This window comes from Molothrus ater, chromosome 2, assembly GCF_012460135.2.
Source record: "Molothrus ater isolate BHLD 08-10-18 breed brown headed cowbird chromosome 2, BPBGC_Mater_1.1, whole genome shotgun sequence".
Lineage (NCBI taxonomy): Eukaryota > Metazoa > Chordata > Aves > Passeriformes > Icteridae > Molothrus > Molothrus ater.
In genome coordinates this window covers 32131700-32203788 of record NC_050479.2, presented here as the reverse complement: position 1 = coordinate 32203788, position 72089 = coordinate 32131700, and the positions used below count along the sequence as shown (strand labels likewise).

General features: G+C 39.2%; 1 protein-coding gene across 1 annotated transcript; it reads left to right on the top strand.

The window, feature by feature from the left end:
- Positions 1-18365: 18365 nt before the first annotated feature.
- Positions 18366-71695, top strand: UBE3A (ubiquitin protein ligase E3A). Its single transcript, XM_036406501.2, is given in 16 exon segments — positions 18366-18751; positions 22461-22550; positions 27994-28061; positions 35487-35633; positions 36239-36357; positions 39715-39759; positions 49448-49758; positions 52855-53105; positions 53108-54109; positions 62257-62401; positions 65973-66178; positions 68299-68463; positions 68848-69003; positions 69097-69170; positions 69627-69770; positions 69983-71695. Coding segments are annotated over 12 exon segments (2640 nt in total). The 5' UTR covers positions 18366-18751; positions 22461-22550; positions 27994-28061; positions 35487-35633; positions 36239-36337; the 3' UTR covers positions 70104-71695.
- The last annotated feature ends 394 nt before the right edge of the window (positions 71696-72089 follow it).

The following is a 72089-nucleotide window of genomic DNA, read 5'->3' as shown; positions in this document are numbered from 1 at the left end:
GGTAGCATTTTCCAAAAGTCCAGATGAAAAGATTCCCTTGACACCTCTATTCATGCATTATATGTGTTTCTTTTTGCTTAGTGACTTGAAATTCCATGACATACAAAATCAGTTATTTGCAAATAGTATTCCTTTCCCTTAAAGACGGGAATAGAACATTACTTACTAGAAATTATTTCTTCTATAAAGGACATGCTGCTTTTTTTGAGGGCCATGCACTCACTCTGAGATTTTCCCCACTTCTGCATGAGAGTTCATCCTCCACTCTCAGCCAGAGGGGAGAGCCAGGCAGAGCTGCAGGGAAAACCAGCCAAGAACAGCCTGGGAAAACTCAGACACCTCTTTCCTTCAGTCCCTAGACACACACTGACAGAAAGAAATATGACTGAGAACACCATCCATCTGATCTGCTCTTTGATTTTTAATTTTTGTATAGAGGGACTGTTCCAGTACACAGATAATGATCAGAAAAATGATGAGGTTTTGCCATAATCAATATAAGCTTTGAACCAGTACTTAGAATGGTTAGCATTTTAATACAGATAGAAATATTTTGCTCTCCAGCATCAGGCCAGAATATTAACCAGTAGAAATACTTATTCACAGACCTTTCACAATCAGGTTCTCAGTCTGCATAAGACTTCTCAAGTCAGAGATAGGTACAAGGATTTCAGTGAGGGGAGAAAAAAAGTAAAGCCAAAAGACTTTAAGCAGCTTAGAATGTATAAAACTTTTGGAACAGATGATGAACATCAATGAGACAGAAAAGACAACCTTGTCTACACAATCATCTACAGCTCAAACTCCTCTGAAGACAACAGCAGGCTAAAATATAAATAGAAAACAAAAAAACTTAGTAAGTCTGATATCTTCAGCTTCTTCATTGGCATCAGGTGCTCTTATATCACCTGGTTCTGCAACCCTCTCCCTGTAAACTGATAATGTGCTTTCCTAGGTATACTGAAGTCCAGTTGAGATGGGCAGCTTGAGCTAAAAACTTAACGCAGTGAAGACCAAAGTGATTGTGGCAGAGATTGAGCATGTGTATGAAACCTGAACAAAAAGCAGAGGAAAGATCTCTTCTGCTGCTGCTCATCCTGAGGCTTGCCCTGCAGGCACTGCACCCAAAGACTTGGACCTGGCCTTGGATGTACAGGTCACATAGGGCAGGGAGGGAAAAGGAACAACTTTCCTTCCTCCTCAAGCCTTTACAAGTAGCAATAACTACAGCTGGACAACTTTGCATCTCTGTCAATAAATCCAGCTTGGCAGTTAGGGAACTGTGCATCTTGTCAACCAACACTTGAGTGAAACACCTCTCATCTGAAGAAAAGTAATTTACTTTGCCAAGCCAACTCAATTTGACTTTTCTAAAATAGAAAGAAAAGGCCAGCTAAGCCAGAATGTAAATTTACAGAGTGATTTGGAGAAATTAAAAACTACTCATGACAATCAGAAGGAAAAGAAGAAGAGGGAAAATTATAATGTACCAAGTAAAGCAGAATGTGAGCCATCCATGCTGATGCAGATTTTTTTCTCATTTGTTTTCCAGAAGTGTCTTCAAAGATATTGAAATTTAGCCTCTACACCCCAGACTGGCAGCAAGAATGACAACAATAATAATAAATCACCATATTTTAAAATCAAGAGAAAAACTAGGTCTTTTAGCTTTTATTCATTGTCTTAATAACTTGTACTTATTAAAACTCATAGTAATTTCAGAGAGATCACAGTGAGATTCATTGAACTTTTTAAAATCAGCAAGCAGTCAAGTCCTGTGACAATGCTTTAGGCTTATGAAAAAGTCTGACAGAAATTAAAAAAAATGTTCATGCATTTTTTCAGTGTTCGTTCTATCAATTCCACTTCTGAATCCAAACAAGAATGTGTGCACACATTCATGCATGGATATACAACTTACTACTTTTTCATAATGGTTTCCTTCCTCCCACATAAAAAAAATTAAAAAGAGGTTGTGTTGTTTTACCAATGCAAAATATTAGTAAACTCTGAATTGGTTCATTCCTGGTAAAGTGAAAATCATGAAAATCCTGTGGGCCCTCACTTGCTCCTTCACCTTGCTGCACTTTTCAGACCCACTGTAGCAAGCCAGCCCCCAGCAAAAGTTCAGAGTCTTGTGACATCCCTGAACCAGGCAAAATCATCAGCCCTGTGGCTTTGGATGAGTGGGGCAGCCAGGGGAGATGGAGGGAACAGAGGAAAAACTGCTGTATCACTGTGGAACGCTTGGCACCCCATTGCAGGAAATGAGACAGCAAAGTCAGCTGCAGTCAAGCCTAATCCTCACTGGCATGGGGGAGAGAAGCAAAGGGACAGATGAGGAGGAAACAGCAGGGATTTCCCCTCAGCAACAATGATATTTGAAAGTATACAGACATAAAGTATTTTTGGGCTGCCTGGACACTTAGCAGTAGCTGGGGATTATGTGTGTGCAGGAGTTCAGAAGAGGCTGCAAGAGCTTTGGGAGGATCCTAAACTGAGTGCAAAAATGCCTAAATCTCTGGTCTGCTGTGAGAGGGAAGCTACAGTGGTTTATTTTAGCTGAAACAGCTAAACAGCTTCCTGGGACCTCTGCTTACCACAGTGACCCCCATTGTGGCAATGTTCAAGGCACAATGCTGTCCTCACCTCCTGCTTCTCTCCACAAAGGGTGTAACGCAGGCACTTTTACTGTCAATGCTCGTGATTATTCTGCCTGTGAAACTCAATGCAAGGGTACCTAAATCCTCTTTTGTGAGCCTCTCAGCTCAAAAGAAATACAAATGATAGCAAAATACCCCAATTTAAGCTATCAGAAAGGCCTCTATCATTTCTACCTGTACTTTCCAGGGGTCCAAGGCACATTGGACCAAATGTCTGTGATTGATAAGACAGCCCAGCTCCAAAGTCTGTCAGCAAGCAGAACTGACAGGCTCTAAAAGAGGAACCCAGAGCAGGGACCCTAAAACATCCATATATTGCCTATTACACTGCAAAGATGTCTGCCACCAGCAGGAACTCTGCCCAGATTTGTTAAATAACTCCCTACTGATAAAGATTGCATCAGCTCTCCAGATACAGCTTTATCATGCCAGTGATTTTTTGCTGTCCTTGAAATTCTAAAATACACAGTGAAAGTGTTTTCCTTTTTTTTTTTAAGCATTGTTAAAAATCAGATTGCCCCATATGTTTTATATTTTCTGTTCATTTGCTGGGACAGAGAATACCTTTGGGCAAAGTCTTTGTTTCCCTAAACTTAACTTAGCTGTGCTGCCCATACAGATGAACAGTTTTCAGAAGTAAGGTACAGATAAGTCCAGCAGTAAGTACAGACCACTGTGGATTCTGTGGAATCTGTGGATTCTTTGCCATGTTGATGATGTCTTACCTTGTGTTATTTTTCAATTTCAGTATTCTTTGTCCTCAGTTTATGCACTATTTCCCCATTTCTTCAGCCCTCCTTGAACCATCTCAAATTTGGGGTTAGGCAGCAGCTAAACTGCAAAACTGCTCTGACCATCCCTGCACACCTTGCTGCAAATAATCTCCAAAGTTGAAAAATCTCTCCCCATTGTGGGGGCAGCTTCCCTCTAGCAGCAGTTCATGCAACGGGATTTTGTGAATGGTCAGAGTATCTTCTCTTCTTCCTCACAAAATCCTAGCTGGATCATGCCACCATGGCTCTCAAAAAAAGAGCAGAGTCAAAAGAGCACCCACCTCATGCTGTCCTCCTGGCTGAGAGAGGAGGCAGCCCTGTGTGTGGAGGGTGCTGGTCAGACAGAGTCAGGGAGGCAGGAATGGATCCGGCAGGCCTGTCAAGGGCTTCAGCCATGTCCAGCTGCCTCCCTTTATGTTAACTCTTGCTGCCTCAGAGAGCATGGGAAAAGCAAGCCCTGAGAGGAGCTGGCAATAACAAGGCTGTCCAAAAGGCCACCTTGGAGGAATGGAGGAGGCTCCACCTCAGGCCTGCCTGCCACCTATGCCCCCTCCCCACTACCCTCTGCCCCCCACAGCCTCCCCAGACCTGCCAAAGGATCCTGTTTTACACACCTTGCTTGTCCACCAGCAGCCTTTCTGATGTCCACAGCCCCTCTGGCCTCAGAAAAGGCTCCTCAATGTGACTGATAGTGTTGTTACATGCTCCATCTGCTCCCCTGAGCCTGGAGCTGCACTTCCATGACTCCAGGACACTACAGAGTGAGCAGTGGCTGAAACTGAATGGCAATATTCCATCCAAGCACCATGTAAAAGACACCTGAATTCAGACCTGGAGTGGATGAGGATCATCAGTCTGCAGAGTTTTGGGGGAGGCAGGGGGCAGATGAGGACCAGCAACTGGGCAGGAAAAAGCAAAAATTATCAGGAGGACAAAATAGGGAACACAGGTTTGGATGCTGTCAAGACAATGAGGAAAATAAATTCAGAGGAGTGGAACTGGAAAACTGGGACTGGCTGGGTAGTGAAAGCATGAAAGGGCAAAGCATGGGCTGATGTTAGTAGGAAGAGTGATGCATAAATAAAACATGGTACAAGAAGAACAGAAGGCTGGGGAGAACCAGAGATGCAGAGAAAGGCGAGCATGTGGCATCAGAAGAGAGCAAGAGGTGCAAAGCAGCATGCAAAGAAAAAGTAGAAAGATTAAAGGAAAAGCTTTGGGAGCTGAGAGGCATTGAGGGTCTCCTTTTTTTTAATTTTCTGTCCAGAAATGCCAATGAAAGTTTCTGACAAAGCATCCCAGATCTCCCAAAAGCCCTCAGGCGACCCACAAAGGGCAGCTGGCAGCTGCTCTCTACCACCGACTTCATTGCATACCTACCACAGGGAAATTGTTCCACAGGGAAATTGACATTTTTGTCCTGGCTGTTAGCATGTCCACACAAATCAATAGTTTGATCAATCTACATGTTTTCTTTGCTTTTTAGATACCCAGGCTTACAATCGTGTTTCCATCTACTGCATCACATAGCATCATGTAACCACTGTACAGACTCTGCATTAGGAGGCATAATCTGCCAAGGACTCCGCTCCACTGTCTGTGTTCACTTTGTTTTAGGAGAAGAGATTTCAAATTAAATACTTGGAGCCAGTGCAACACAAATGTGCTCCTGTGAAATTCAAGCACATGGAAGGAAAATATTTTAATTTTATTCTTCTGGAGGAAAAAAATAATCATCACACTTCCCAGAGTAGTTTCTGGCTAAAACCAAACTTATCAATGGACAATTTAATTTTCTTGAAATGGCACTTTTCCTCTATAAATGAGTAAACTTACTTCATTTTTTTACCTCAAACTTTCTGTTGTTAATCTGTAAAGTACAGTAATGCTGCCCCATCAACATTTTGAGGTGTTATGAAAATAAAGCCATGGGAAGCACTCAGTTGCTATAGTAATTAGCATCATAGAAAAAGGCCAATAAGGAAACAAAGGACTTTGTCTCCAGAACAGGGTTTAAATCACACATGAACTGTGTGTTAACCACAAAATCCACAGAAAACAATGAGGAGAAAATAAAAAAAAAAACTGAGGCAAAAAGCCTGCAAGAATAAATATAAAATGCATTGGCACAATTAAAGGCTCTATGGCTCACACATATACTTCCTTTCTGACATTTCCTGAGAGATTTTTAAGTGACTTGGCAACCAGAAGAATGTTTTTATTAGTTAATGGTTTGTGTGTCAAACTCTATTTAATTTGCTTTAAATGAGTAATTTAGTTTCTTGCCTGGATACTTGAGGAAATTATGAAATTTTAAGTAAGTTCTTTTTCCATTACAGTAGGTACCTCATAAATATATCTAAACCACACTGTACATATATATTTTAAAAACACTTAGGATAAAGCCTTTCAATTTTTGTTCCAACCTTTGTTCACAGTCTATTTATTTTGCTCTGAAAGGCTTTCTTTTTGCCACCTTTTTTGTTCCACTCTATCTTCAATAAAGAAGAAATGCTTCCTAATCACAAGACATGATGGATCTTGCTGCATTTCCAAACTGTCTTATGCTTGGGTGCTTAAGAGCATTTGGCTTTGTGCTTTGCATCTAACCAACAACGTAGCCAGGTGAGCTTCTATTGGGCAGGGACTTAATCCCTGTCATGTTTAATCACTACATTAAAAGATTTAAAGACTAATGTTAAAGGCCATTCAGTTTGGGCACCACAGACCTACAGGATGCAGTTGGGAAAAGCCACTTGGTTTATCCTGACAAAACCTGTAATAAATCTTTGAGAACAAAAGCCAGAAGAGCTGAGAAGGAAACTCCTTTTCTGTGACACCCCCTCAGTGTGTCTCAGACATCCACCAAGACACCCTGGGACTTCCTGCAAGTTTCACACATGAGGTGTTACTTGCACCATTTACTTAAAAACCTGCACTAAAAGGTTAGCTTTAGCCCACTTCTGTTCTGCATAACACCAATGAGAAAGTTATTAGGTCAGTACTGAAAAATTCCCTCCTTAGTCAGTGCAAAACCCTGCAGAGAGGATGACTCATCTGTTACCCAGTACAGAAAATGTGAGGGGGCCATTTTGCACTCCCTCAGGAATCTGAACCCCAAATGTAAAATCTCCTGCTTGGATCCCATACTGTTGCAATACAATTGCTAGCAGCAGTAGTTAGGGATGTTTCTTCCTGTCCAGTTGGCTGAGGTATTAGAAGCCCCTCTTGGAGGTGTGGACTTTGCTACAGTTCCCCAAGTGCTGTTACTGTGTGCTTAACTCAGATCTCAGGAAGCTGCACATCCAGGTTTGTCCCCTGGGGCCACACGACTCCAATGCTGCATTAACTCCACTGGCTTCCAAATCCAGTTCCCTGGTCCAAATCCAGTACAAGGCATTTTCAGCCTAGTAATTCATCAGCTTGAGGACCCTGATGCTTACAGATCAACAGAGGCTATCCAAAGCACTCACATTATTTTCCCAAGTGAGTAAAAAACAGTATTGTGATAGCAGTACATACAGTACCTTTATAATTGCTTTATCTGCAGATAAAATTTAGTTCTTCATAGACAACCCTACAGCAATCACCACTATTTTCAGCTACCAGAACCTGGCACAAATGTCCAGGGAACAACTCTCTTTCAATAATCAACTTCTGTCAGTACCTGCAGAGCACAGACATCCCTCCCTGATGCTTTCCCTGCTGCCCTTTTATCTGTGCTGCATTGACTGAAAACATTTTCACAGCCACAAAGCTAACAATATCACACATCTTTTCAAATACCAAGTCAACCCCAAATGGTGAAAAAAAAACAATTGAAAAACAGCAGACTAGATAGTGATAACCACTGATGTAGAATCTACATGATTTAAGAGTCTTATCAGTCAGGTCATTTCTTATGAATACTCATTTAGATTGACAATGTCTCCATATAAACATTTAGCAATTTATTCCAGTTTTTCTCATTTCACTTCAACAGTATATTCATTCAGACCCTTTGTTAAAAAAAATAAATTAAAAATAAGCATCAGGATAAAAATAAAAATTTTCTTTCCCATAGATGCATGATATCCCAATACAGCTATGTTTTAATATTCCAAAGCAACCTTTTTGAATGTTAGCCTTTATCATACATTTTCCTTCTTTTTTCCTGCATCAGTGCCCCCCTCCTCAGATACATAAAAACAGAAAAGCTAGGGAAAACAAAATACTTTATAGACCAACCACTGCCAGCAAAAGACATTTGAAAATGAGACAAGTCATGATCTCTGTACACAAGAGAATTATTTGCTCAAGTAGGGCAGGAAAGATTTTTTTGATGTAAATGTAATATAAAAGACCTTGCAGTTCAAATATTTCATCATTCACAAGACTTACATGTAGTCTGTAATATAAACACCAAGAAAAGACGTCTTCTCTTGTGCTAGATTTATATTTATTTATTTATAATTTAAGGGAGTGGAAACTGAAATATGAGCACAGAGGAATTGTTAATGGGTGTCAGTCTGAGAGGTGGCCTCTCCAGTTCTCACTCACCATAAACGTGTGTCTGTGCAAGGAAGATAAGGCACACATGCCCTCTGTGTCTCTGATGACATCTCACGATGTCCTCTGGGGGACAGCATGACAGGTCTTTTCTTCTTCTAAGGTGTCATGGTTTAACCCCAGCCAGCAGCCAAACCCTACACAGCTATTTGCTCACTCCCCCACCAGCAGGACCGGGGAGAGAATCAGAAGTGTAAAAGCCAGAAACCTCACAGGCTGAGATAAAGACAGTTTAATAGGGAAAGCAAAAGCCATGCATGAAAGCAAAACAAAAGGAGAAATTAGTTCACTGCTTCCCACAGGCAGGCAGGTGTTCAGCCATCTCCAGGACAGCAGGGGTCCATCATGCACAATGGTGACTTGGGAAGGCATATGCCATCAATCCAAATATCTTTCTGTTCCTTCTTTTTCCCCCCACTTTACATACAAGGAAGGATGTTGTATTGTGTGGAATATGCCTTTGGTCAGTTTGGGTCATCTGTCACAGCTATGTCTTTCCTAAATTTTCCATGGACTTGCAGCCTTCAAACCAGCCTGGCAGTAGGAAAAGCAGAAAAGACTTTGGCTCTGTGTAAGCTCTGCTCACCAAAACCAAAAACATCTCTATATTAACAACTCTGTATTTAGCACAAATTGAAAACATGGCCCCGTATCAGCCACTGTGAAGAAAATTAACTCTACCCCAGATAAACCAGTACATAAGGAAAGTTCAATATAACAAAGAAAGCCATTGTTCCTTATGTATCCTATATTTGATGTATCCCATGTATTATATTATGGAATAGTAATCCCAATATTTCCGGGTGGGACGTGCCTGGGCTCATCTGACCCTTGCTGCTGGGCCAAAGGTGGCAGCTGTGGTGTTTCACCCCAGAGATACCTTTGGCTGGCTGGATGCTGCAGCTGGGCACTCAGAACAAATCCAGGCATAGTAGAAACTCAGTTTACCTCTGTTGGAAAAGGTTCAGGCGATGGTGAAGAGAAACAGGAGAGGATTCTATCGTGGAGTTTTAATCCAGAGTTTATTCCAGGATGACAGACCTCTGAATGTCGTAACAGCTCCCAACAGAATCCCGACTGCATGGTCTCGTGTCCTTTTAAGCCCAGGGACAGGGGGAGGGGAAGGGACAGGTGAGCCCCCAACCAGGTGTGAGGAGGGGACGGCTCAAGGGATAAAGACACTTGGACAGGCCAATGAGCCTGGACCTGAGGGGCATCTTTTGAACTTCTGCCAACCACACCACGACCCTGCTGGAATGTTAAGATTGATGGACAGGTCTTAGCAGGAGGGCAGGTCTTAGCATGAAGGCAAAGGGGGAGAGGAAAGGAGAGGTTGGCACACCTGGGGGGTTGGGATAGGTGAAACAGGAAATGGTGTCACACTGCAACATTATATTGGATTATAATGTATCCCATTTGATCACAATAAAACTGTGGATCAGAACTTCACTTAGTATTAAACTTCAGAGGTCATGTCTAACCAACCCTGAGTGTTTTTACACTAATTTTGATATTATTTTTATCTATTTTCAGTTCACAGATTTGGCATAATTTTTCTGAAAGACAATAAAAATAAAAAAGGGAAAAAAAAGAAAGATTACTTAGACATGATAGTTAGTTATAACTTAATTATAACTTAATTATAACTTCATATGTTATGAAGCATATGACATGCTGTATGAAAATACTATTTCCAGCATTACAAGAATTATAGTATTAGAAATAACTCTACAACTTTGATTCCAGTTCATAAATTATTAATAAATATAACTCTTAGCTGAGGACCCTACAAACAAGCTTTTGAAAAATCTGCAGCTTTGACAGGGAAATCAAGCTGCAGTATCCACTCTCAGGGAAAGACTTTCTCATGCAAATCTTGCTTTTGAGTTCAGTAGGAGTATCTTTATGGATAAGGAAAAAAAAAGTAGTGGGGTGCTACTTACTACATTTAGGGGCTCATTAATTTAGTTTAAGAGTGAAGAGCTTAACAGCATTTGTAAGCATGGAATTAACCAAAATTGGAATCTAAAGGATATTTGTTCTGGAATGTAACATGCAAATCTTAGTAACACCAGTTCAGTGTGGATATTTTAATAAAAGAAAACCTTCCCATCCTACACAATGCATCTTGTCACATGTCCATTTATTCCAAGGGACAGATTCTTCAGCAATTTTCAGCTGTTCACTCCAAGCTGGAGAGGGTAATCTGTGCTTTGAAGGAAAATTTTCCATTTCAACACAGGAGTTTGTGACTGAGTTTCAAAGATGCAATTCTAAGTACTCTGGGTCCAACAGAAAACCAGTTGAAAATTAACTTTTCATTTTCATCTCCTTTATGCTCAGTACAGGTAAGAAGCCCTAAATAACAGACAAACTTCCATTCTTGTTCATACAACAAATGAAAGGAGCTGCAACCCAGCAGACCAAGCTGTGATGTCCACTGTTACAGGACCTACATTGTTTAAGTGTTTTACCCTACCTTGCCTTGTGAGGGCTCATCCAGCTTTACTATGCCTTTAAGTCTGAAATGACATCAATTTTGATCAATTTAAAAACATGAGATTATATTAATTTTCAATATCCTCTCTGGAATGGTGAGGGATACTTCTTAAATCAGATGTTACTTGTGAAGAATCATAGAAGCACTTCCCCATTGCTCCCTTCTGCAAAGTGGTGTCAGTTCAGCCTTTCAGGGCACAGAATCACATCTGCTCTGTGGCTTTTAAAAATATTTCTTTTCACAATTGCAAGGCTGTCAAGAAATTTTAAGGTTTACAAAGGAAAACATGACAAGAAGTCACAATTAACATTCATTGTATCTGTTTGAATCTGATTCCCTTGTGCATAAAAAGCTCTGTATTTCTTCTTCAATGTCTCCAAACAAAGTGAAGTAGCTAGTTTTATTTTTAAGTACCTGCAATAAATGACTACGGAAGGTTAGGAAAGAACTAGTACTAAAAAGCCTATCAGATCTTTAGCACACAATAATTTACTCACAACCTTGGTCTTTTCCATGTAAATAAAATAAAATCAGCATTTCACAGTTTACACAGATTTAAAACCAGCCTAAAAAATCAGCATAACATACTTTTCTGAGAGACCAGAGAATGAGGATCCTGTTTTAAAAGATATTTATTTTTAGTTCAAATGAGTCCTGCATCCAGACAGCTCCAGTCATCATAATTGAAAGAGAAAAGCAGTGGGAGCAGGGATCTCTGAAGCACCTTGGTAAAACTCCAAGGTTTGTGTCCATCCCAAGGGCAAAACATTTCAGTGCTTATTCGAGGAAAAACTCATGCATATTTCAAGCCAATTTTCCTCTGTCATATAGGATTTTACCTTCTCAGTGAAAATAGCTATATTTCTTTAGTATGCCAGACAGAAAGATTTATTTTCTAATCTTACAAAATTCAAAATTAAGAAAGCAAAACTGAAAGCAAAAGAACAAATGCAAACAAGACCCCTTACCATAGACCTATGTTTGGGCAGTAGTTGGATCAATATGAATCGGATAGAAGTTCAATGCTCTGCCAGATCAAACACATATTGAATGCTTTTGTTGGGTACAAAATAGCCTGGGTGATCTCTTCTGCAATATGGGTATTACCAGTCTAGAATAAGTTCCAGTTCCGGGGTTAAGAGGTGTGACAGGGTCACATGCCAAGTTCACATGGGTCAGATTCAGCCTCCAACACACTCTAGTAGGATCCCAAGCATAAAACTTTATCTGTATCAATCCTACGCTTCTATGGAGAGCTCAGCACTGGGGATAGTGGTTGCCTCAGGACACAAACAAATTATACTGCTTTTAACCTCTGGGTTCAAACACAGTTCATACCCTCTTTGATAATAAATTAACATTTTCACCCTCTTCTCTCCAGCTACACTCTTCAATGATCAATGCCTCCTAGACCCTTGTCCTTCTTCCTCCTCCTCTGATGTTCCTTGGAAGTAAGACAGGCAGCAAGACAGGAATTAAACTTCCACCTGATACTAAACCCAGGCAATTCACTGAGAAAAGGCACATGAAACAGCTTCAGCTCTCCATCTTCTTCCCCATCACTCTTTTCTGAAAGGGGCAGCCAGCGAAGCATCTGATGTTTATACATGGTTGAAGAAATGCTGTGAGTTGTACATTCTACCTTTAGAGTAAGGTCATACTGCAGGGTAGGTCCTTGTAGCTACAGGAGGTTGAACCTGGTGTGTGGCTGTAGCTGGTGTGATCTGCAGTGGCAACATCTACAGTAAAATGAGTAGTGCTGCTGAAGAAAGGAGGGGAGATAGGCTTGTCTTCTAACATCCTCTTGCACCTAAGACAAGAGATGCTTGAGCTGTAGCTGATGCTATTTCTTCTCAAGCTAAATAAGGTTGCATCTTCATGCAGACACCCCCTGTGAATGCCCTTTTCAAATTAAAACCTCCCCAGACAACAGTAATAGTAAAGAAGCTTATAAAATACTGGGTGGAGAAAGCTGAATATTGATGCTAGTTACCTGAGCCTTCAGCTTTTCAATTATGTCATTATGACCTTTTAAAAATCATTAATAGACTGGAAAAAATATGGAGAGCTTGATTTCACCAAGGTGCCACTGCAGTACTAATAACCAAACCATACTCAGTATTCAAGGAATGAGCTGTTTAAATAGGAAAGTAATGATGACATTAAAATTCCAAAGAAGAAAAAAAAAGTCATAAATTGAATTTGTCACTGTGTAGAATAATCCAAGGATAAAATGAGTTTCTGGCATGACACAAGTTCTCTTGGAAAAAGAGAGTGTTTTGTCTCAAAAGCAACATTACAACTAGGCACCACGTGGTCCCTTTTTTAGAAAAACATGTATTTGCACTGGGATTACTTGTGAAATTTTTATATTTTTTTTTTAGCCATGGCAGGTTTATAAATGGAGTTGCCTGCATCCTTCCAAGCATTATTAAGCACGTCACATTAATTGCACAAAGCCATTTTGCTCTGCTCAGCAAATCAGACTTCTATATATAACTTGGAAAAAAAAAGTAGGCATGTGGTCAGAAAACCAGCTGTCAGTCAAGCTCCTCTTCTACAACCAAAACAATGGCTAGCCCAAACCTGCACAGCTATGTAATGCAAGGCAGCTTCAGCTGTGTTGAGTGCTGCAAAGCATACCAAGGTGTCCCCACAAAATCTCTCAGGAAACAAAAGCATTGCTCCTAAGCATCTTTCACAGCTACAACTGCTCAAGACTTCTTTCGGAAAACAGATATGTCAGGAGCCAGGGCCAGACTGTGAATGCAGAAAAATATGTAATACAGCACAGCAGCGAGTTAAAAGGTAAAAAAACCCCACCAAAAACTGCAGAATGGTCAAAAAAGGAGCATTTCCAGTTCATGTGCGCGGGTGACCAACAGAAATTTAATGAAAACCTGCAGCAAACCACAAACCTCTCACCCCGAGAAAGAACTGAAATTGCTTGTATTCTGCTCCATCTACAAGAAGACTGGAGAACCTAAGTGCAAGGCCTGCAGAAAGATGATACATTGGACTTGGAGAAAAAGAGGTGCATGTGAGCTGCTTCTCCTTTCACCGTATTTCCTTCCAGAGGCCACTGGGCTGGGCAAAGCATTCAGGGAAACAAGACTCTCCCTGACAAGCTTATTTCGGCAAATGAATTGTGCAACCTCCCTCAGCTTACAGGGCGGAACTGAAACAACTTCACTCGACTGAGATAAGTCTTCAGAAATGGGAGCCACTTCAAGATGACATGATCCTTCACACCACAGCCTAACCAAATCATCTATTTGTGTGGAGAAAAGGGAGAACAAGTATGCTTTTCAGGAAACAGAAGTATGCATAGCCCTTCAGAAATGTCTGCATAAAGGGGATATCTTGAATCTTCTAGTTGCCCAGACTAAGCCCTAACTCAAAACTTCAGTATTTCATTCCATCACTGATGACCTTTTCCCATCCCTTATCTTTTTATCCGCAAAGGGATGCTGAAGCATTTGGCTTGACTCACAGAGTCTCTGTATGCTTCAGCACACACCTATCTCCTGAGGGGTTACACTTACAGAGCTTCACTATCTAATTTTCACTCACATAACTATTTGAAATTAATGCCAAAAAGAAAGTATTATCAAACCATTTATATTGGGGTTTTCAAATTAAATGAGAACAGAACACACACAGCACTCTGTGTGTGTTTACAAAGACAGGAAATTATTTGCTACAAAGTTCTGAAGTGAGATATCAACATTACTAAAATTAATATGCAGTAAACTTGGTTCACAATGGCATTTCTCCAGCATCATAAGTAAATTGTGGATGAGGCTTGGGATTCTATTTTTAAAGCCTTTTTCCTCCTGCTGGGAACCACTGCCTATTCCATACAACCTATGAGACAAGTTGTATTTGTTTCCTTCAGCAGTTAAAAAAAACCTGTTTGTTTCCAAATATTCAGATGTTAAAACTAGATTTTCTGCAGGACTTCCACTACATGACCAAGTAATTAGCCTAATAGTTGATTTTTACTTTTTTACCAAGCATTACTTCAATAATGTAATTGAAGCATCTCACCAGAGCCTGCTCTGTGAAAAGATCACTGCAAAAGGCAGTCAAACCATTTGTTCTCTTCAGCTGCAGTCCATACCCAGGCCCTAGAGTTGCAGGGATTAGCAAGGAAGCAGGGAGGGAGTGATGGCCTTTCTACTGGGAGTCCCAGTCACATTTCTACAAATTCGGTGCCTGCTCAACTGGGCAGATCCAGTTGCTTTCCAGCAGCTGGCTATACCAATGTAAAGTAGATGAAAGCACTCATGGCAGCAAAAGCATTTCTGGACCCTAGTATCTCATCACTTCAGAATATGTAACACACTTAAATGAGGCAGGAAAGTACAATCATCCCTATTGTAACGCAAGCAACTTAGGTACATCAATGGCCACAATTAGTCTACTGCTAATCACACTACCTCAAAGTAAAAAAGAAGCCCCAAACACATGCTACAAAACCTAAACATTATCTAGTATTTCCCCAAAATGGCAACTTGTCCCCAGCAGAATCAAAATGAAATCCATCATTCAGCTTAGTCATCCGTGCAACACTGCTATACTGCAATTAGTTTGGGATATATTCCTTAATGTATCATTTTTCACCTGTCCACTGCCAGTGTGATTTGTCCCACATCTCAAAACAGAAGGTGAGTCTTTCCACACCTGCATCCTATTCAGAAAAGTCTCCTCCCCCTATCTCTGCATCTAGCCAGTGCAATAAATAACCACCAGTATCCACAGCAGCTCGTTCCATCCTGCACATTTCCTCCATCTGTTATCATCTGCCCCTTCCTCATAGTTGCATTGTTCTCTTCGGAAGAAAACATGTGACACATCTACACTATATTACCTCAGAGCAGAGATGGGTTATGAACAGCTCTTTACTAACATGGGACAAGATCTCAGTATCCAGCAATCCAAGGAAAAAAATGCAATTGATGGTCTCCAACAGCCAAAGAACCCAAACAAGTGTCAGCTACTATTTGGAAACACTGAGGGTTTAAGAACACCATCATCGTATAAATTGTGTCCTATCTTGGACACTGGTCTTTTCTGCTATAAGGAAAGAAGAAGATGACCCAATGTCCTGATAAAAGTTATGGAGACAGCTCCCATGCAATGATCAACTGCCATAAATTCCAGGAAGGTCATTAGGACTATCACCTCAGGATGCAGGGATAAAATTGTGAAGGCCGGAGTTAAACTGGAGTTGAAATAGGTGAGGGATGTGAAGGACATGTAAGAGCATCAGTAGGTACCTCAGCAGCAAAAAGAGGACTAAGGAAATTGTGGCACTGCTCCTAAATGGGACAAAGACCAGCAGCAAGGTATACAGAAAAGAGTACATCAGTGCCATCACTGCTGGCAAGGTGTGGAGCTCCCAGATCCTTATGGAGAGCAGCAAAGCTTGAGGGAGAAAAATGCTGTTCTTGGATGAGGAGCATGAAGTTAGACACTGCTTAGGTAAACTGGATATATGTAAGCTCATGGGATCAGACGGCAAGTGATGACACAAACAGAGCTGGCCAATGTCACTGTGAGGCCACCTTCTGCCATCTCAATAATCACAGTGTCTGTGAGAGGTCCCCAAGGGCTGCAGCCAAGGAGATCTGAGGTATGGAGAACAAGGAGGACACAGCTGAGCAGCTTCACCTGAAAGTCTGGGAGATTATTTCCAAACACAGTAAGATCAAGAACTTCCCACCTGGGAACAGCCAACAGGCATATACCAAAAGCAAATAATGCCTGTCCAACCTGAGTTGAGAAGAGAAGGTTCTGTAGATAAAAAGTGAGCAGAAGTTTACTTGCACTCAGCTTGTGACATGCTGCCCCATAGCATCCTTACAGTTAAGCAGGAGGTAAGGACTGGACATGTGGGCTCTGCAACAGAGCAAGGGAAAAGGAGCAAGACAGTGCATTTTCCAGATGCAGATTTTTCAATGTTACTGCTTCTGAGATAACAGGAAAAATCATGGCACAATAAACTTTGGCCTGAATCTGAAATTTTAATACATGAAAGTTGGCAGGTTTTGCTGCTATGTGGGAGAGAGCCTCCAGATGCAGAAGGCTGTGTTCACACCAGTGATTATTTTTAGATGGTTACCAATGCCCATCTGAACACAGCAATCTACCCTGCTTTCAGACCATTCTGAAGTATAAGAATACTTCATTCAGTCTTAATATTTCAATTATACACCTGCCCATCATGTCCTCTGCAAGCACCAGGACTCTCTGCACTGGTTTGTAATAATGTCATTTGAGTCCACTGGTCTTACCAGCTATTACCCTGCAACAAACACAATAAGGAGGTCTTGCAAAATTGTGCCCAAGAAGACATGTCCTCTTAAACACCTATTTCCTAGCCCAGAACTTGGCTTTAGTATCATATTTTTGAGAATTTTTGTTTATGGTTTTAACAGCTTATTCTAACATTTGAGAACCACTCAAATTTCTCGTTTATGCTTTTCAAAACAAAACAAAACAAAAAAAGCATAGAGGATAGAAGCACCTCTATTTAATTGCCTTTATTAAGGGATAATGTAGAAAAGAGTCTGATGTATTTTCCTTTTCTTTTCTACTTACTCCTTCCCCCCTTCTATCCTTGTAGCTCCATATATTTAATGCTTTTAAAAGTCAATGTCCAAAAAAAGTAAAATTTTGCATGCATTGCCCAGTTTTAAAATTATTTAATCAAACTGCTTTTAACATTCACCTGCCAAAACACAACTTTTACTCGTGCTTTTAACATCACGCAAAAAGTGTACTTGCAACGCATAGGCCTGGGTGTAGGTAGGGGAAGGAACAGAACGACCGAAGAGGACAGGGAAAAATTATGCACGGGGCAGAGGGGAGAGCCAGGTGTCAGGCAGGGCTGCGCAGGACCAGAGGGTGTCTTGCCCATCCTTCGGGCTCCATCCCCGGGTCACAGTCCTGCCCCACCAGTCAGCTCTGCCCTCTGTGCCCCCCAGGCTGCTAGGTTTGAATAACACCAGGCATTTGATGACCTAAATTTACACCGCGCTGGCTCTCTGCCCAGCGCGGCAGGCTGGGACCTATGGGTCACCCAGTTCTCGGTCTCCCCGTCCTCTCCTCCCCTGCCCGGGAGGGGCCACACACGGCAGGGTCGGCCAGGCCTGGCACCGCCTGTCCTCTCGAGCCTGGGCTGACTCATGGCTCCAGCATGGGCTCCCCTCCAGAGGTCACCCATCGGCCGCTCCCCTTCCACTGCTCCCTTCTGCCAGCCGGCCCCGGCTCCCTGCCCAGATTAAACCCGATAAACCCTGGGCGGGCTGCCGTGGGGCCTGCCGGACAGGCTGGACTCCGGTGGGGCTCGGTGAGGACCTGCCCAGGGACTCAGAGCTGGTGGCGGCCACTCTCCTTGCCCACGGCAGCAATGGCAGTCCCTGGACTGCCCCCGGCCTCCCTGGGCACCTCTGTGTGTTTGTGTGTGGGTCAGTGCGTGTATATTTGTAGATGCTTGTGTACACGCATATGTACGCGCGTGTGTGTGTATATGTGTGTGTACGTGTACGTATAAGCGTGTGCCCAGCCGTACCCGACGCGCACTCCCCTGCTCCCTCACACCGGCCCACCCGCGCCGCACGCCCCGCACCCTGCGCATGCGCAGCCCCGAGCCCCGCCCTGCCCCGCGCGCCCGCCTTGCCGGCGCCCCCACCCCGCGGCCCCGCGCTGCCCTCTTCCAACATGGCGGCCCCCGCCTCGCGCACGCGGGCGCGCAGGCGCCGCCACCGCTCCGTTCTTCCGCCGGGCGCCGCCGCGAGTGCACACGGCCGGAAGGCGCGGTCCGGCAGCTCTCTATGGTTGCCCGCGGCGGGTAGCGCGCCGCCGCCGCCGCCTCGCCTCGCCCCCGCCCGCACTGCACGCCGGGACACGGCCGGTCCTCCCTCCTTCTCTCCCTCCCTCCTTCCCGCGCGCCCCCCCGCGCGCCCCGAGCCTGCGCCGCGCCGACATCCGCGTTGTCCCAAGATGGAGGAGCGGGGCTCGCGCTGAGCGCGGCCCGGCCGACACAGGAGCAGGAGGAGGAGACGCGCCCTCCCGGCCCGGCCCGTCCGCCCGCCTCGCCTTCCCCGCCCCGCCAGGCCGCGGCTCCGGCCGCACCGGCAGCAGCAGCGGCGGCGCCTTCTTCTCGCCCGCGGCCCAGCCCCGAGTGCGGCGCGGCCCCCGCATGAGCCCGGGCGGCAGCGGCGGCGGGAGCGCCCGGGAGCAGCAGCCGAGGCGCCCAGGTCGGTGTGAGCGCTGCGCAGGGCTGGGAGCGGGGATGGCGCCCGGCTCACGCCGGCCCTGGAGGGGAGGGAGGCGGCCCTGCCAGCTCCCCCGCGCCGGGGAGGGGAAGGCGGCAGCCCCTGGGGTCCTCGCCTTCCGCGCCGTGAGACGCATGGGTGCGGGGCCGCCCGGGAAGGCCGGCCGGGCGGGCGGCTCCGAGCCTCTCCTGCCCCCCCGGGAGACCCGGCTCGCTGGGCGACCTTGGGTGAACCCAGCCTCCCCCTGCCTCAGTTTCCCGGTTCGGTGCCTACTCTTCGGGGCTGCCGTGGGCATGGGACGGCTCGGTGCTGTCGCAGTGGGAATGGGAAGTGCTGCGAGGGTCTCTTAACTAGTGGCCAAGGCCTGCTTGACAAAGTGTGTCTGATCACTTTGCTCGTGTTACCCTGTCCAGTCTGAAGAGTGGGATCTGAACCTGTGAGCAGGCTGCCTTGTTGATGCATGTGATCTGTCGCTCCTGACTGCGGGACTTTTTGGGCTTCAGTTTTTAAACATACCTACAGTATTTCTGTTAAGGGATGTTACACTTTACCGCTGATTTGTAAATCAGATGTCTAAGCTGATGTGGTGTGGTCATTCAGCAGTTACTACTGCTTAAGAAACAAAACATGTTTCACAATTCTCCTTTAAGTGACAAGAACCTGTCATTTATAGGCTTATAGTTATTCCTTTTCTTTTTTCTGCAATTAATGGAAATACTTGTTTATGTTTTCTTCTGTGTAATGTGTTGGTCTAATTCTGGGACTAAGCATGTGTTTTACACATCACTTCAGGTCCTTCTGCTGTCAGTGTGGAACATACCTGCTTCAGTAAGAATCTGCAAACCTGAAGCCCTCTGAGAAATCGGCTTCTCAGAGCGGTTTTACCATGCTTCTTGCATGTCTAGCAGAAAGTTTCTCAGTGGAAAATTGTACCCGATTTTAGCTTTGATTTCTTAACAAAGTAGAACCTGCGTGATTGTATTGTCAATTTATCTTCTTTCTCTTTTTCTTCTTTTTTTTTTTTTTTTGACTAGCTGACTGGTTTGAAAGGGAGAGGTCTAAAAGATAAGATTAAGTTCCTAATTCATGCAAATAGCATCCAGTTGGAGAGATTATCTGCTAAGGAGAAGCCACACTCTTGAGTTGTACTGTGTTGTTAGGCACTTATGGTGGGGGGAGAGGGAAATGTTGGCGATAGAGAGGTGTACTACTTGATAAGAATGAAAATTGTTGGAAAATGGGCTTACAGTTCTCACAAACTGCTTGGTTTAGATGTTGGCTCTGAATAGCTGTCCCCTTTCATTGTGAAAACAGTTGAAGGTACTTTTTAGAAATTTGAAAATACGGCAAAACTCAGTTTAATTGAGTGTGTTGAATTGAAAGTATGAAATGTGTATCACTAAGTTGATATGGATGTGTGGGGAAAACTATCACACGTGTTTGTCTTTTAAAACAGATGCAGTTTGTAGTGCAGTATCCTTCTGTCAACTCAGTACAGAAAAGTAGTGAAAGAAAGCCTAGTCCACTAGTTACATTTACAGAGCTGATACTTTTAATTGAAATTATTTCTGTACAATGTTACAGATGCTTCATCTCTCTTTTACAAATACCTTCCATTCCATATTAAGTGTTTGCTATTTAATGTAGCATCTTTCCTGCTGGAATTAAGAAGTTAATTTTTTTTATCAGAGGTGTTTACTATTTCTCCTCGTTGGAGTGTCCTGAGCATCTCCCAAGAATATAGAAACAAAAGCCCCAAGCTAGGTACCAAAATGAGTATTTAATTTGTTTGGGTTATTTCATCATATGTTTCTGTGACTTGGTAAAAAAGTCAGGCTTGAACAGCAGTGTTTTAAAGCCTAAATTTTTCAGTCCAAGTCCTCTTCAGAGCTCTAAAGTTGTGTGGGTTTTTCTTTTTTTTAAATAACAAACAAGACTTCTGGTCTTTTCCTTTTTTGTAATTGCTGCTGTTGTTTAAAAACATGGGAAGGATGATTCTTTTATGAATGGAATTGAAAACTGTGCGTATATGTTGAACACATCTAGAGTTGTTCTCAGCCTGTTGGAGTCCCTGTTAGAGCACCTGGAAATTGTCCCCAGTTGTTTTAATCCACTTGAGAAAATAAACCTGGTTCTTTTGCATATAATTTAACTTCTCCTTTGAAAGCATAGAATGTCATGTGTACCACCAGGACCCAGCACACACAATATAAAATCATGGTTTTTTCACTATGATTATGTCCTTTGTTGACAGATTCTTCACTAGTTCTCAGAATTCACAGGTTCTGCTTAACCAGAGTTGAGTTTTAAGTTATAAACGTGTTTAATTGTAAATATGTTTAAACATAGAACATTTTCTATAACCAGTAATTAGCATAGTGCATAATATGACACTTACCATGGAATTTAATCAGTTTTTATGTTTTTGTAAATATGCATCATCCTAATTTTTGCTGCGCAGGAATGATTTTTTTCCCCCCCTCTGTTACTTTTAGTTTTAGTTTACTTAGTGAATGTCCAGAGATAATTCATCTTCTTTTAAATGCAAGAAATTTCTTTCTTCCTCCCCGCACCAGTGTACTCATGCACCTGAAGCTGAAAGCCACTAATTCTTAAAAGTAGAACATGCAATTGAGGGAAAAAGGAATATAATTCATAAAGTATCTAGGCATAGATCTCATTTCCAGCATCAATCTTCCTTTCTGGTAGTGTGGGCCAAGTCTTCACTTTAATTAATGAATATCTATTGATTTTTAAACAAAGGAGGTGTGTTTTACAAGTTTTCTGAAATATCCAGTGTATTTAAGGTAGCTGCGAATTTTTTAGAGAAGCAGTGTCAAAAGGTTTTCTGTCACTAATCAAATTCTGATTTGTACCTGGAAGGAGGGGAGTAATACATTTGCTATCAGGTTCTGTAATGAAAAAAATCTAGACTATGTTGTTTACTTTAAAAAATAAAAAAGTACCCCCTCCCAGAAGTTCTGTAAGCTGTGCTAAATAGTTGGTTCCTAGAGACAACAACAGTGAGCAAATCTCGTGTTTGAAGTGAATTTTGTCACCTTAAATATTTTGACCTTAACATTTACTGCTGTAACTTCTTGTATTAGCAGGCAGTGCCTGATGGCCTCATAAAGCTGTGTTGCCCATGAATTAAAGTTTGAAAAAAAGCTGGTTCACAAGAATAGTAATGTGTGCAACATACCTGGTCGGTTAGCAGAAAGTCAGCAAATACAGTCTAAAGGTAACATTTTGCAATGAAGCAACACTTCAGTAACTACAGCAGCTGGTGACACATTTCTTCAGGAAAATAACCTCATAGGAAGAATGTGAAAATCAAATAATGTTGAGATTCAGGTTTGGCAATGTAACATCTGACTAAATAGCATTTTAAATTGCTATTTTTGAATAGCTGCACCTTCCTGTGGTTAGGAGGGATAGAGCTTATTGACAAAATAACGTGCTGGGTGCAAAATTACATTATGAATCAAATATTATTATAGTTCTGTCTAACAAATACTCTTATGAATGAATCTCTTAAAGGAAGCATTAACTACTTCTTACTTACTTTAATAGGTTGAGCCTGCTTCCCTGTATTATGCAAACTGCTGAATGGAGGAAGGGGGTGGAAGTCAGTCTTTACCGATACTCTTTCCGTTACCATCCTGCATGGTTCTTTACCCATGTTTTACAGAGTGGTGAAGAATTAGGAGAAGCTGCAGTTGTTCTGCTGAGTGGAGCTAAATGGGTGGCTTCCTTCTGGACCCTCACTTCACTGTCTTAGGTAAGAGGGGTGATCTGCTTCTTTTGAAGCTACTTGAATTCCTTAGGACAGAAGTATATATGGGTTTTTTAGAGAAACTTCTAGTTAGTGAAGCAGAACTTTTTTTTTTTTTTTCTGATCTGGTGGCTTGAAAAGGGCATTCACAGTATGTAGCTGTCCCAGTACTTTTCATTGAAAAACATTGCTGTTTGCATCCATTCAAATAACTTTAAAAACATGCTCTGTGTACTAACATAACTTGCTTCTGAGAATCACATTTATCTTATGTAGCATGACGGAAGTGGCACTGTCACTCAGAGGTGGATTACAGTGGTGGTGGATATAGGACAACTTTTAACTCATGTACCATTGACTGCTTGATACGGAGTGGATGACTTTTTTTTTCCCACAGACTTGGAATAGTTTGGGTTGGAAGGGACCTTTAAATGTCATCTAGTCCAAATTCCTCTGCAATAAGCAGGGACATTTTCAAATAGATCAGGTTGCTCAGAACCCCGTCCAGCTTAACTGTGTATATTTCCAGGGATGGGGCATCTCCTATCCCTGGGAAATCTGTTCCAGTGCTTTACCACCCTCACTGTAAAAAATTACTTTCTGATATCATCTTAATCTACTCTCTTTTAGTTAAAAGCCATTACCTCTTATCCTGTCATAGCAGGCCCTTGTAAAAAGTTTGTCCTTCTCTGTCGTGTAAGTTCCTCTTCAGTACCAAACAAAAGCAAATGGGTCTCTCCAGATCCTTCTCTTCTCCAGGGTGAACAATGCTAACTCTTTCAGCCTTTTTTCATAGGAGAGCTGCTCCAGCCCTCTGATAATTTTTGTGGCCCTCCTCTGGACTTTCTCCAACAGGTCCATGCCTGTTGTGTGCTGAGGACTCCAGAGCTGGATGCACCACTGCAGGTGGGGTCTCAGAGGAGTAGAAGGGCAGACTAGTCTCCCTTGGCCTGCTGGCCATGCTGCTCTTGATGCAGCCAAGGATATACATTCTGGACTGCAAGGATACATTCTGGACACATTGCTGGGACAAGGCTGGCCTTCCAACAGCCAGGATCTCCAAGTTCTTCTGTAATTAATTCTGCTGCCAATTCCCTTATCCCCTGGCCTGTATTGATATCAGGTGTTGCCAGCCCAGGTTCAGGACTTTGCACCTGGACTTATTGGGTGAGGTTCTCATGAGCCTGCTTTTCAGGTCCAGGTCCCTCTGGATGGCATTCCATTCCTCAGGCATATCAGCCACACCACACAACTTAGTATTGTTTGCAGATTTCCTGAGGGTACATTAGGTCCCACTGTCTGTCATTGATGAACTGGGTGGACCCCTGAGGGACACGTCATTGATGTCCATCTGAACATTAAGCCATTGACCACTACCCTCTGTATGCAGCCATCCAACCAATTCCTCATCCACCAAAGAGTCCATCTATTATCTCTCCAACTTAGGATGAAGGGTGCTTTGCTGTAGGTGCTGTGCAAAAGCCTCAGAAGTTCAAATAGATGACATCAGTAGCTGTTTCCTTGTTGATTGATGCAGTCACTCTTTCATAGTAACCCATTAGGTTAGTCCAGCTCGACTTGCCCTTAGTGAAGCCATGCTGGCTGTCTCAAATCTTCCTGTCCTCCATGTGCCTTTGTGTTCCTTCCTTATGTGACAGAATGTCAAAGCTGTGACCTAAACAACTAAATACAAAATTTAAGTATCAAAAACTAAAGAGTGGTTAGAAACGCAAAGGAAATTTGATCTTGGTGGCCTATGGATCAGTAGGATCACAAGCAAAAAAGTTACAGAACATCTGTTTGGGTTTGGTGGCTGTTGCATAATGGTCTAGCAATGATTAGTCCACATAGTTTGTGTTTCTTTCTAGTGTTGTTTGAGGACTGTGATAGGACTTCTGACCAAGCTAAAGTTCTAGGTGTGAAGCTAGTTCATCTCTCCATAGAGAAGACCATGCTCATAGCTTCCTTTGGCAGACTCTTTTAGGACTTCTTAATACTTCCTTGATAATCATTGCACCTAAGAAATCGATAAAATGAGGAGATCTGGATGACAGACAACCTCACCCTTCGGAGCTTTGTGCAGGGGAGGCACAAGAGTGATCTCTCTTGTGTTGCCAAGCTTGCAGGGCACTGAGATGCCAGGCTTGTCCAGGCAGCCAGGCTCTGGCACTGCTTGTGTACTCCTGCTCTGGTATGCTCCCTGGGACCCAGGCTGCAGCAGCTGCAGTTCAGCTGGCTTGGGCTGCTACAGGGTGGTGGAGTGGCTCTCAAAGGAGCACAACTTCTCAAATGGGACGTAGGTCAAAATACTTCAAGAATGGCTATCATAGTTGTAGAAGAGTTTTGCTTTTGCTTTATGGTTAGTTGTATGTTTGAGCTAACTAATACTTTAAATATTTTCATTTTACAATGTGGTACTTGCCTTTTTCTTAAAAGGAATCAAAAACTTCTGCAAAGCTAGATAATACTGAAGAGGTCTGTCACTACCTCAGAATTTCTGTTTCCAATACAATCTTTCATTTTTCTTATTTGTGTAGCTATACTCAGATAGTGATTGCTTATTATTTCATAGTGAAATCTCATGTCCAAAGTCTTGGTGATGAATATTGTGTTTTACTATGTGTACACCCAGGTTTATTTTTAGAAAGTCCAAGGTATACTAATGTACACTGACTGAGTAGCAACACCTTGTGTTTCAGCTGGTGTAGCAAAAATTGCTTATTGTAGCCAATAGAAATACATACTTAAAGAGTCCACACAACCTGCTGAATCCCATCAGATTTCAAGGACAAGGGAGCTCCTGAGAGAGTGTAACACTTCTGTGAAACACTGGTATTTCTTGCTTGTAAAGATTGAGTCCTTTCCATGAGAAAAATACTCCATTTGCATGATTCCTATAACCTGAATATCTGATTGAAAGAAGGATGTAAACATAAAACATAATCTAAGCACCTGATAGAGATGATTTCATGATATTTTTTACTGGGCCAGACATGAGAGTTGCAAAATATTTTTTGTATTTTATAATTAATTTCTTGAATATTTTGTAATTCCGTATGTGACATTGTGGTTAATTCAGTGCTTTACTGTCTGTGTTAATATAATTCAGTGTGCCTTGAAGTCTCCTTATTGAAAATGCATGGCATAGTTGTAAACAAGCAGCTTTTTTGGCTGGTCACATGATGGATTGAGATTTTTTTAATGTGGAGTGGAAGCAATATGGTTGGCCAAGCTTTAAGTCATATTGTCATTTGCATTTTTTTAGGCAGATGTGGCTTACTGCTAATTAATTATACCGAAGGTGAATGTTGAAGTACATCTGACTTCATGAAATAATTTTCATTCCTTTTAGACAAGCATTACAGAGCCTTATTAGCCTTATTTCCTTTCGTGTTGTCATGTTGCCTTTGAATGTAGACTTTAGACTTAGTAGACTGCTGAACTCTGTTCTGCCTTAGTGGTAGCTGTTGGGGAGAAACTGAAGGAGAAGAACTGGAAGTTCAGGAACTTCAGTTTTGTGTTGTTGGATTTGCTCTTCTGTTCTGTGTATTATTATGCAAATAACCTGTCTACATCTCCTCCTTTGTGGTCTTGTTTCCTCTATCAGTTGTACAGTCCTACCTTATTCCATAGCTTCAGTTCTTTTGGGAACCTTTTTTTTTGTCTCTGTTGCTGGGCAATAATCATAAGAACCCTGGTAGATGTATTTGCAATACTTTTTCAAGCTGTACTTGGTGCTCTCCTCCTACTCTGTGCATACTGAAAATTTGTGCTTCTGTATCTTAGAGGAGAATGAGAGAAATTTATACAGATGACACTGCTCTATGTCTGTAGAGGAACAAATGCATACATCGAATCTGGAAGTCCTGCAACACAAGGTGTGAAAATATTGGTTGCATTTGTCAGAATACTTCTAACTGAGTTTGTCTAATGGCACCACAGTGAATGAAGAATTATTCTTTGGTAGAATATAAGGTATTTGGGATTTCTGCTGTGGATATGGAGTGGAAGTGCTGCTTACAAATAGGAAAATCATCAGTTACTGTCTCATGTTGTTTAGATGAATTTTTCTTCTGTTTTTTTCTGAATGGTAGCAAAGTTTTATTGACACAGTTGCATATCGTTAACACAGTAATCCTAACTGTACAGAAAGCTACATAATTAGTAGAATTGCTTGTTTAAATAGCAGTTCTTTTTCACAAAACTTGTAGGCTGCCCTGTATAACTGATTTTTTTAAGATACAAAAGAGTTTGCTCATATTGTTAGTGCTTGGAGCTTTAGTGGCAAAACTGGTCCAGGATCACCCCATTACAGTTCCCTGATAAAGAATTTGGCCCCTGACACCAAATGATTTCTTGCTGGTTTGGCATCTTCTAAAATAAAGTGTAATTAAGGTAACCAGATTGAGATTTCCTGTGTGGGAACCCTGATCTATATTGGAGATCAGCCTAAATCAGCTGCATTGAAATTGTTTGTTCTTAATAGAGTTTTAAGCCAAGAAATTATGTATTAAATCTTCAGAGTGCTGAAAGTGTGATATTCTGTGCCAAATTACTAACTTTTTTGGAAAGTAGTTAGTAGATTTCATGGAATCAGGGAATGGTTTGGGTTGGTAGGGAACCTTAAAGAAAAAATCTAACTACAAGCCTCATCCATGGGCAGGGGCCCCTTTCACTAGAGCAGGTTACTGAGAGCCCCATCCAGCTTGGTTTTGAATAACTTCAGCGATGGGGAATCCATGACCCCTATCCTTCTTTAGTTATATGCATATGTGTCTGTTTCTGTCACCTTTTCCCTTGAGGCTGGTTGTGCTTTTAGGTGTTTGTTGAAAATATTTCAAATATGTTTTAGTCCTTTGTTAAATATGACTTCTCTGAAAATGAATTTATAGAAAAGCATACTGAACTCCAGCAGTTTTATGCACCCAGAACAAAGATTTGGTTCTATCTGTGACTTCTCCTGAGTGTTTGTTTATTTTTTTTTTCTTATTATAAATGCCAGTTCTTAAAGAAAAGAAAAAAAAAAGACAAAATAAGGGGCGGGAAGGAGAAAGGAAATTGGTATTTATAATGAACTGGATGAATGGAATTGTAAAACTCTATTGCATCACTACAGGGGAAAAATAGGGAACACTGTGTGTATGAACTTCACACTTTTGTAGCTTATCTAACATAATAATTATTTTCTGTTGTGCTTTTCTATGAGAGGTGTGATTTATTTTTATATGGTTTTGGTTCAGGTAGTCCTGTGAGAAGTGGAGAGTTTGATATGATGATCCTTGTAGGTCCCTCCTGACTAGACATATTCTATGATTCTGTGTTTCCTTTAGTTGCAGATTTGTGACTAATCAAATAGGCACTTTTGAATGTATTGTCTTGAAGTTGTATGGAGCTTCAGATTAGTGTGAAGCATAGTGCAAGAACTGAATTGTAATGTTTTGCATTATAGGTACAAGAACTGTAGAAGTCCATTTTAGAATTTGAAAGAACAAGATTCTGCAGCTCTGGAAAGATATGGTATGTTTATGTTTCCACTTACATTGTTTTTATGCTAATAATTGTTATAACAAATAATTACACTTTTCTTCACTGAGATTTAAAAAAAAGGTTGAAAATTAATTCAGGAAGAAGCACACATTAAATTTTCCCTTTTTAACTATTATATTTATTACTTAATCATAATTCTTTAGAGAACTGACTTCTTTGATTTTTCTTGGGGAAAATAAATACTGATGATATAACACTGGTGAATTCCCTTTTGATTTAACAAGCTTATCATGCTGCTACCATCCATTTATTTCTCCATGGATTGGATAAGAACTGATCTGTTTCTGAAAGCTGTATGTTTTTTTTAATTTGCTACTGAACATATTTATAGTGAGGCTATGACTTGAAAAATAAGTTTAGAACTTGCAGAAAATTTATGCAATCATCAGTGTAAGTCAAGTTTACAAATAGGAATGCTGGGAAATACAGAAATACAATCTTTTTTAGCAGTGTTAACATAAACCCATGGCGCATGGTATCTCTTTTTTGTCTAGGCTCTTAAATGTCCAGCCAGCTTAAAAGTATGTACATGTAATGTGGCAGGACTGGGACTTGAGCTTGTAGTTATTTTAATTGCCATTTCCTAACTGAAGTTTGGTGTAGTTCTCTAGTAATACCTGGTATTACTGCGCTACTTTGTAGTGTCTTTTTAGGTTCTGTAGTTCTGCAACTTGGTACATTGAGAATTTTTGAAACTTTTAGCACCACTACATTGAGAAAAACAACAATTAAGTTAAATTTTTTGCCATATTAAATAGGTCTGTTAATGCATATACATATTGTATGTAGTTATTTCAATAGCAGTTCCTAAGCCATGTCTGTATTTTCTCTTTTAACCACTTAAATTGTGGGGAAGCTGATCCGAGTTTTCTGTGCCATGGGTTTATGTCTGGGTTTTTCTTTTCAAGATAATTAACTTAGAAATATATTTAAAGTTTAGAAATCTCAAATTTGCAGAACAGTTGTTTGATGTCTTTTTAAGTTCTGTTTCGTAGGAAGCTATAGACAGGCTCTAATAAAACTGTTAAATCTAAGCTGAAACTTTAGCTGTAGTATGTACTAATTAAAAATTGTAAGTCTCTCAAAAAGCTACAATGTTACATTGTCACAATCCAGATGTTCCTGAGAGAATTGTATAGATTGGTCCTTTACTCTAGCAGGCATCTGGCAGGTAGTGTATATTCATTTTTGCACCCACAGCACCACTGGGACCACCCACCTGCTTCTTGCTCTCCAGTGTCAATACCAGTTCTGTGTATGATGGCTCTTCTTCAAACCTAAGCCATTATTTCTTTATTGCCATTATGCCTGCTGGCTGCTTTTCTTCTGGATGTTTAGCTGCTTGCCACTGTATGTACGCATAGAGTCTTTGTAGTGGTATGTGCTTCATAAATTGATGAAGAATTGCCCTCTAATCCCCACAAATTGTGAGTGATAAATACTAATGGAACATCAGAAAAGCTGAATGTCGTACTACAGAACTGCATGGTTCCTCGGTTTTAATATCAATTATATTTAAACAAACGTGCTGAACAACTTGGTGAACAGAAAGATGCTTTACCTGGAAGGCAGCATGAAAGATGGGTGGCAAAGGAAATCAAAATAGGGGATAAGCAAAAGGACAGATGGAATAAAAGTTTAAGTAGTAAAGCTGAAGTGAAGCTGTAAAATTTACCTGCAAAATAACTTAACATGATGAGTAGTCAATAAAAGAATTAGTAAAAGACATTTAAATAGGTGATTGGATTTCACCTGCTGGTGTAAAAAGGGCTTTTTGTTCATGGCTGTGTATCATTTTGGAGGGAGTCTGAAGTAACAGGTATAATGTAACTGAAATAGAAACAAATGGTTCTGCTGGAAAAAAAAAAATCAAAGGGGTGTGTGTGTAATGGAAAGAAAAAAATCAGCTGTGGTCTAAGTGTAAAGCACAGAAGCTAAAGATAATTTTGGATCTTTCCTGCTTTTAGAAAGGTGAATAAAATACGTATATGATCTCACTGAAATATTAAACCAAAACCAGATATTGAAGGCAAAATCTAGAGTGCAAAGTTGCAGGAGCAGCTTTAGAAAATGGGAATAACATGCAGGCCTCTAGCTTTTGGCCTCAGGGGAGGGAATGGGAGCAAACATTAGGTATTTTTCTGTTACTCTGTGATTTATGGATATCATAGTTTAACCCCAGCTGGCAACTAAACACCAAACAGCTACTCTCTCACCTACCCACACAGTGGGATGTGGAAGAGAATTGGAGGAGTAAAAGTGAGAAAACTCGTGGGTTGAGATAAAGATAATTTAATAGGTAAAGCAAAAGCTGTGCACGAAGCAAAGCGAAACAAGGAATTCATTCACCACTTCTCATGGACAGGCACATGTTCTGTCCTCTCCAGAAAAGCAGGGCTCCAGCATAGGTAGCAGTGACTTGGGAAGACAAATGCCATAACTCTGAACATTCCCCCTTTTTCCTTCTTCCCCTTTTCCCTTCTTCAGCTTTATACACTGAGCATGATGCTTTATAATATGAAATGTCTCTATGGTCAGCTGGGGTCAGCTGTCCCAGCTGTGAACCCTCCTCACTCCCTGTGCACCCTGAGCCTCCTCCATGGTGAGGTGAGGAGCAGAAAAGGCCCTGACTCTATGAAAGCTGTAACACAAACAGAAATAACAAAGACAACCCCGTGTTTACACAAATCCAAAACACAGCCCCACACTAGCTACTATAAAGAAAATTAACTCTATTCCAAAACCAGTACATGGGGAGTATTGAAATCAAGGCAAAGTAAGTATACAGATATTATAAGATGGAGCTTTTATAAATCTATGTTTGATCTCTTTGTATTGAGATAGACAAAATTCTGCCTTTATGAAACTCGGTAACTTGTGATTTTATTGAACTCTAAATTCCAGAGTAGCACTAACTTTATTTGAAGATAGTAACAAATTCAGATTCCCATCCCAAATAATTTATTCAAGTGTTAATTGTTCTCATACTTGTGTTCCTGCTCTAATTGAATTTGTGGGTCTTCCGTTTCTATTAATGAGGATTTTATATGCATTCTTTCAGTTCAAAGATCTTTACGTATTCTTTTTGCGCTATGAGAAGACTTAGTTTCTTCCAGTATCTGTATTGATAGGCTTAATTAACTTTGAACTCTTTTCATTGTCTAATCACAAGGCATTTTCTTCTATCTACATGATGTTTTTGTGGCTCTTTTCTACTACTTCTGGAACACTTTTGAAGAGTACTGAATAATTGGAGAACTGGGTTTAAGTTTGGAAGATGTGTGAAGTGCTTTGTGCCAGGGACCCTTCATGAGCCATATCTGTCATTCTTTTTGTAATACATGGGAGCATGTGTACATTTGTACATCAGTTGTGACTGCTTTAGTCACTTTAGGTTGGCATTTTCCAGGATAAAACCCAATTCTTTTGGTTTTCTAACTCATGCGATTTTGCATTTGTTGTTACTAGTTGAATTGCTTGGCTTACCAGGCAGTGGGAAAAAGAAATCATATAGAGGCCTTATTAGTGTTTGGTTGGGATTTTTTTTTGGCCCCATTAGGATTTATATGATCAGGGTGTATTAGTGGCTGTTTTATTTTACTATAGAATCAGTAATAATTTTGCCTACTAATTAGATGAAGAAAACTTATCTTTTTATGTTTTGTGCATTGGAAGCAGCATACAGGCAAGAAAAGTAATTTGTACTTCCAACTTTATGAAGAAATATAGGCTCAAACATGCCTATTGCATTACTTTTTTTCTTTTTCTTTTCTGCATATTATAAAAGGCCCACTCTCCTATTAGGTGTCAATTTCTTACTGTATAGATGATTGTTTCGTTGTGGTACTCAAAGTCATTCTGGAAATATATAAAATTAATTCTTGGAGCATTCATAAGGACTCTTCAGAAGACTTTGAAAAGCTGTCTTTAGTGGTATATTCTTGAGAGAGATGGTTATATTAAGCAACTAAAATTCTGATACTGGTAGATCGTGGTACTTCATTGTACAGTGGATTACCCCTATTTTCATCATAGATTAAAAGAGAATATTGAATTTGGATCAAAGATTACTTGGGTAGATAGTTAAAATTCCTTTGTAATGGAAACTTAAATTCTTACAAGTGCCACTCTTTCAATAAGGCAATCAGAAGTTACAGTTTAAAAATGGAAAGTGTTCATCCTCTAGGGGATCTTCCTAGGCCTCAGATACTGTGTGTCAACTGCCAGCCAGATTGCATTGCTCTCTCAGAAGGTGACCATCAAATAACCCAAGGATAGTAGCAGGTTTAGGGAAACCATGTAGGTAACAATGTTCAAAAAAATTACTCCAACCTGGAAGTTGTTTGCCTTTTTTTTTGGTTGCTGAAAAATAAGTACTTACAATCTTCAGGGTGTGGCTTTAGGTTCTGTACGTTGAAGTTGGGAACCTGCTCTTGCCTCATGCTTGTAGACTTTCAAGGTTTATGGAAATGTGCCGATATCTTTCATCAAACTATGCAAGAAAGTTGCTTTTAGCCCCTTTTGATGCTTCTGAACTTGCTTTCTGACATCTTGTTCTTTCACTCATTGTTTAACTCCTTGAGTTGATAGGAACATTCTTTTAAGAAAATATTCACCTGTGCCATCTTGGAGAAATAGATGTTGTTCCAAATCACTGCATAAACATTATTTATCCCGTTCCTTTTTGATGAGGGCTAGTTGAAGTCACAAAGTTCTTCAGATGCATGGTTTGAAGATATATCTTTATGTCTTGCTATCTGTAATAGGTGTAGTTGCAGCCTTAGTTGATTCTACTTCTAGTAAATAGTCATTAGTCCCCAGAGAGCCTGACAGCCATCTTGGGTTTTTTGGGCATACTCCATCGGCACAAACTTCCTTTCATATCTTCAGCTGCTCAGTGTTTCTGTAAAAGCCTGAGCTGTAAGCCATGCTGATCATAACAGTTAGGACCAGAGAAATTTGTTTGAGTAATATGAATAAATATCTGCTCTGGGGCTGCTGTTTCTATCTTCTGTAAGGTAAGTTACAAACAGAGGTTTTTTGTAGAGAAATTCCTGTGAGAGAAAAGCCATTGATTTAGTCCAATTCACAACTCATAATACCATTTTCCAGGATCTTAGTGTATTCATCAGTGTAGTTTTCCTTTCCTAATCAAGTAGCGTCTTTTGACTCTCCTAACCAGGTTGGAGGTTTTATGGCCTTGTTTGTATCAAGCAGTCAAAATGCCCTTTGAAATACATTCAGAATAAATCTTTGATGGCAGTCTCCTTCACCACCCACTTTGTGTTCCAGCGTGCTGGTCTCTTTGCCAGCAGACACTACTCTGCTGATGCATGAATGAGTAAGGTTTTAGAAAAATTAATTCTTTCATCAATGCTAGGGAATCCTTGCCAATCATATTCTGTCCCACAGGAGTGAAGGCAAGGATAGGTGGGAAAGGTAGGATGAGAAGGAGATAAAAGAGAAAAATGATTCATTAAGGTTTTTTGCATCTAGACTGCTGAAAAGGAGCATGAGAATTTTAGACCACAATTCAGTAAGTCTAGGTTTAAGGTATTGTGCAACAAATCAGAAATGCTGAAACTACCTGACTCAGAGCTCTGACCCATGACAAATTCAGTTTGTAGGTACAAGTTTCACAACAAAACTTAGATGAGTTTACTTCAGCTCCATGAGATTTGCTGCGGTTCAGACCCTGCCTTCCATCACAGAACTGCTGTTAGATACTATGTTTGGCGATGTAGTAAATGAGACTAACAGAGTTGGATCTGGATCAGGCCTTGGCATAAGCTTGTCTTGACTATGACTGTGGAGCTGCCAACTTAAAGTATATTTTTTTAACATTCCAAAATCTAGTGGTGTTTGAATCCAGCACCAGCACTTCATGTGCTCCTTCACTGTTGTCAGTCACGTTCATGACTTCTCCCATATGAAACAGCCTCAGGAAAACTTTGTTTTACTAAGGTGTATGGCAGCCTGGTGTTCCACCATGCTTCCATTTGAATGGAAGACTACTGTAATACATTGTTGTCAATAGTCTGGGTGGTATAGGACCAAGTCTAGGTAGGGAGTCGTTGGTCAGGCACACTCCAGAATGTGAGCTGATACTTAGAGTAGTCAGAATGCAGCTTTCCCAACCAATGAGGCTTTAGTGATTTTACCACTGTCCTCTGACCAGTGTACTAAAAGTTACTTGGGCAAAGTGCTAGAAGCAGTGTTAGTTAGAATAAGAATCTGTTTCCTCAAAACTAAGGCTTGCCTAAAAGTGGAAGTTTTCAGATCTTAATCAGAATGTCATAAGCAGAGTAGTGTTTTACAGCTTCTTAGTTTTGCATCAGCATCTTGGGTTGTTGCCTTTCTGTACAGCTGATGGTCACAAGCATTAAATGGAAAGTCTTTACCCTGCTCTGTAATGTTGACAGATGAGGAACCTTTCCAACTGACTTGTAATCATTGTTCTGTGTTCCTGGAATTGACTCAGTTAAACTTTGACAATTTACACCCATGAAACATAAGTACTGGAGAACCTCAGTTTTGTTTTGGAGATTTTTGGTAGCCTATTTTGTTTTTACTTTCCTTGTGTCAACTGCACTTGTGTTACAATGAGAACACTTAAATATTGCTGATGTTAAAATCAACAGATGGCACTTTACCTATCTCAATGAATGATAAAACTAATAAGCATCATTCTGAAACTAAGACAAATTTTGTTCTGGACAGAGTTTGTGGCAGAATTGCAAATTGTAGTAGATTGGCAAAACTGGGCAGCTTTTCTGACAAACTTTAGAAAATCATGAGCCTTGCTAAGATCTTACTGTAATACTCTTGTAATACATTGGACGGAAGCACAAAAGAAGGTGCAGTAAAGAAATAAATGTTTTTTACTAAATATTTCAAGCTGTCTGATGTGCTCTCTTAGTATTTGCACCAGATTGTTATGTCTGCAGGTGTTGCAGAGAGCTGCAGTTGTGCCATCAATAGCTTTGTGCACCTTCATTCTGTGTGAGGCTTTTGCTGCATGGCAACCTGCAAATGTGGGGTTTCATCTGGGTTACCACAGGAATAAATTTCTCAGGATACTATACAGAGGTCTGTCTTCATAGCTACTCCTTTAAAGAGAAAGTAAGAGGACTTTTTATTTACTAAATACAATATTAACATTGCAATTTTTATCAAAACTTTATATTAGCAGAAAGCGAATGCTGTTTGTCATCTGATTCTCCTTCAGAGACCTTTTTTCTTTTCTGACTTTCTCCAGTGCACTTAGGAGCTTGGGGGGGAGAGAGAATGGGATGAATTGAGTGTTGAGGATTATGTTTGGAAATATTTTTTCCGTTAACTTTAGTTTAGAGTAGATAATAGCAGTAGGTAAGAGACTAACTGGTTCCTTTTCAGCCATGGAAGTAATCAGCTGGGGTGGTCCCAGGGCGCTCTGGGCACGAGTATTGCTGAGTGATCATTGGCTGCCACCTGCGTGACAAAGTAAAGGACCAACCCTTCCATTTATACCAGTGGAGCCAGATCACGGGAAACAATTGACAGGTAAAATATACTTTTGAAAATTTAAGGGAGAGGAGAGAGGACACATGATAAAAATGGAGCAAAGAAGCTAAAAGATTTGCCACAGATAGCAAAGGTTGCTCCTCTGAAACTTTTACTTATTTATAGCTTACTTTTTTTGGGGAGAGGCACACAACAAAGTTCAGGTTACTTTGTTGCTCCCCTGGGAACAGAGCCTTGCTTGCTAAGAAACAATGTTAATCAAGTTGTAGCAGCAACATTTCTACCAGAATTTTATTGTAGTTACAAATTACAGTTCATATTTATGCACACACTTCCAGATCCTTGAATCCTTATTGTCTTGACACTGGGTATTTTGCACTGGTCCAAGAGATGGGTATGGCTTTTGGTTTTTTAGACTAAAAATAAATTGCTGAATTTTCAAGGTTATCAGTTGATTGTACTGTAGCGAGTTACTCTAGAAGTTAAAATGCCATACAAAAAATGAATGTAAGTAAGTTGTAATCTCGCTGATAAAACAATGCTTAGCATCAATATTTTTCCTTCTTTTTATTATTTTTTTATTTAGAGAATTGTCTGAAAATAATTTTTAAGAACTTTTAACTACATTATTTTTACTTATTTAGAATTGTTAAGCTTATGCTTAGCTCAGCGTGATACAGGACTGGTGCAACAACTCGGTTTTGATCAGTGACTCAAAATTGTGATCACCCTGATGTCACCGAATGGCCACAGCTTGTAAAAGGTAAGCATAAAGCATATCAGGTTGTTTCTCAGGAGTTTTTCTACTATAATGTTTATTTTAAGGTATTTAATTTGTATGGCCTGAAGTTGGTTTTATAAATAATATTAAGTTACATTGTTTGTTTTAGATAAGTCAGCCGGCAGAGTTGAGTTACACTCTTGCTGACAGTGATTTCAACGCTGGCTCAGTTTGCCCTTGCCTGCTTTTTAAAATACAAGCAAACGCTGTGGTGCTCCATGATATCCCTCTTAAGAACAATGCTATCATTTAAAAGTCCCTGGTTTTGATTTTGCTGTCGTACTGAATTTCTGTATAAACTGTTTAGCATACTTATCCAAGCATGTGTTCAGTTTTTGTTTTGAAGTATTTCTCCAGATGGCTTGATGATGTTAAAGTGTGTGTAAGCTTGCATACCATTACTTTTCTCATCTAGAGAGGTACACTGGAAGTAAAAGGAGTGGCTTGTAGAATGGAGGAGTTGCTCCCTGTGTTATTGGAAATGAGCCACCATTTGAATTTGTGAGCTCATACTGCAGTATTCAGATTAGTTGTTGTCTTGTGATCAGTGTCTACAATCTAACTGAAAGCTGAAATTTTTAAGAGCATTTGCTCTGAGATTTTCTCTGAACAGAACTCTTGTTTCAGATTTTAAGCATGATGAAAGGACGTCTTGCCGTACTATATAGTTGTTTTTCAATACTGTTGCCTGCTCACAGGAAATAACAAGGTATCTTGTTTGTAAACAATTGGGTATTGCAAAATAAATAGCTTCTCAGCAAACAAGTACAATTCCTGTAATTAGATTGATCTTCCATTTCATTTTGCTTAGTATTGAAACCTCATTTTATTAGGTGCTTATGTTGTCATTTGAAACCTTTTAAAATCGAATTAATATGTCCATTAATAGTTCTGCAAATCATAGTTATAGTAGGTCTGTTCATGTTTTAGAAAACAATAAGCTGAAGGAATTTTCATCCTGTGTTCTGCAGAACCACTTACCTTAGAGGACTAAACCTTTTTTGACCCAGCTAGATGGTATTTTTTTCTTATATTGTTTATCTTATAGACACAACCTTTTTTTTTGAGTAACATATACCGAACTGTATTGTCTCTTTACAGCCCTAATAATATTCTCACAAATAGTGAGGATAGGAAAAGATTTTGGATATACTGCTAGCTGTTTTCATGTCTGTACGCAGATCACCAGGCTGCTTTTTTTATATGCAGAGTTTAGATGCCAGTCTGCTCTTTTTCTGTAATTCTTCATGCTGCTGTTTATTTTAAAGGCTGAAAGGCTTTAGATATTCTTGATGGGTTTTTTTTTAACACCACTATTTCCTTTGTATTTTCGAAGCAACTAAAAGCACTACTCTTTCCCAAATCTTCAATGTGTTGTATGTCCCAATACTGGAATTAAGAAAGCAAAAGCCTTAAATGTCCAGACATTTTGCTACCATTTTCTAAAGTCTTGGAAGTAAATAGAGGAGCTAACCAGTATGACTATAAACATGTGTCTTTCTTCTATTCCAGCTTCTAACACTTAAATGCTCCGGTGAATGAGTGGGAAAAAAAATTGAGATTCTTTTCACTAAGCATTTAGAGGCTTGCTTTGGTCACCAGAGTTAAAAGGAAATTCTTATTTGTTTTGCTGCTGAGCAATATTTTTGTCAGCAACTGCCTTGTCAGTCCTGACAATTTAATGAGTAAGGGAAATGTAATTTGGAGGTAATAAACAGAGGCCAAATTTTGAGATTGGGCAGTTTTTATGTTATTTTCCAGTTAAAGAGTATTTACATTTCAAGCATGAGTGTAATGTTAGTTGGATAGGAAGTTCAGAATTCTGTCCCTAGTGTCTGTTAAATTTTATAAGTTAGTGAAATACAAACAAATAATCTCCTGTGTTCTGCATCATCTGTCACCACACAGTATCCAGCTAACCTGGAAATTATAAGTTGTCTGCCAGAAATACCTTCTAGGCACTGGGTCTGTTTAGTAGAATCCAAAAAGTTTTTAAGATCTGATATTTCAGAAAAGTAACTAAAATTTTAGTAGAGCATTTGGAGAGCAGTCCAAACTTTAATAGGAGAGACCATCCAGTAAAATAGCACAATGAAGCAGGAAAAAAGGAATGTATCAGGCTACATGTGGAGATTTCCAATAGCATTTAGAATGTTATAGATAGTTTTATAATAAATAGAGAAATTTAGAAATTGCATTCTTATAAATATTGATTTTTTTTTTCCTGTAAAGCTGTGGGAAAGTCTGCTTAGCTGTCCTAACTGAAGTCTCTCAGCAGACTCTGGTGAAACCTAAAAAGTTAGTTCTGTTTGCAGATTTTAGCTCACTTCTGTTTTTAGAGAGCTGTCATGAAAGACATTTTTGTTCATCTAAGCTGCAGAGTTTTACTGTAATGGCTGTGCTTTGTTTCCACTCCTTGCACAGTATTTCCAGCATGGCAGTACTGGTCAACTGTACCAAAGGTTGTTCCCGAGCAAAGGTCTGATTTCAAGGCATCCTAAGATGATGGGAAACAAAATTGCTGCATTTGTACTGGCTTGTCTTCTGGCTTGTCTGGCTACAAACTCACTGGCTAGGGGGAAGTTCTGCCTCAAAGAGAGAAAAAAAATGCTGTCTGAAAAAAATTAAGTTGAATCAGTGCTGTCTTAAGGAAGATGGGAATAAGGAGGAGCTAAATAACTATAATTTAGTCTACTTTAAGTTAGTATGGAGCTAACTGAATTAGTCTGTAAATTAAGTCAGTGGGGTTGCCAAGCTAAACACAGGTGCTGCTTGTGCTAGGCAATAACACTTAATTCTGAATTTTGCTGTCTGATCTCTTGGCTGGACTGAAGACAATAGAAATCTGTGAGATTAGCTCCGTGAATTCAGGTGGAGAGAGATAAGAGATTTGTTTTGATATCCTTTTGGACCCTGTTTCTGAGCTGCTACTTCTTAGAGTCCAGCTCTGTAGAGAATTTGTTGGTTGCAGTTGATCGCTGATAATCTTTGAGTACACGTTTGGTTACAGAAGTGGTTATGAAGAATTAGCCCAGAACCCTGGAGCACTGTGCAGCCAGAATGCAGAAGTACTGCCAGCAGATCTCTCCCCTAATGGCTCCTGTTGCGTAAGCACGGGGAACAAGTGCTCCCCTGCTTAGGGAAATTTAGCTTAATTATACTATCATGTTTTATGTGATAAACTGAATTCTAGAGTTTGAGAAGTTAAATCTGCAAGTATCAAAAAGTTGATGCTTTTAGTGGCAATAATACACTCATCGCATTCCATCTTTCATAACTTCATATTGTAATGACTTAAAAGAACAAGCAGTGCTTAAGTTTTTCTGTCTGGTTTTGCAGATCACCAGGAGAACCACACTCTGAGAACATTGAAACTAGCCGAATGTAAGTAAATGACTGGATGAGTTTGGTTTATCTTGATAAAAATGTTCTGAACATGTATAACAGTCACTCTTGCATTTGCTTAATAAAAAGAAGACAAAAGCTGAGTAGAACTGTGAAATTACCTTAGCAAATTTCAAATTAATATTTTGCAATTTTAAGCCTCTGTAGAAACTGATTTTTTTTTTTTTTGTTTTGTTTGGAGGGTGCATGAGTTTAAGGGAAAGTTCAGAGGTTTAATTTAACGTGAACCAGTAGATGGTAGCATAATACAGTGTCAGAAATCTTACAGCCTATATTCAGACTTCACAGAAGAGATGTAATTGCTACCTGCTGTTCACTAACATCTTGCATGGCTTTGAAGACACTTCAGTATTAAGGCCCAATACCTGCTGGTATCTCTTGTGGTAGATGGATTGTTGAACTAAGAAAAAGAAATCGTGACTTAATTTGGTGAATTTATATGCCAGTTACTTCTAGAAACAGAAAACTAGCTCTCTTTCGCTAAACCACAGAACATCTTGGTGACAGGTCTGAACATTTTTGTCTGTCTTCATTAGGTTAGAAGCCAGGATGAACTAAAATCAAGATTGTGGTAGACTGAAACGTTCATTTAAATTCAAAATTCAAAGGAGTTGCTGGAATTTAGAGGACTATTTAAAAACAAAAAAAGTTTTTTGAGACTTCATTCTTCTGTGAGTTAGCAAACAAAATTCTTTTCTAGCTATTCAAACTGTCCTGTCATAGAACTCAAACAGGGAAACCACAAACTGCTCTTCTAGATAACAGCACAGGTTCCAAAATAATAGAGGGAATGTAGCCCAGTAGTTGGTGTGCTGTCTGAGGCTTCAAAAGATCCGGGTTCATTTCTCTTCTGCCATGAACTTCTTCTCTGACCTTAAACTGTCTCCTTCACGCCTTCCCCCCAAGCGGTCTAGCGTTGTACATGCTGTGAGCTGGATGCCATTTTCAGGATGTTTTGCAGCCTAGTGACATGGTGTGAATTGCTCAAGGACTTCTCAGCTGTAGCTGCCCGACTTAAGGAGGAGCAAAACTGCAGTGAGCCCCCCCTAAAAAATGAGGAGGAGGAAACAGTGAAGGCTTTTCTGAACAATTCACTGCAGTGAAGCCTTTTGTTGCACTAGGAGAAGCAATTCTTCTGGTACCTCAGATTTTTTTTCCCTCACTCATACCATCTGCTACAGAAGTGCTGTCCAGCTGCTTTCTTAGGAATGCAGTGAAGGTTGCAGGGAGCCTGACCTGAAAGGTGACTCTGCCTGTTGGTGTGTGGACTCTGTGTGTTGCTGTGTTAGAGGTCACAGGGTAAATAAAAGCCCTGCCATAATCTCTTACTCCTGCTCCAGTAGTGGCCCCTGCTGCATTGTGGTTTATTGTTCCTGCAGCAAGTTAAGTTGTGTCCTTTAGTTTCCCTGTCCTAGCCAAACAGAGGAAATAAGGCTGCAGGCTGGCTATAGTCCACTCTGGATATTACCAGTTAGAGTAATGGTTTTTATGCATTTTAAGCAAAGATGTATCAGCAGCACTCACCTAGACTGGTGTGAAACAAAGACTTTAACAACCTAGCATAAATCAGAAGGAAAAGGCAGTAAAGTTTTTTTCCTTTTAGAAGTTTGACAATTCTTGTGTGTGTGTGTGAATTATCTTCCTTAGAACCGAACATTAAAAAAAATTACAGAAGTAAGCTTTCCTGTGTTACAGCTAAATACTTTTTCTTTTTTATGTACACCAGTGATCAGTGTGGCCCTGACTTCATAAATTTTAGCCATGTCTAAAATAAATATGAGCCAGTCAAGCTGTAGGAATTCACATATTTGATGAGTAGTTATACAGTGTATTTGCAAAACTGAATGTTTTTTGAACTGTATCACAATGTGATATGGACTACACCTGTTACAGAGAATGTTTGCAATCCTTCTGCATAGCTGCTCTTGCCACATAAGATGGAATGGCAGGTTGAGTGGTAGAGTTGTGACCTGCAAGCCTGCTGTGTTGCTAAAAATAGTTACTGTGTTATTTACATGCCTGAAATTCATTAGTAAATGCAGGGACTAAAGCAAGTGGATTTTTGTTTGCACAATGAATGGTTGGTTTTACTCTGGCTGGCTGATATAATTGATTTATTTATTTCCATGTTTTGAATTACAAAGCTTCATACCAAGAGCATAGTCATATATGTTTCACATGTTTGCATGAAAAGAAATTTAAAGAAAATATTCAGATTCTTACACAGCAAAATCTTCCATATGTAAGTCTTGCTTATCCCAGGCTTTTCAAATTCTGGGTCTCCATGTGATTAACATCTTGGTGCTGACTCAAATTTACAAGTCTTTTATCTTAGAATTGTTAAGGTCAGCATTTTCTGACTGCTCCTGTCACACATCTCCATTGACTTTCCCTTTCGATTCATATAACTTTCTTAAAACCTCTTTAGCACTAAATCACATAATTTGATTGTTTAACAGTAACTTCTTTTATGTTCATGTATTTTCACTCTCTGTTTTTTTTAACGTTTTTTATCAAGGCAAAGATATGACTGTCTTCATACAGCTTTCTGTGCATTCATCTTTCCTTCTCTCTGCTTTTGAGGATGGGATTCTTTGCAATTTTGAAACCCTGCTCTGTTTTTTAATATGACTGTAGCAAGACAATTTTTCTGAGACAAGATTGCGAGATAGATGCTGACTGTGTTCTTTGCTCCCTTTTCCTGTCTTCCTGCATTGCTCCATATAGCCAGGACAGACCTTCTGTTCTCAGGGGTGCCCTTTCTGAGGAAATGCCATGCTTTTGTCAGCACATGCTATTCCCAGAAGCATGCTGGATCTAGAGCACACAGTGGGAAGGAAGGTCCCTTGGGTTAAACCAGTATGGTCCATGCAGAGCTCACAATCCACCCCTGCTATTGGGGTCCACCACACTGGAAAGAATGGGGTTTGGAAAATGTGAGCTCCATGCACAGGCACGTTTGCCAGATCCACATTTGCTGTGAGGCCAGAGGCTGAGGCAGGCAAAAGGTGTTACAGCACTGCTGGAACCAAGGGCTGGGCTCCAGCTGTGGGTGGACTCTTCGGCAGTTTGGTGTGCAGGGCTCTTCTAAAGGCTCTGTGTGGGCAGTGCTATTACTGGAAGCCTGTCTTTTCTAGCACTGCTCTTCTTACTCTAACTAAACAGAAACAGGAAAATCAGCATGCAGGGTTTGAAGCTGAAACTTGCACAAAGCAATATTTAACTTTACAAAGATGACCATCTACAACACCTTCTTTAACAGTTTTTGACATGCTGGTCATCTTCTTTCCAAAGTGTAGTATAACTGCTGCAGATGTGTCTCTTTATTCTACAAATGCATCTATTGAAACTGCTTTGCTATTAGTACTAAAAAAACTGTTTCCTGGGTTTCTATGCATATTAATGCTTTTATTTTTTTCTATTAAGAAAATTGCTTATGAACATTTTGGCACTTCTAAGTTCCTAATAGCCATTGTAAAACAGGCTGTAGTAGATTTCCATTTAATGAAATTAGCTGTCTTGGAGCAATCATAGAATCATCAAGACTGAAAAAGAACTTCAAAGTCACAGAGTCCAGCCCTTGACCAATGACCACCTTATCAACTAGACCATTGCATTACATTCCATGTCCAGGTGTTTCTTGAGGAATTCCAGGCAGGGATGGTGACTGCACTACCTCTGTGACCTGCCCATTCCAAAGCTTGACAGCCCTTTCAGTGAAGAAACTTTTTCTGATGTCCAACCTGAACTTCCCCTGGTACAGCTTGATGCCGTTTTCCTCTTGTCCTGTCACTGGTTGCCTGGGAAAAGAGACCAGCCCTCACCTGGCTACAGCCTCCTTTCAAGTGGTTCTAGAGAGTGATTAGGTCACTTTTCACCCTCCCTTTTGTCCAGGCTAAACACCCCTAGCTTCCTCAGCTGGTCTTCCTAAGACTTGTGCTCCAGACTCTTCATTAGCTCCATTGCCCTATTCTGGACCCACTCCAGCACCTCAATTACTCCCTTGCAGTGAGTGGCCCAAAACTGGAGATGGGATTCAGGGTCCAAGAACAGGGAGATCACAGCCTCATCCTGCTGGCCACACCATTGCTGACACAGGCCAGGTGTGTGGGTCACATTGGCCTTCTTGGCCACATGGGCACACACTGGGTCAAGTTCAGCTGCTGTGGACCAGCACCCCCAGGTCCTTTTCCACTGGGCAGCTTTCCAGCCACAGTGCTCCAGCCTGTAGCACTGCACAGGGCTGTTGTAGCCCAAGTGCAGGACCTGACACTTCACCCTGTTAAACTTCATGCTGTTGGCCCATCAATCCATCCTGTCCAGATCCCTTCCTGCCCTCCAGCACTCCTGTCCAATGAGAGATTTATTTGTAACAATAATATAGTAGTTATTGTATCCTAAGCAAAAACCATTCAGAAGCGTGTTATTTCATGCTGCTATTTCCAGACAAGTATGAAACATCCATTTGTATTTCTGAAATTTAGGTAAACTTACAAGCAAAAATGATGCAGTTATGCAGATATTTTAAACTTCAGGCGCATTTTGAATGTAAATGTAAACTTGAATGTAAGTGCTTTGTAGGTGAATTTTAAATTATTACATGCTTCAGGTCTTTCAAAAATTCCTTTAATGTTTAAACTTCTAATTTTCTCTATGGCAAGAGATTCCATTCCATGGTATTTCTCCAGTATTTAGTTTAAGGTATTTGAGAAATGCAAATTACATTGTTTCATAGGAACTTTTGAACCAGTACACTCAATCCCTGTTTTTTGCAGGTTTTAGACATTGAAAAATTACTACAATTACTACAGAAAATGCAGCCCAGTTCACCTTTGTCTTGGTTTTACATGTTTCTCATGATACTCCACAATTTTGGCACCATTTAAATTACAAATGCAAAGTACTTACTATCTGGCTTTTTATTAGCTAAAGAACACATGGAAAGCCTAAAAGCAATTCTTTTTCTGTAACTACTACAAACTAATAAATGCTAATTTCATTTTAAACAGAAAAGTGTGCTTGTGAAATTGTTGGACTTTAAAGAAGGAAGTTGAGTGTCTATTTTAGGTGCCTCTCCTCCTCACTGAAGCCTTGCTTGGGGAGGTTATACAAGGCCCACTGAGTGGGAAGTTATCTTTCAGTCATAAGAATATGCCTGTGAAATGTTTACAACTTCAGCCACACCAGTGCAGTTTCATAGTTGGATATGCAACAACAATGGGTATTTGGAAATGTTTATGCAGGTCAGTCACTACAGCCTGAGCTACAGTAGTAACTGTGTGTGCTCATGGGCAGCAGTGAACCAGGCCTTGAGTTTTCTAAGGGACCAGCTGCACTTGACCAGATCCCTTTATAGGAACTTGAAGAGAGCTGTGCTCTTCACGGGTGTAGCATGAGCCAAGAATAGAGAGTAGTTTTATGTTACATTGCTTGATGAACCCGTTTTAATGCCTCAAGCCAAGAACTTCAGTTTTCAGCTTACTAAATGAGCAGGGGAATGTAGAAAGAGATCAAGTTTTTGCTTGTGGACAATACAAAGAGTATGCTACAAGTTCTTTTGCTGAATAATGTAGAAATAAGAAATGTGGTCTTTTGGCAATGGACAGTGATACTGTGATACCTGAAGTACGCCAGTGGGAATGTGGTATGGAATGTGTGAAAATCTCACACTAACTTACTCAGAACTGCACTTTCTGTAAGTCTTTTTGTTGATGAACCTCAGTAAGGGTAGCTCTTGTGGAAGGATTGGTAAATTCCCTTCTACCTTCTGAGGTCTGTATCCTCACTGAAATTTATTTTATTTATTTACCTAAATCATTTGTCTGGGGTAATGTGAAAAGTCTGTGGAGTAGCTGCCAGGGAGAGGGGAAGGATCGAGTTTATGGGGACTTAAGGAATTCTTACAAGAACACTCAGAGATGGCTGATGTCATCACAAGGCCTTTCTCAAGGATTTTTCAATGATCTTGGGAATCTGGAGACCTCTCAGTCAACTGGAGACTGGCCAATGTTGGCCCAATATTCAAGGAGGGCAGGAAGAATGACCCTCCAAACTACAGGACTGTCACTCTCACATCAGTGCCTGGTAAAATTATGGAGAAGATTATTCTGGGAGTTACTGAAAAACACCTGAAGAAAACCACAGACATCAGTCATAGCCACCGCTGGTTCATGTCAAACCTAATTTCTTTTTATGATAAGGTGACCCATCTGGTTGAGCAAGGGAAGCCAGTTGATATTATCTTTTTGGATTTCCATAAAACTTTCAATACTGTCTTTTTACAGTATCCTTCTGGATACAATGTCCAGAACACAGCTGGATAAATACATCATGTGAGGGGTGAGCAACTGGCTCACAGGTCAGGCACAGGGTTTCAGTAAATGGGGTGACATCAGACTGGTGAGCTGTCACTAGTGGAGTTCCACAGAGCTCCATCCTTGCCCCTCCTCAACATCTTCATCGATGACTTGGAGGCATGTCTCCAAGGTATACAGAGTAGGTTTGCCAGTGATACTAAATTGGGAGGTGCTGTTGACTCCCTGGAAGGCAGCCAGGTTGTGCAGAGAGACCTCATCAAATTAGAGGGTTGCAATCACCAATCACATGAAGTTCAACAAATACAAGTGCTCCTGGGACCTGCATCACAGAAAGGCCTCCTGGGGGCCCTGGTCAGTGGCAAGTTGAACATGAGCCAGCAGTGCCCTGGCAGCCAGGATGGCCAGCCATGCCCTGGGGAGCATCAGGCACAGCATGGCCAGCTGGGCATGGGAGGGGATTGTCCCACTCTGCTCTGCGGCAACCTCACCTTGAATATTGTGTGCAGTTTTGGGTATTGCAATATGAGGAAGATACAAAGCTGTTAAAGAGCATCTGAAGGATGGCTACAAAGATGAAGCACCTTGAGGAGAAGCCATATGAGGAGTGGCTGAGTCCACTTGGGCTGTTCAGCCTGGAGAGGGACACTGAGGGGAGACCTCATCATGGTCTGCAGCTTCCTGGTGAGGGGAAGCAGGGGGCAGACACTGATCTCTTCTCTGTGGTGACAGGACCTGAGGGAATGGCATGAAACTGTGTCAGGGAAGATTTAGGTTGGATATTAGGAAAAAGTTTTTCACTCAGAGGGTGGCTGGGCACTGGAACAGGCTCCCCAAGGAAGTGGTCACAGTGCCAGGCCTAAGATCAAGAAGTGTTTGTTAGGTACATGGTGTGATTCTTAGTGATGGTGCTGTGTAGGGCCAGAAACTGAACTTTGATGATCCTTGTGGGTCACTTCCAACTAAGGATATTCTATAAAATTCTAATACTGCTGTATTCTGTACTGTTGTACACCATATTGTTTGCTTCCATACTTGATTTAAAAAAGAAAAATTAAAAATACAACCTTCTGTCTCTAATAGAGTTTCAGAGAACTTGAGTCAGTGAGTTGCCAGCCACAAGTTAAAATAAAAGTGTTTGTACAAACAGACTTATTGTAGGCATGCCAAAGTTTGAGAAGTAATTAGTCGCTAAAAACTAAAAGCAAAAAAAAAACATTGAGTCCTTCAGATGTTAACTGTTAGAGACAAGTCTAAGCTTAGCCTTATTTACTGGCATCTCAGATATAACCTGGTTAAAGTGAAGTGTTGTTTAACATGATAAAATGTGTTGTTAATGTATCAGTGTTTATACACTCATATAACTTTATTCAAACTACATGTGTGAGCTGGAAAAGTGTGCATGTTGGTGGCCACAGCTCGGGTGTAAAAATTCAGCTTTTTCATATATAAATACTTAACCTGCTTGCAAATTACAGTATTTCACACTCTAAATCTGGAGGTCTGGAATGATTGAAGGTCAGGAATGATCAAAGCACGAAATTTTGCATTCAGAAATAGTTGTCTCTGAAATAATTTACTGTTCCAAGTTGTACTAAAACACTGTTGCTTTGAGGGGATTTGGATGGTTTTTCTTAAAGCCTCTATACTAATGGCTGAAGTATGAAAGACAAGATTAAAAAAAACCCACTTATTTTTAGATGTACATGGAGAGAGGCAGATTTTTGTAAGTCTAGGTATAAAAATGTTAGACCAGAACACTTCCCTTAGATTAGAGTATAGCTATTCCCTGTTACACAGTAATGGTTTTAATTATATTGCTCATGCTGCTTTTTCTTTCCACATCCATATCAAAGTGCCACGGAAACCTTTCACCTCAGTTGGTTTTTTGTTTGTTTTCTGTTCCCTGGAACGAAAACATTTCAGGGAATGAAAGCTCAGGTAGGCATCAAAGTAATTGTTTTCCTTGTAAGATGTATTTTCTTCTCTGGGATTATGAGATCTTGAAGGGTGAAGAGAAAAAAGCAGAGGTCTTACTGCTGAGTAATCAGTAGTCACTCTCAGAACATTTTCCCTTTTGAAGCAACTGCATTGAAACTGCTATTTAACCAGCCATTATTAACAGCAAGGTGCAGCAAGTGCTGAGAAGTACCAGTGGGTCTAGCACTTCAGTTCTGAAGTACTTGTTCTAAGCAGAATCTGTGCATACATTGACATCAGGAAAGGCAATTTTAAGTTAATGTCACAATTTCTCTGCTGCTCTAATTTTAGTAGTACTGTATCACTGAAGTTCCATAAAAAGCCTTTATGTTAAGCCTAGTCAGAATGTTTGAAATCTTTCATAGTTGGTAGTTTTCATTAATAACTTATTATTTTAAATGCAGTCAAGGTTTGGGGGTTTCTTTCTGAAATGTGGTCAAACATGGTGCTCTTGGTGCTGCATGCAGCTGCTTCTGTCCTGGTTACCTGCAGCTTTCCAGTGATTTCTTTACTATTTGCATGTTTCTGTAGAAGTCTGTGGCCTTATTAATAAGGCAGTTACATTTTCTTTTGTGCATATATATAGTACTGAGCACTAGACTTGTACAGCAATACAGCTGTGATTTTTCAGAATACGTACTTGATACTATAATGGCAGGAGAAACAGAAGGATTTGGCAGATAGCACTTTTTGGGATTGTTTTTTTATTTTATTTGGACAACCATATAATTTATTTAAGCTGAGGATAAATATATCCAGCCTTGAGGTTATCTCTAATTGTGTTTTTAGCATCAGTTTAATTAATCAAGGAATATTTTTTGTTCAGATTTAAATAGACTAAATATGATAATTTAGTCATCTGGAATCTTGATAAAATGGGTAAAATAGTATAGTATTGATAGTATTGCTAAATAAATGTCTGAATTGTTTGTGTTTCATGCCTCTTTCATCTGTCAGTGGCAGCCATGCCTCAGTACTATATATTAGATTCAACACCTGTACAACTTTCAGTTTTGTTTCAGTTGCTGCCTTGTTTTGCATCCAAATTGCTCTCTTTTTTAGTGACAGTTGAGATTGTTCAGAACTGTACAAGACTGTCTCCACTGTAGCACTACCATGTAAAGCTGAAAAATGCATAAACAGGATTTATCTTTTACTTACATAGAACCCAAAAATTAAATTGTGTGTTAAATATATTTGCATTTATCAAGATGAGAATCCTGCATTTAAAAAAATCTTCGGATGTGTTCTCTCTGACAGAAATCTTGTGTTTCAGTGCCTGACTAATCTCTGCCTTGCTGATGCTATTGAATGAGCTTTGTATGTGAAAGCTCCACTAATCCTTGTACTTACTGTTTGAATGTTTGCTACAGGAAGCGAGCAGCTGCAAAGCATCTAATAGAGCGCTACTACCACCAGTTAACCGAGGGCTGTGGAAATGAAGCCTGCACGAATGAATTTTGTGCTTCCTGTCCAACTTTTCTCCGTATGGATAACAATGCAGCAGCCATTAAGGCCCTCGAGCTTTATAAGATTAATGCAAAACTCTGTGATCCTCATCCCTCCAAGAAAGGAACGAGCTCAGCTTACCTAGAAAACAATTCCAAAGGTGCCCATAACAATTCCTGCACTGACAGAAAAATGAACAAGAAGGAAATGCAAGGCCCGAGAGATGACTTTAAAGGTAAGATGTTTACAATTTTCATGAAATAAAACACATTTCATATGCACAAGTACAAGCCAACAGAATTCATTCTGGTGGTGTTCTGCTGACTTTAGTAAAATAGAGTATTAGACAATTGAGTATTTTCCTATGGATTCAGAAAAATGCATGGATTAAGGCTGAACACTGATTCCAAATCTAGATCTTGACCACATCTCTGTTAAAATAAACATGCATTTGTTGTCTTACAAGAACAGTGATTTTTTGCAAATATGGAAAAGTTGTAAGTGCTGTTGTATGACTCTTTTAGTTTTGCTAGTTTCATAGTTATTCTGCAGTTAATAAATTATCAAAGTTATACTTTAACTAATTTCAGATCCTATGTTGAGAAACTTAACAGATGAAATAAATAATACCGTAAGTGATAGGCAATACATTCACCAAGCTAAAAAATGTTTGAGCACAGTTATTATTAAGCCAGTGTAAAATGAAATACTGTTCTGTGCATATGTTTTCTAACTTCTGTTTAGCTTTTCAAGCAATCTGTAATAGTAAATACATACTAATAGAATAATGTTAGTTGTCACCTTAACCCGTGATGCAAACACGTCCACAAACCTGGCCAAATGGTTTTCAAAGCCATTAACCTTTGAGCAGACCACCTTTAAGTGTTGTGGCAAAAAGTGATATAAACACAAGTCCAGATTCATTTATTTTAGCTAAAGAAGGCGACTTTTTTTTCTAATCTACAGCAAAGATTTAAAAAGCCCTACAGAATTAGCAATAAAACATAATACTGTGTTATAAGCAACCCAAGATATTCCAGCACCAGTTTCTTCTTTATCTGATGCAAGGATAAATTTGTACCCAAATTACTTATGATCTGAATAAGCAGAGAGGCAAACACTAGGAAGGGGAAAGGGAAGGAACTGTAGCATTACATGAGCAAGAGGCACATTAAGTCTGTTTTGTGTTTTTCCTCTTGATTTTTTTTGTATTATTAATGGAGATTTTCAGATACAGAATTTTCTTTATTCTATCTAACCATCCCCTCTCCCCAAGGCAGGTACCTAAGAGTCTTCTGAACCTACCTCCAGAGACAGTCTGTTGGCTACAGCAGTGACTCAGACTTCCTCTCTTGGAGCATCCCAAGTATTGACATTCCTTTGTAGCTGTATAGACAGAGGGCTTTTAATGCATTCTTAAAGCTCATCTGAGGCTCAATTACCTTTGGAATTGGGTGATGTCTAAGGAATCTAGCACTCTGAATTTTTTTAAGGTCTGCTCCAACAGTTACTGGAAAATCTGCAGCAAAGTTTAGCAAAGCCGAGGAAAAGAATGTGTAGCTTGCTTTTATGCTTGACATAGGATTAAAAGTTCTTAATAAATTGAAAGAAATATGCTTCAGAAATAATTAAATTATTTTTCTGGAGTTCCTGAAATACTAAAACCTTTAAAAGAGTGAATGAGGAAATTCCTGTTGAAGTATGGAAATCTGAAATTTATGATATTGTTGAATTGTCAGTGTGTGCTGATAATTTTTATGCCATGAATAATGTCTATGGTCCAGAGTCAATGAACTTGAGACTCTGGTCCTCATTTTGAGGAGCCATGTCATGGAATATCATCTGTATCAGCAGGTAAATTTGTCTTAACACAAGAAAATTAAGACTTCTTTTAAGACAAGTTTTGCTTCCTGAGCATGCACTGCAGTGGATAAAAATAGATGTTGTGGAGTCCTTTCAAAATGTTTTCAGTAGAGCTGGTTTTTTAACAGGACAGATGTTTTGAGATTTGTCAGTGTCTTCAGATTAGAAGTCACTCTAAGCTTAAGACATAAGCCTAACCTTTCCTGTGTTACATGTGCTCTGAGAGTGGCTTGAGGTTCTGTGAAAGTCAGTAGGTTGTCTGTCTTTGCATCATCTAGTTTGTCTTTTTAATTTAATGACTTCTTGGAATGAGTATCAGTGTAGGTGATACAACACCTTTATTAAACCTTGTTATTAAAATGATACACTTCTTTCTGCAGAGGTAGGTAGTTCTAGCATGGTTGGTGAATACAATTTTGAGATGTTTTCTCTAGAGATGCTATTAAACTGATTCTGTTTTGGTTCTAAATTATGTGTCAGTTCAGAAGAATCTGCTTAAACTAGAATATTTTTTATGGTCTTATCATGTTTACAGTAATTCTACTGTAAATCATCACCTGATGTGAAAGCATCTGTGGGTTCTGTTTGAGAACTAACATAGAAGGCTATAAATAATGTTTTCTTTCTTTTTTCTAAAGAGAAAGGAAGATTTCAAATAACAAATGGACTCTTCGAATGACTTATTTTGTATCAGGAGTTTGGGGAGAGGGAGAACAGACAGGTATTTGGAGCAGATGATGTGTGTAAACCATCTTGTTCCTCTGAATAACATGTTGATTAGTATACCTAAGTTGCTTATCTTAGTGAGGCCTGATGTACAAAGATATAATCTACATGCCATGCTGTATGTGTAATTAGAAGGCAGCATAAATTTCAGAGCATATATTGAGGGGTTCGGGAGGGTTTTCAGGCATCAATTTAGTCTAAAAACAGTTGCAGAAAGCATTAAAAAGAGAAATAAGAAATCTTATATTCCCATTAACATACAACAAAACAAGTGATTGAGTCTTTTCTTCAGGGTCTGCTTTGAAAAAAAGAGGTTGATACAGTCTAGTTTGTTTAGTTTAATGACTTACACATTAACTATGCAGATTTACCAGAAGGCTGTATTGTTGCAGCCTTATTCATTAAGGCTTTTAAAGTTTAAACCTCTTACTGATTGCACTTGTTTAGACAATACAGTACTGTTAACTACCTAATGTAGTTAATTGGCTGCAAAACAGTTTCACTATTGTACGCATTCTCTGATTGACATCCATGAATAAAATATTTTACTAAGTCAGTGAATGAAGTAATGATTTTTCATGCTAATGAAATTAGAAAGTATCTGTCTTGACTTTATTCAGCACTGACACTGTTTTTGCAGTTTTAGTGATGATATGACACACAGCTTTCTTAGGGCAAACCAGAAGTATATTATCTTTTTAATTTTTATATTAGTAAAACTAATATCTTTATCTTTTTATAGATGTGACCTTCCTAACAGAAGACAAGATATATGAAATTCTTGAACTATGTCGAGAAAAAGAGGATTATTCCCCTTTAATCCGTGTGATTGGGAGAGTGTTTTCTAGTGCTGAAGCACTGGTACAGAGTTTCCGAAAAACCAAGCAGCACACCAAGGAGGAGCTCAAGTCTCTTCAAGGAAAGGATGAAGACAAAGATGAAGATGAAAAGGAAAAAGCTGCCTGTTCGGCTGCTGCTATGGAAGAGATTCTGGTGCATCATCATCTTCATCATCAAGAATAGGTGATAGCACACAGGGAGATAATAACCTCCAAAAACTAGGCCCAGATGAAGTGTCTGTAGATATTGAAGCAGTCAGACGGGTCTATGATAGGTTACTTTCTAATGAAAAAATAGAAACTGCCTTTTTAAATGCACTTGTGTACTTGTCACCTAATGTGGAATGTGACTTGACTTACCATAATGTGTACTCTCGGGATCCTAACTATCTGAATTTGTTTATTATCGTTATGGAGAATGGCAATCTTCATAGCCCAGAGTATCTGGAAATGGCTCTACCATTGTTTTGCAAAGCAATGAGCAAACTGCCCCTTGCAGCTCAAGCAAAACTGGTCAGATTGTGGTCTAAGTACAGAGCAGATCAAATTCGGAGAATGATGGAAACATTTCAGCAGCTTATTACTTACAAAGTCATAAGCAACGAGTTCAATAGTCGTAACCTAGTGAATGATGATGATGCTGTTGTTGCTGCTTCAAAGTGCTTGAAAATGGTTTACTATGCAAATGTAGTAGGAGGGGATGTGGATACAGATCATAACGAAGAGGAAGATGAAGAACCCATCCCAGAATCAAGTGAACTAACTCTTCAAGAGCTGTTGGGTGAGGAAAGAAGAAATAAAAAAGGTCCTCGAGTAGACCCACTGGAAACAGAACTTGGTGTTAAAACTATAGATTGCAGAAAACCACTTATCCCTTTTGAAGAATTTATTAATGAACCACTGAATGATGTTCTAGAAATGGACAAAGACTACACTTTCTTCAAAGTAGAAACAGAGAATAAATTCTCATTTATGACCTGTCCCTTCATATTGAATGCTGTTACCAAGAACCTGGGATTGTATTATGACAATAGGATCCGGATGTACAGTGAAAGACGCATAACTGTGCTCTACAGCTTGGTTCAGGGGCAGCAGCTCAACCCCTACCTGCGGCTGAAAGTGCGGCGTGATCACATCATCGATGACGCGCTCGTCCGGGTAAGTCAGCAGCAGCGAGGGTTTCTTGGCTCTGACTCGTGCAAACTACATGGGCTTGGAGTCACTGAAAAGGACTCTGTGTGAGTGCACATATACTAGATTTCCTCCAGAAGAATCTCAGATAGCTTTATTGTTTGAATTCTAAGCATGATGTTGAAGATTTCTCTGTTTAGCAGAACTACTTCTGCAGATTTAGGTGTCATAAAGTATCAAATAGCTCCTATTCCCTATTATTAGATCCTGCACAGATCTTGATGGTGAGAGAGTTACCAACTTCAGTTTCTTTGTCCTCTGCACTGTCCTGGATCTTCTTCTGATGGTAGGGATTTTCAGATGGAAGTTAGAATGAAAACATTTTAGTTGTGTACTCTTCTTGCGGGCTTAAAAATTTCTAGAAATTAAGCATTATTTTAATTTGGTGCAAATACTGATACAACTGACAGAGGCAGACAGACCTGTTAATACCAAAGAAGTGTGAGAGCAGCCTATTTCTGAATCTGCTGACTTGTTTAATTAAAACTTAATGCCATTTGTATATGCATTTTTGGAAGAGGGGAATCATACAGGATACATACTTTACAGTGAATAGCTCTGTATAGAAGCCTTAATATGTTCTTTATTTTAGGACACTTTTTTTTTGTTAAAGCTGGTACTTTTCAAAAACTCATTTTCCTGTGTTCTTATAATAAAGCACAAGGTTTGCAATTTTTTAAATTTACTGATGGCTTTAAAAGTTGTTATTGAAGGCCTAGAGAAGTGTTTAGAGAGGGTTTGGGGAAATTACCTCATTTTGCCTCTCAACCCAGCTGTTACTTGCACTTAAATTGGATGAGTGTAACTGCCAGTGAAAGTCAATTGTGAAAACCCTAAATGACCTCCTACCTTGATTTTTCTGTATGCCTAGGAATTTCCAGCTGAGTTAGCTGCTTCGTGGGAATTGCTGATATTATGATTTGTCAGGGAAAACATTTGTCTTCAGAACCAAAAGAAAAAATGAAATTGCAGTGCAGAAGTGACTTCTGCCTGTAAACTCAACTTTATATTAGGCAAATAAATACAAAAATACTGTGTACCAGTTGTTTTTATTTAAGAATAGTCTTTGTAATTTCACTGCCTATCAGACTTACAGTTGTGTCCAGTTACATTTCGTCATATTACTGTAATGGAGTTTATTCCTTGAATGTTCAGCTTTGGGCACATAAATACTGGAAAAAAGGGAGGGATAATTCTTTCTCTTTAGGAAATGAAGAGGTAAAACAGCATTAAAGCTAGTTTTAGGATGTTCTTTTAAATGTCAATTTCAGCAGAGCAAAAGCAAGCCTTCCTCTTTATCCAATAGTAAGAAGGAAAATTCATAAATACGAGAAAAGGCATTCTTTTACATAGTGCTAGAAGTAGAAGTTGAAATCTTTGAGGACAAAAAAAGATGTTTAGGTTAAAAAGCTTGTGGGCAACATCAAATTACAGCGGGGCCACATTCTTGGCCTGTAGGAAGTTTAGGAAATTTAAATTCGATTAAGTTCAAACATACTAATCTAAATTATGATGCACTTGAAGCAGCCCTTGCTCAGCCTAGCAGCCTGAGTTACATGCCTGGGCAGTTGCCATGGATCCTCCTATGGCTGTTAATTTAAACTGTCAGAGCATGCTAAATCATGGTGACCTGACTGTAAGAGCCACAAAGAAAGTAAGGATTTTAAACTGTTTATTTGGGGACAGAAAATAAAGTGAAAAGATAAAATTGTTCTAAATTTAGGTAGTCTGAACTAAACTGTAGTGGTAGCCAAAAAGGCCAAGTGCAGCCCAGGCATTTCTCAGAAGCGGAAAATGGGTTATATTCAGTAAAATGGAGATGAACACAGAGGTGCCATCCAAAGTGGAGGAAGGGAGTATGTGCTGTTTCAAAGAGATGTTACAAGGTAGCTGTTGAGGGATGATGTGGAAGTAGGGAAAATTTTATTGTATTGTATGGAGTGGGTACAGAATCCACCTTTTAACTAGTGATATGTTTTAACTGATGATACAAAGTATCATTGCTCAGTGAAGGTATTTTAAATATTCCCCCAGAAGTGTTAGTGAATGGAATGCTCTAATGTCGCTGTTTGCCACAGTGTGCCTATTCTCTTTCATTTGTTTCTTCTCATTTTAATATCAGAAAACATGCAGTAGAAATACATTTTGGAAAGCTCAGAGTCTCTTCAAAGAAAATGTGAAGTCCTCTTAAGGGTAAAAACAATGATGGAGAGAACATAAAAAATGAATGAAGAAGTTGAATGAGAAATACTGGTTTTTACAACTGGTAGCCCCTAGTTTTATTATCAGGAATCAGGCTTAACATAAGCAAAATGGCATTTTGTTTTCCCCGCTGTGTATCTCAAGAGGGTGGGTGTCTTTGCCCAGGACCTGTAACTCTTCATGAATGAAAGATCCATCAAAAGCTAATGGACATTATGGGCATTTTGGTGTGAGCCACACAAACACCTCAGGAAATCTCTAAGCTGCAATTGTGCTGGTAGCTGGGAAGTTATTCCAGGGGAGATACTGCTCTACACTGTTGTCTTTTGTCAGAAAGTGCCAATCTGTTCAAGAATTGCATGCTGTTGTTACTGGCAGTCTTTGCAATTGGTTCAGAAGTGATTTTAGTAATTTTCACAGTTACTTCCTAATTGGTCTGAAATAGCTCTGGAGGAGGCTCTTCAGTCTTATGTCCTAAGCCTTAAAACAGTTTGCTCTGTCTCTGATGGGAATCTAAGATGGGTACTATAAGCTTCTGTAGCAGTACTGACAGCATCAAATCTAAGTGAAAGCTGCACTGAATACTTTGCATCAGGGATGGCTGCTGGTTTGAGTGTACAGTATTGAACTTAGGAAGAGTCTCACTGAAAAATTCCAGAAAGATCTTTCCAAGATAATAATATTCATTAGTGAATGTTCTTATATCTGTTCAGTGACAAAATGTTTCTGAACATGCTTAACATACAGGTAATTAATTACGAGTACCAACATATTTACCCTCAAATTTCATATGTTTTGAACTTCAAAGGTTTGAATATTTACAGACTTTTTTTAATTGTAACTATTATTTATGTCACTAGACCTGTGTCTTGACAGAAAAGTCAGTGAAGACTTTTTTGAGTATCTATAGAATAACTGATAACTTCCTGATAAAAGCATTTCAAAGAATATTGATGGAAATGAGGTTGAGATAGTTTTAATCATATTTTCCTTTTTGATGTTGAATATTTTTCAAACAAATACTTTGATCAGCCTTTGCAATTTCTTGCAAACACACTAAATACTGTCTTTCTGCTGATCAGTTGAGCTGATAAAGTCATTACCAAGCTGTTTTTCTCCTATCAATACTTAATATTTTAGCTTTTATAATTCAGTATATTCTCACTTCTTGGATTTCAGTAAGGCAAATATGAACACTAGTAAGTGATTTTTTTTGTTACTGGTAACAGCATAGGACTTTTTTCCTTCTACTAAGAATTTGAGCAATACTTTTTAAATACCTTGAAGGCATTATCTTGTTTAAAGTTGCTTATTGAGAGAATCTTAGTTCCCTAAAACACATACATCTAAGGAAAAAATTTATTTACAAATTTCTTGTTCAATTTCTTTGCATATATGAAACTTGCCTCAGAAACTTGTTTTTTTCTTTTTTATTGGAAATGATTTAATGAAACCTCTTTCTTTGTAGTATATACTTATTGTATACTTACTTGTATGTATGTTAGTCTGAAAAGTCACCTGGGGACAGGGGTGGAATTTTAGAATTTGTAACACTTCAGTCCCCACTTTTTTTAAGGAAGTTTGGTATTTGGGACTTGGTAGCTCAGTTTGCAGTTCCTGAAGGTAGTTAGCATGCTTTTTACTGTCTAGCAGATTTAATAGGTAAGCTGCACTGCTGAGTCACCTTGTGTGAGTGTGGTAGTCATGAAAGAAAATACCTCCATAAATCCTCTCTTCTGCCTTTTCATTCCCCAAGAACTATTATTTCTTTCATCCCCTTCTTCAGAGTTTACTCTTCCCCCACCCCCATGGCCCAGGTTAAATGTGGCATTCTTCTCAGGTAGCAGTAATTTAAAGGGTGTGAGTTATGACACACAACTTGTGCAAGTGAAAACGTGGTGGATTCCTTCAGCAGAATCAGGCTTGTACTTGGCTTGCAAATTAGAAACTCACTTTGACAAATTGCACATGGAATGCAGACAGCTAGTGGGCAGCAACCCTCTCCTGCTTGAAAATATCTCTGCTGAGTGTTTTGATGACCAAAACTCTTCTGTGACACCTGAACCCAGTAGTAGATTCTCTCCTGTCTTAGCAGCAAAGTACTTCAGGAGATTTGACATTTTTTGAGACCACGTTGAAGTTTGCGTGTTCAGGTGAAAATGTCAGCCCTGGTATGCACTGGTTGGGTGCAGAGCATGTGACTGTTGATGTGTGCAGGCTCCAAATGCATGAATTGTAAAAAAAAAACCAGCTGGAGCAAAGGCTGCTTTGTCACTGTAACTATTACTTTCCATGCCAGTTTTTAGAAAAGTGTGTTGACCGACTTATGTCATGATGTGTCACTGGTACTTTCAAGCTTAAATTTGCTTTGTTTTGTCATTTTTCTGTCTAGTGTGGCAAGCATTCCTGTTTCTAACTTAAAGAGAACCTTCATGTTATGATAGAACTTAAGGTGGTTTGTGATCATTTTTAACTGAATAGAAATTAGTTCAGTTGTTATCAGTTTTAAGCAGGTTGCCAAATGCTGGTGTTACATTAAGCTTTTAAATGTTGTCATATTTCTGTCATTCACTGAACATTCCTGTCTTTCAGGAAGGCAGTGTTATTCTGTAAACAAAGTAAAATCAACCAATGTCTTAAGTTGTGGAACATTGGTGTGTTTCAGCAAACAAAATAGAGATACTCTTTATGACATCATCTCTCAGCTTTCAACTTTTCAGTTCATACATTCTTCTGCTGCTTTAGACATTTTTAGGAATTTTAGGAAGTCCCTGGAAAATGTAATGATTATTTCAATGACATGGCCAGTCAAACCATCATGACAGAAAACAACTTCTAAAACTTCAGTAATTCACACAGATGGATTGTGTTTCCCTAGCAGCATCTATGTTGACAAGTTTGAGATAACTGTGAAAGAAAGGCCCCAAAAAACCTAAGAACCAGAGAGCAATAACTGAAGTTCATACTTTCCTGCTATAGAAACACTGCAGTGTTCTGCTTAAATTCAGTGCCTCCTTACAGTTGTGTTTGCTGCTGTTGCCCACTGCATTCAGTTTTTATTGTGAAGCATCAGTGTTGACACAGATACTCAAAGGAGCAGCTAAACCTAAAACTTTGAGTTGAGCAGCTTAGCAGCATTCTCCTGCTTACAGAATCTACTTCAAGGAGCATCAGGCTTTGCTCAAAATACTGGATTTTTGATAATCCTTTATCTGACTCCCTTGCAGACATCCAGTGCACTGTTCTAATCTGCCTAGCCAGCATTGCTCAACTAAGACTGTTTGCTTCCTCTTTTTATAGGCTGTTTTTGTCAGCCAAAAAATAACTTTGAAATTTCTTTAACTGCTCTATATGTATAAATATGAACTTATATAAATATGAACCTTCCTTAGTGCATTTCCATTACACCATAGAGCCTTCACACTATAACATAGTTTTGCTGTCCCAGAAGAAATGCAGAGACAGCATATGCTTTCTCAGAACTCATGAAAATTCATAAATCATGCAATATATTAAATTACTCGTGGTAAAGACTACAAAGCCAACAAAGTCATGACTGGGGAGGAAAAAACCACAGCTTTATTGCTGTTGGTTGTAAGTGGAAGGGATCTAAATAAGAGAATTTCTGTCTGTCCAGCTTGAACATTTAACCTGTATTTACAGTTTTAAAATAAATGCTAGTTCTCTGTTTTTCAAAAGTTGCAAGTTTTACTTGGAACATGGATTAAGCTCCATTGCTGTCTTAGGAAAAGAATTTTTTGTACAAATGGCTTAGGTGGTACATAACTAAGTTTTTCTTAAAATGTTGTAGTTTGCTCATTGAAATACAGGTTAATCTCACTTGCTGTCATTATTGGGGTCTTCATAGCTTGCCTTTGTGGTTTATTAACTGAGATTTATATGCTATGAAGTTACACTCCCTCTCTTTCCAAATTTAGTTGTCAGTACCAGGTAGTGGAATTTTTTTCTCCACATACTCCTTTTGCATGGGGTGTTTCAAAGTCTTCAAGCCCATTATGATAACCCCCCTCAGTCTGTAGCATCCTGCCTTGCTGTGCTGCTTGGATCATGTCTGGCTGACTTGGCAGTTAGCAGGAGAAAGTGTGTCTTGCTGGTGGTGTGACTTTGTGAGTCCATAGTGTCATTGCTGCTGCCTTTACCTTCTCTGTTCCGTTCCTTTTTTACTTTACACTTCTGTAGTAAGATTCTGGGCTGTAATGAGCATTGACATGTGTGGATAAGGTAGGGGAGTGAAATAAAAAGTAAAGTTTAGCATGTTAAGGGCACCTGCTGATAAGTACAATTTGCAGTAGCCCCCATCGGAGGCAAATCTCACAAGTAATATGGTTTTGCTAGAGGAGTATACAGGTCCATCTGTGCCTTAATTTACTGCTGTTGAGTTTTCTTTACCACATAGGTATGTTTAGGCTAATTGTGCTGCATATGTGTAACCAGTGTGGTTATGCTTTTAAGTAGCATATTTCTTACCAGCTGCAAAATATCCTTGCTTAACTTCTGATTTATAGAGAGGATACATTTTTGATGTAAGCAAGTGAAGGACCTGGCAATGTGCACTCACAGCATAGAAGTCCAACCATACCCTGGGCTGCATCAAAAGCAGCATGGCCAGCAGGTCAAGGGACATGACTGTTCCCTTCTACTCTACCCTTGTGAGACTCCCCCTGGAGTGCTGCATCCAGCTCTGGGTCCCCAGCATAAGGATGTGGACCTGTTGGGTTGAGTCCAGAAGAGGGATGCAAAAATGATCAGAGGGCTGGAGCACCTCTCCTGTAAAGACAGGCTGGGAGAGTTGGGGTTGCTCAGCCAAAGAGAAGGCTCCTGGGAGACCATATAGAAACTTCCAGCACCTAAAGGGGGCTGCTGAGAACTGGAGAGGAAGTTTTACAAAGGCATGTAACAATGGAACAATGGCAAATGACCTCATATGATAGAGGAGAGGTTTAGACTAGATATTCAGAAGAAATTCTTTGCTGTGAAGGTGGAGAGGCACTGCAGCAGGTTGCCCAGGAAAGCTGGCAATGTCCCATCCCTGGAACTATTTATGGCCATGCTAGATGGGGCTTTGAGCAAGCTGGTTTACTGGAATGTGTCCCAGCCCATGGCAGAAGGGTTGGAACTAATGATCTTTCCAGGTCCCTTCCAACCCAAACTATTTTGTGATTCTGTGGCCTCTAATGGCCTTTATATAGACTTGAAACCCTTGTAAAATGTCAGACTTTCGATTTGGTCTTAACTGAATTTTCACTTTCACAGCAGCAGTGCAGTAGATCTGTTTAAAGGCACTGAAGAAATAAGAGCAAGAGAGTTCTGAGAGTTCATTAGGCTCAAGAAGAGGGAGTTGATTTGACTGTAATACTAGTGTCTTTTTTGTTCTTAGTTTTTTTTCCCCAGCTCTTTGTTTGAGAGATGCAAGTACTCATCAAAGGCTTGTTTTCTGTCTCCCCCTCTGAAAACATATCTGTGTAATCCCTTCACAAAGCCATTTATTGTCAAACATGTAGATCATATTGCAGAATTTTCATTGTCAGATGAATTTAATTATCCCAGTAATACATCTTGTTTTCTTCCTTTTTCTGTGAATTGTGTGCAACACAATGATAACTTGTTTTAAATAACTGCTTAAAAGAATAGAAATAGAGAATGCTAACAGCCAGTGAGCTTTAATGGGCTGACAGATCAGTTCTGTGGTAAGTTTCTTGCTGTTTATCCCTAGATTGTAAAACATGTTTAGAGTGGTTTAGGGTTACTATTGATTTCTCTTATTTTACTGTTGTGATGTGTGGTCACTTTCTTCTTAAATTTGGCGAGTACTTTTGGTTTCATTATTTGTTACTAAACTATTCTAGTAAACAGATTTACTAATTAAATTTTTCTGTCTCTTCACTCTATAGCTAGAGATGATTGCCATGGAAAATCCTGCAGACTTGAAGAAGCAATTGTATGTTGAATTTGAAGGAGAGCAAGGGGTAGATGAAGGAGGTGTTTCCAAAGAATTTTTTCAACTGGTTGTGGAAGAAATCTTCAATCCAGATATCGGTATGTGTTCTAATAATTTTCTGGTGTAACAGATTTTTCTCACAAAAGGTTGGCCTGGATGATCTTCCAAACTGGATTGTTCTATGTTTATGCTTTTTATATCCACTGCTGCTTCTCTCTGAAGCTCTCCAGGTTCATTGATGGTCAGCAGAGTATTTGCCAGACATTGAGGCTCACTGTGTTGGCAGCAGTCATCCTCCTAAAGGAGGAATGATGGAAGGAGTAACTGTGTATAGTTAATGGGAACCATAATTACTTGTTTGGATACAAATCAGTAGTACAGGGTTTCTTTGCTGGGTTCCTTTGTTTGTTCTCTCACATTTCTCCTCACTTTGCTTTGTAATTAGCTTCTAGAATTAGTAATCAAACCAAAGAGGAAGCGCTTCTGCAGTAAAGCAAGAGTCAGACTGTGGGAGTTTTTGAGTTACTTCCTTCACTTCCTCCAGCTTAATAAATCTGATAGTCTCAGTTCTGCAGATCCAAAGTGTCAAGCAGTGTCAAATTCTATTGTAGTTAAAGAACCAAGAGTAATTTTATATATTACAGCCGAAATTTTACATTTGTGTTTCGGCAGTCATACTTCCATTATATTCTTTTTTCCCTTGCTCCCTGCACCAATCATTTATGCAAGGACATGCTTCTTTTAGTGTGCGACTTGTCTGCTACTCTGAAAAGACAAAAATGTTATAAAATTATAAGAATACTTCATGTTAAAATAGAAATGAGACCTGCCAGGTTCCTATACTAATTCTGCATTTTATGTGAAATGTGATGTTACATTGTATTTCCTGTAATGGGTTTCATTGAAGAAGCCTAACAGCTCACGACTATTAATGTGGTTTCACTGGACTATTTTAAAAGATAAAGCTGCTGTTCTTGGTTTTGTAGCTTAGAAAATTGATGAAAATACACAGAAATCTATTTTGACTGGGTTAGAAAGGAGGTATCAGTATCAAGTACCCAGAATTAGTAGCAAAAATCTGAACCTTGGCACTTGCTCTTCACCATATGCAAGCCAGTTCTTATAACAAGTGGTGCAGAATCATAGACAAGTCTTACTCACTCTGAAAAATGCTAGTAACTTAGAGAGATTTGTAACCTGAATTAGTTTACTTTGAAGTATGGCAAAATAAAGAACTTTTAGTACTTTGATTGATGAAATTTTATTTTCAACGCAAAATAAATACATTTTCAACTTGAGTTTATCTAAACAGAAGTTGTGTGGGTATATTGAAATACTCTTTATTTAGTAGTGCTAAAGTGTGCTTAAGCTAAGATCCAAGCAGTGTGTATATACTCCTTGCATTTAAAGGTAGGTAATATATTAGAAATGTATGCATGTGTTAAGTTTCACTTCTGTATTAAAAATGTAAAAAAGTATGCACATATTTTGTATTCATAGTAATTCTAGGGGAGGAAAAGCTTTTTAGTGGCTTTAGGCATAAATGTGTAAAAGCAGAAAATGTAGCTTGCATTCACTGTGTGTGTATATATATATGTATACATATGCATTGCAGTATAGCAGTTCATGTATGCACCAGATATACCATGAGTGACTTGTTGATTTATAAATGCTTTCTTTACCTGAGAAAACAGAGGAGATCCTTTAAGTGGAATTTAAAATGTCTGTCTTCAATAGGTATATTTGGAGAGATGTATATTGTTATTATAGTTTCTTTGACTTTTTTAGTATTTTGATATTAAACTACCTTAAAATTTTACTCAAAGGAGGTAATAACTCAGAAGAATACTGGTAAAGATATTCCATGGTAAAGGAATAAGTGATAACTTCCTATAACTTCAAGGGCAATTGTTTTCGCTTTCTTGCAGATTCCAGTTTCTTCTGATGTTTCATTATGATTTTACTGTACTGTAGTGTTAATTTTGGTAAGGGAGTAAAATACTGTATTGCACCTTAAAGTGTTTCCAGATCTGAGTAAATTGTTGATGCTTCATTATTAGACATTTGCTGGAGTTGTTGGTTTTGACAGTTTAACTTTTCCATCATATTCCAAAAAGTTCAACTCATTGCTTTATGTACCAGTAATCCAGAAGTTACTTCAGTTGGTTCAGAAAATGGCATACAGGATTCTATATAATGTTTGGCCTATATATGCCTGAGTTGCTCATCCATTTCTGATTTCCAGTTGCCTTATCTAATGGGTCAGTCTGCTATTTGTGTGCTCCCCTAATGGCTGACCCAGGCCATATCACTTATTGAGATACATAATCCATTCTGGGGAATACCCAGAGTCTGAATGAGCTTGCAGCTTATTGCTTTACATGGAATGAGGAAAGAGTCTTTATCTCTTGGCTGAAGATAATTTCAGTCTTCAGTGTAATTTTGTGTTCATGTGGCTTTGTAATCAGTTTGTACATCTGCATAGGTCGTAAACAAGAGTATCTTTTAAGAGCTGACAAGATAAATCCTTGTGGCAAATGTAGTTGATATTCTTCACATGGATCTGACATGGTGTGTTAAGAGTAAGGAGCCTGGGGCAGTTTTTCTTAGGCTCTGCTGGAAAACTGTGACAGCTGTACAAGCAACAGGTTATTGGGACTGTGCCTGTCCAGGGTGGTTTCTCTCTCACCTTAAGTCTATGGGGCTTGCATTTATTTTGTTTCAGTATCTAGCCAGATAAGCTATGGATTTTATTGTGGGTGTTATTTATATATAAATAATATTTATATAAATAATTTATAGCCTGTGCACTCCAGTTTCATAAACAAGAGCTATCTTGTGTCTTGCTACAGCCAAAAGGGTAAGACACTCTGCCTGTCTCTTGTCTTCACATTTTTTCCCTGCAGCTTTTGGCATGTGCCAGTTCAACTGTTTGTTGAAGTCTTCAGTGCTCAGCTCATGAGCTGGGCAGGAAATTGGTCTCCTGAAATGGTGAAGTGAATGAGAGAAGCAAAACCACTCTCTTTAGACAGTCACAAGCTGTTAAATTTGCAGACCTTCTGTGAGGCCAAGGTCCATTTTCCTCTCAAGTTGTGTTTAATAGCTGCAGTAACAATGGTCCTTGAAACAAGCAAACAAATCTCTTGGGCATCTAACTCTAAAATCATGGATGATGGTCAATCCCTGCTCCATCATCATAGCCTCTAATTAAGTAGTAGGACTGCATCTAGTCCTGTTCCTTTGCTGGAACTGGCCTTTGAGGAAAGGCTGTCACTTCTTAGTAATTAGAGTCCTTTGGGATTGTTTCATCCACATGTCTTTAACTGTGTTCTTTTCTTGTGCTGCTGTACTAATCAAAGTCACAGTCACTGTTATCAGTGTGCTGCTGGTTCCTCGCTAGAGGAGGGGATGAAAGCTTGTGTACATGCTGCTCCAGTGAGTGTTGCAGATACTGTATCACAGGTCTCTTGCGGGCTTTTAGTGGTCATGTAACAGTATTTTGAGCAGCTCCAGTTACCCTAAGTAGTTTCTCTCTGCCATTCAATTCAGTATAATGTTAAGTTAAATATTGCTTAAAGGCTAGTGCAAATGGGTTTATAATGGTATGTTTTATGTGCCATTTTTATTGAATTGTAACCATAATTGTTCTTTTTTTTTTTTTTTTAACAGGGATGTTCACATATGATGAGTCTACAAAACTGTTTTGGTTTAATCCGTCCTCTTTTGAAACTGAGGGTCAGTTTACCCTGATTGGCATAGTACTGGGACTGGCTATTTACAACAACTGTATACTGGATGTACATTTCCCCATGGTTGTCTACAGGAAGCTAATGGGCAAAAAAGGAACTTTCCGTGATCTGGCAGACTCTCATCCTGTAAGTTCCTTATGTTCTTCAAGTTAAATAGTGCATTTTCTATGCAATAATTTAATCTATATTTCAGTTAAACATAGGATCACTGTCACAAATGAAAGTGAAATAAACAGTGACTTGCATTACGAGTCTGTATTTGTTAAAACAAATTCATAAGCAAGAAAACTTATTGCTACATTTGGTTTGGAGGAGGCAAAATTGTAACATCAATGAATAGGGCTCAGTATCAATAAAGTTTGGGGTTTTTTTGCTACATAAACTCCCAAATGTTACTAAGAATTATTAAGCATAAACAAGCATGTCTCTTCCCAAAGAGACTAGTAAAATTGGGCTGTTTATAGCTATTTGTAGAAGTAAATTTCTACCCAAAAAAAGTGCAAGTAAGAATAAATATGCAAAAGTATGATGTTCTTACTGGTTTTTGTCTAAAGCAAGAAATAGATGAGGCAGTTTATGAATATCCCTACAGTTAATGAATATCCAGTGATCAGTGTCCATTTTCACACACCCATTCCCAGCACTGAGCTGTGCCTGTGCTTTTTTAGATAGAGCACACAGGTGTGTGTGTGCAGGATGTCTTGGCTCTGCTCCAGCTGCAATCAGAGATCACCAGTGGCTTCTCCTCATGGTGCTGGTAGGAGTTGTTAGCAAGCTTCATTTGGTTTCAAACCATGGGATGCTTCCCTTTTAGAAGCAGTTATACAAAATCTTCATCTTTTCAAAAAAGATTAGTAAAATGATAGTGTCTAAAAAGAACTTGGCTTTCATGTTTGAAAATGAGGTGTCTTTAATCAAGAAATATGTTGTTTGGTCTGCTTTGGATAGCTACATACAACAGCACACCAGATTTGACCAGTTTCTCTGTATAATGTTGAGAAATAGTGCCCTGAGTTTCCTCTAACTTTTATTACGTACTCAAAACTTTTTGTGACCAAAACAAAGTGAATGTATTTCTATGGAACAGGGCAGTCAGTGCTTTTCCTAATTTTTCTCCCCTGTTCTTATGTTTCTCCTCTAATACTTATGGTGATTTCTTTTAAAATAATCCTTTTTTAACTCTTTGTATTCTCATATGACTTAAACTTCAGAACTTCTCAAACCTAAAATGAAATTCACAATAGTGAATTTCTCCCCGTGCTTTTTCTAATGCTGTAGAGCATGGAGAATAGGATGTTCACCAGCCATCACTACCAATGGTTCCAAGTCCAGTGATTTTTCAGTGCAAAGTCCTTTTTAAAGGTTCTGTGGAAGAATCAAAAACACACAGAGAGGTGGAGGCTTACATGTTAACTTTCATGTTTTAGTTTAAACATTGGGGGAAATTTATTTTTCTACTTCACTATAAAAATACAGTTGCACACAGTTGTCACTTCCACCTTTGCTTTGTATTCTTTAGCCCCTCTGCCTCTATTGCAGCCAAATAATTGTTCCTTTGCTGCATAGGCTTTGGTTTCCAAGAGAGTCTTGGGCTTTTCCTAAGGCATAGCAGGGAGGAAACCTGGTTGCTCCTTTACACAGAGCAAACTCTTACAGGTAATTTCAGATTCCACTTGGTAAATTCTGATCAAACCTGTGATTTTTTGGTTTGTAAATGTTCTTATTTTAAAACTGCCCCATCTGTGTTGTTTTTGGATTACATCCTAGTTGGTTTCAGCTTTAAATAAGAAATGGAAGATAAAAGCCTGCTCTCTGAATTTTATCTCATATAAAATACTGGGGTTTCTTTGATTTTTAACTCGTAAATGTTCCCCTTATTCGTGTAACATATTCTGGATGCCTAAAGTAAAGACAGATTCAAAAGACTTGAGATGTCATTAGAGGCTCTTAAACTGCAGATTTGACCATTGCATTTTAGAAGATTGATAGGTACTAAAAGGCTCTTTTAAGGGAGTTATCACTGATTACCATGTTTCTTTTTTATCTTTTTTACCTTAATATCTTCTGTTGTTTCTCTTTACAGATACTGAACTTAAGAAGTAATTGTTTGGAGAGATTTTTAGGTGACTTGTGTCATAGAATATAGCAACCCTTTTTTGAGCCGGATGGTTTCACGTCTTCGTGTATTACTCAGTGGAATTTATCAAAGCTTATTTTTGACAGACATGTATTTCTTATTCTGTTAGGTTCTGTATCAGAGTTTGAGAGACTTACTGGAGTATGAAGGAAGTGTGGAAGATGATATGATGATAACGTTTCAAATATCTCACACGGATCTCTTTGGCAATCCAATGATGCATGATTTAAAGGAAAACGGTGATAAAATTCCAATTACAAATGAAAACAGAAAGGTACATGCAGCTTTTTAAACAGCATCTGGAGTTCTTTGATATACTGTGTGTAGAATAATGTAGAACCCTACAAAGGTGATCTCACTTATAATTTTTAAGTTTAAAAGGCTTTTAAAAGTCCCATAGCACAGTGTGGTTGTGAACAGAAATGGTTTCTGTTAAAGAAAGCATTGATACATGGATACATAGCTACTGGGGGAGATGTTTGACCTGTTTGAGTAGTACTTGGGACTTGTTCTTTTGTGTTGCTGAATAAAAACTGAGCTCAGATAATTTGCATAGAATTACAGAATTATAGGTATTTTGGGGTCTTGTTTTTTTGGGAGGTACTTCAAGTGGCATGTGTTGAAACATTAAGGTTTTTTGGGGTTTATTTCCTTGCAGGAATTTGTCAATCTGTATGCTGACTATATACTCAATAAATCAGTAGAAAAGCAGTTCAAGGCCTTTCGGAGAGGATTCCACATGGTGACCAATGAATCTCCTTTGAAATATTTATTTAGACCAGAGGAAATTGAATTACTTATTTGTGGAAGTAGGGTAAGAATTTTGAATATACACTAGAGAGTGGAGCTTTATATGATACTGAGTATATAATTAGTGGTCATCTTTAAAAATATCATCTTCTTACAGAATTTAGATTTTCAAGCACTAGAAGAAACTACAGAATATGATGGTGGCTATACAAGAGACTCTCTTATTATTAGGTAATTCTTTCTAATATTTTCTTCATCTGCTTGTTTCTTCATAATGATTTAATACTGTAAAATTTAGTATTTTTGTAGTACTGGAGATGCAAATGTCTTGTGTGTAATTTCACATTTCTGAAGTATTGTCATTACAGAGGAGGAGATGGTATAAGCACTGTTGAATCAGTACAATTCCTTAGGAAATAGGAATAATAAAATAGCTGCAGGACACAGCCAAATTGATGTTTAAAGACAGTTAAACTGCGGTGTTTAGTAATATTTCTGATTTCTATTTCTGAATCTCATTTATTGATAAATACATTCTGAGAGTTTTGGTTAATGAATGCAACTTGTAAACTTGATGCTAAGACTGATTAGAATTATTACACCTTCAAAGCTCAATTACTTTTGAAATTCTTATTTATACCAAAGAAAGTTTACAGTTTATTTACTTTTTAATTTCTTCTTTAATAGGGAATTCTGGGAAATAGTCCATTCATTTACAGATGAACAGAAAAGACTATTCTTACAGTTTACAACAGGCACAGACAGAGCCCCTGTGGGAGGACTTGGAAAGTTAAAGATGATCATAGCCAAAAATGGCCCAGATACAGAGAGGTAAAAAAAAAAAATAAATTCTACATTTTGCTTGTTTTTTTATAAATGGAAGTGAATTATGTGCTTTTACATTATTAACCTAGTTAAATCTGAAAGTTGAATCTATAAGGAAAGTTTATTTTCTTCAAGTTCATTATTTTTCGACTTGTAAAATAGGATGTATTTCTTTTGCATGTTCCAAGATCTGAATTCTTGTATTTTTTGTCCCACAGGTTACCTACATCTCACACATGCTTTAATGTACTTTTGCTTCCGGAGTACTCAAGCAAAGAAAAGCTTAAAGAAAGATTATTGAAGGCCATCACATATGCCAAAGGATTTGGCATGCTGTAATAAGTATAACAAAAGGGATTTAAAAATGATGGTGATGATGTCCCTGTCCAAAAAGGCCATAAGATAGTGAGCTACAGTAGTCACCTGTGTTTGTGCCTCCCTTCTTTACTGGGGACATTGGGCTGGAACAGCAGATTTCAGCTGCTTATATGAACAAAATCTTTATTTTTTCTTTTAGCGTGAAAGTGTTACATATTCTTTCACTTGTATGTACAGAGAGGTTTTCCTGAATATTTATTTTAAGGGTTAAATCACTTTTGCTTGTGTTTATTACTGCTTGAAGTTGAGCCTTTTTGAGTATTTACAAGAAAACAAACTGTACTCTCCCAAGGAAAATATTGCCATCATTTGTAGACCATGTAACCTTCAAGTATGTGCTATATTTTTGTCCCTGTATCTAATCAAATCAAGAACTGTACTTTTTGAAGAGTTTGCTTTTGAAACTTGAAGTCTTGAAAAACAGTGTGATGCAATTACTGCTGTTCTAGCCCCCAAAGAGTTTCTGTGCAAAATCTTAAGAATCAATAAAGATGGAAGGGAGAACTTGGAATGTTAAATTGCAGCCTTGAGAACTTTACTTTAGTCACAGCACAACAATTAAAATTCATTTCACTATATGTTGTCTTCACATGTCTTGTAATAAACTGTGTTTTTAATTAGGAAACATTTCTTAGCATATGAAAGGGTAGAAATTTTAGTTACTTTTTTAAAAAAGAAGTTTACTGGGGAAAGTGCATTTTCAACTGAACAGCTTTAGAGTAGGGAGTGAAGTGTCTGGAAAAAGATAGGAAGTTTTTGCTATATTATAAACAAAGCATGTGGAAGTGCACTTAAAATGAAGTTCTATTCTTAATTGCCTATTATGTTGACATTTAAAATAGACAATCCAAAGTCTTCCCTACATGTTATGTCATCATTTATTTAATGAATCATTTTTCCTACCTATCAAGGCACATGATCAGTGTTGCACCATAGTCTAAAGGGATGGCTACTGTATTTTAATCTCATCTAACAATAAGCAAAATTGAACAATATTAAACGTGAGGCCTACTTCATGTTGTACACTTCCAACCATTAAATAAACTGTTAGAAAGTAAGTACTAAGGTTATGTTCATCTACTACATAAAGTATTCAGTAGGTTTTTAATTTAACTCTACAAATCATATCAGAAATAAATCCTTTACCTTTCTTAGTCTGTGTTTAATGTTAATTTCTCCTGTTGCAATATATGATGAAGGGATTCTGCATTTGGAAGTGCAGATGGAACTGGCATATCTCTTTTCCAATACAAGCTGCAGCGGGTGTGCAGAGCTGAGCTTGTGCCTTGACAATTGCTATAACTGGCTACTACCGATCAAACCCGTGACTGTGTGGAATTGGCATTAAAAGGCTTAGTTTTGAAATCATTGGAAAAAGAAAAGATGTCTTTCAGGACTATTTTAATAAATTCTTTCTAGTAATAGAAACAGACAACTGTTATGTAACTATGATGCTGAATAAAACAATGACCTTTTTTCACCATGGTTCAGTGAAAAAGAAAACAAGTTACTTTCTTACTTTGATAAATTAGATATTAAATGGTTTGATTAGATGTTGTTGTAGTACTGAATAATTTGAAGGTTTCAGGTACAGAAAGCTCTCCACAAGTGAACTGTAGTGATGTGGGGTCCAGCCATGTTCCCCTCTCAAATTCAAGCCAATGCCATATGGCCTGGACACATGGGACTGAAACTTACTGGGGAGGGAAAGGTGCTGTCTGTCTTCTGGCCTCTGATCTCAGAGGTGGCCCTTGGGGCCTGCCCTCTTGTGTCCACCTTGTTGTATGTCCCAGAGGAGGAAAACACAAGATGCCCTATCTCTCAGTGTAGAGTTACGACAGTGCCTGCTGAGCCCTTCAAGTTTGGAGCAACTCTTACTGTAGGTGGTAAGGACATTTGCCAAGTGCCTTAAAGTTATTCACTGCAAGCATGAACACATCATGACAC